The sequence below is a fragment of the Equus przewalskii genome, chromosome X (assembly GCF_037783145.1).
Source record: "Equus przewalskii isolate Varuska chromosome X, EquPr2, whole genome shotgun sequence".
In the NCBI taxonomy this organism is placed as follows: Eukaryota; Metazoa; Chordata; class Mammalia; order Perissodactyla; family Equidae; genus Equus; species Equus przewalskii.
The window spans coordinates 34,674,014-34,746,102 of NC_091863.1; the positions used below are offsets into that span (position 1 = coordinate 34,674,014).

General features: G+C 42.2%; 1 non-coding gene across 1 annotated transcript; it reads right to left on the reverse strand.

Moving 5' to 3' along the window:
• Nucleotides 1-18,967: 18,967 nt before the first annotated feature.
• On the reverse strand, nt 18,968-19,070 carry LOC139081228 (U6 spliceosomal RNA). Its single transcript, XR_011536351.1, has one exon. It is a non-coding gene; the product is annotated as a U6 spliceosomal RNA (small nuclear RNA).
• Nucleotides 19,071-72,089: the final 53,019 nt, after the last annotated feature.

The window sequence follows — 72,089 nt, forward strand, 5'->3', positions numbered from 1 at the left end:
CTCCCCACCTGCTCTAGGTCTGCAGCTGAGCAGCTGATTGAAGCTGGAAAGAAAATTAGAATCAAGCTGAATAGTCTCACTTTAAATTCATCACCACCAACCTCAAGTGAGCCTCAGTTCTGCCCACAATTCTAATACATTTCTCTATTTTATACCTTCACCTCGTTCCTCCAATATCTTTTCCCCACCGTCACTCTTGACTGAAAACCTTGTGACTTACTCGAGAAAATATAAGCAATCAGAGAACTTCCATATTCTTCTTCCACCAATATAGAACCATACTCACGAACCTATCCTTTTGCTGCAATGGTGAATTGTTGATGTTTCTAAGTCCAATTCCTTCTTGCACTGGATTCCATTCATTCTCACCTACTCAAGGGCATCACTTTTACAATTTTCCCCTTTCTCTCTTGCACTGTCATTTGCCCTCTTTGCACTGGATCATTCACATTGACAAAAAAACACTTGGGCAACATTTTCTATCTTAAAAGTACCCTGTCAGGGCCGGCCCCATGGCTGAGTGGTTAAGTTCGCGCGCTCCGCTTCAGCGGCCCAGGGTTTCACTGGTTCGGATCCTGGGTGTGGACATGGCACCACTCATCAGGTCATGCTGGGGTGGTGTCCCACATGCCACAACTGGAAGGACCCACATCTAAAAATACACAACTATGTACTGGGGGGGCTTTGGGGAGAAAAAGGAAAAAAAATTAAAAAAAAAAAAGTACCCTGCCTTGATCCACATCCCTTGTCAGCAACCACTCCTTTTCTGCTCTGCTTTGCAGAAAAACTCATTGAAAGAGTTGTCTATACTCTCTGGCTCCCCTTTTATCTACTTCTCCACTTTTCTTCTCATTCTTTTTTAAACCTTGTCCAATAACTCCTACTACTTTGCTGAGACTGCATTTGTCAAGGTCTCTGACATTTCTGTGTTTCCCTACTTGGCCCGTGTGCAGCATTGGGCGTGGGTGATCGTTCTTTCTTTGAAACGCTTTCCTTAGTTGGTTGTGGGGATACCATCATCTCCTGGGTTCCCTCCTGCCTCACTGGCTGCTCCCTTTCAATCTTCTATTCTGGCTCCTCCTAATCTTCCCAACCTCCAAATTTTGGACAGCTGCAGGACTCAGTTCTAGAACTTATTTCCACCTCTTTCTACGCATAGTTGCTAAGTGGTTTCATCTAGTTTAGTAGCTTTTAATTCCAGAATTTTCTCCTGAACTCCCGACTTATGTATCCAACAGCCTATTTGATATCTCCATTTGGATAATAATAATAATAGGCAATAGCTAAATGGATTGAATGTTTTCTATATACCAGGTATTGTTCTAAGCCCTTTATGTATATTCATTCAAATATTGAATGTCTAATAGGCGTCTCAAACTTGGCATGTCTAAAACTGAACGTCTGATTCTTATTCCCACCCAAACCAGCTCCTCCTTCGGTATTTACCACCTCTGTGAATGGCAGCACCTTTCACCCAGTTGTTCAGGCCCCAAACTTCAACATAATCCTGACTTCACTCTTTCTTTCATACTTCACATCCAATGCATCAGCAAATTCTGTTAGTTCTATTTTCAGAATACATCTCAAACCCAAGCAGTTCTTATCGCCTTTGTCACTGCCACCCGACCAAAGGTTCCATCCTCTCTTGTCTGGGATGTTGCCTCCTTACTGGTCTCTTTGCTTTTACTCTTGCTCGCTCTCCAAACAGCAGCTAAACTGAGGCTTTAAAAACATAAGTTAGATTATGTCTTTCCTTTGCTCAAAACCTCTTAGTGGCTTTCTGTCTCAGGAAAAAATTCAAAGTTTTTACTGTGACCTACAAGGTCCTAAATGGCAGGCCCCTAGTCAACTCTCTGGCTTCACGTCCTACCACTCTTCACCTCCATCACTGTTGCCATGCTGCCCTGGCCTGCTTGCTGTCCCCTCAGCCCCGTCCCTAAGCAAGCTTCCATCTTAGCACCTTGTCCTTTTGAAGTTCCTTCTACCTGGGAAACAGGTTGACATAGGTGTCATCAAGCCTGATGAAAATTGGCATTTTAAGATCGCTCACTAGAAGAGGGTTATTTACATGTATGGTCTGATTACCTTGAACTAGCAAACAAAGCCATGAAGTTATTAATTATTTTTGCACAACCTTCTTATGTAAACAGACATTCTCTATATAGAAGTAAAAATACAGAACTGGATTCAATATAGAATTGCGGCTAAGGCTACATCTTTCTACTGTTAAACTCAGCAATGATGATTTAGTTTTAGCAAGCAATGTAATCCATTGTATTAAATTAATGCTAATCATTTGAGTTTTATTGACTCTTTAGTTTTGTTTGCATTTAATTTATAAATTAGCCTTAGTGTTATAGTTGAATAAGAGAGATCAGCATAAGGAGTTTATTTTTAGTTTTATATTTGTGATTATATTTAAGTAATACTATAATACAAGTAATGAGACAAACTGGAGTCTGCAAGCATATTTCTCCTTTAAAAGAGGTCTATATATTAAGTCAAATTTGAAAAACACGTTTTGGTTGATTACATGATTTTTACAATAAAATTCCTTATAAGAGAGAAAGCAAGGGAGAAAGCATGAAAGACTTAAATATTTCAGACCAAAGTTAAAAAATAGGAAAAGTATTGGCAGTATATTTAGCCAATTATAAAGAGAAGTACAGAAAAAGAAATTGGTGAAATTGAAAAAAAATGTGTTTCCTGGCTAAAGAATTATTAAACATTTAGAGCCAGGAAAGAAGTTTATATTAATTTTCCAGACACTTTCTGCTTTCCATTCCTCCACTCCATTAAACACCCCCACGTTGAAAAAAACTAGAGACTTGAAGATGAAATGAAATAGCATGGAAAATATTGAGAGAGGATTTTCCTATAATAGAGCTAAATGTATCCTTGCCTTTTTGGTTTTTTTGGAAGTGGTTCTCATAAAGAGATGTTTGAATTTGGTGCTATGAATATCTGGTGACTGCAAGACAAAATGAAAACAAAAACAGAAACGCAAAGCGCTTCTATAAACTTGGCGTTAATTTAAAAGGGATTCTTGGAAGGAGTTTTGAAAACTTCCAAAGTTTCCTCATAATTGGACTCCCCCCAGATCACTGACAGAATGAATAAGCTTTATAAAACACAGTTCAAGTCCTTGTATAGTTAGTTAAATCAGTGTCTGGCATTTTAGAGAAAGAGATTGCAGTAGGCAGAATTCTAAGATGTCCCCTCAAGATTCTGGATCCCTGGTGTACATGCACCTTCTCCCAGTTATTCACTCAAACAGTAATCTCGGTATTGTTGTGATGGGATTTTGCAGATGCAGTTAAGGTCTCAAATCACTTGACCTTAAGATTATCCAAGTGGACTTGACCTAATCACATGCACCCTTTAGAAGCGGAGAGTTTTCTCCCAATGATCACAGAAAAGAATGTCAGAGAGACACACATTGGCTGGCCTGGGAGAAAGCAAACATCCAGATGAGCTGCCTATGGTGGCCACATGGTGAGGAATTTTGGGCAGCTTTTAGGAGCCAGAGCGGTCCCCAGCTGACAACTGGTGGGAAAAGGGGACCTTGGCCTGACAACCACAAGGAAATGAATTCTGCCAACTTCTAGTGAATTTGGAAGAGGATTGTAAACCTCAGAGGAGAACGACAGCACTGGCAGACACTTTGATGTCAGCCTGGCGAGACCTGAGCAGAGAATCCGGTCACACTGTGCCCAGAATCTAACCTATAGAACTGTGAGATAAGAAATACGTGGGTTCTTTTTGAAGCCAGTAAGTTTGCGATAATTTATATAGCAATAGAAGACAAATGCAGAAATCATTTCTCTTTAACCATTTATATTAGAATCATATAGAAACTGTCAGTGTTGCCTTTTGGAGCAAGAATGGGTGGAAGTAAAAATCATTATTCTTATTTATTCCATGACCAGAAGCTGAATTAAGATAGGACTATGTCCTAAAAAGCTTCAGAATGTCAAAGAATATGCAATAAATAATGGAAACGCAATAGCAACAAGGAAACCACAGGGTATAACACGGGGTGCTGAGTTCCACCAGCTCCAGCTGTGAGCATCCAGCTGGGAGTCTAGACTCAGTCTTGAGGAGCCTCTGATGAACTATGCAGAATTACAGGTATATGCTCAGCTAACAAGGCCTCTGGGGGTGAAGCTCATTTATAGGAAGTCGGTTTTAAATAACAGAAACTGTTTGTGGTAAATCAACATTATGAACTCTGACTGCATACGAGACGTACACCAGGCACTATGAAGGCAGAATTAGTGACATATTCTGCTTGGTGACAAAAATACCTCCGAGCAGGTAAAAGTGGAAGAGATCTCTTCCCTTTCAGATTTATTCAGTAGGAGACTATCTACACCAGAGGTTGGCAGACTTTTTCTGGAAAGGATCAGACTTTAGGCTTTGCGTGCCATGTGGACCCTGTTACAACTGCTCAACTCTGCCGCTGTAGTGTAAAATCAGCTATAGGCAACATGTAAACAAATGAGCATGGCTACATTCCAGTAAAACTGTATTTGCGAAAACAGATCTTGGGCTGGATATGGCCCAGGGCTGTAGTAGTTTGCAGACCCTGATCTAGACAGATGAGGAGCACCTGGACTGGTGGTGGCATCTGGGGGAACAGAAAGGAGGGTACAAATGTCTGAGATGTTATGGAAATAGAACTCACAGGACCTGACAACTAATTGGCTTTGAGGAGAAGGAGAAGATGAGAAGATGACTCCAGTCTTTCTAGTCTGGAAAGACAATGACACCACTATCTGAGATGGGAACAAAGATGGAAGAGATGAGTGTGTGTTCGTGTGTGTGTAGGGGGGGTTGTGGAGAAAATGGGTCGGGTATTGAAGTCATAAATTTGAGGTGCCTTCAGAATATTTCTGTGGAAAATTCTAGGAGGCAACTAGAAGTCTAAGTTGAGAGAGATTGATTTCAGCAATTTGGGAGTTATCTCCATGGACGTGAATGTCTTGAAGCTATGGGTGTAGATGAGATCACACATGGAAGGTGTGTGGAATATGAGCTAATGTATATAAAAGTGTTCTTTAAACTGTAAGACATTATACAAACGTAAAATATTCTTATTATTAAATGTGACAAACAGAAGCATAAAAGGCAGTAACAACCGTTTTATGTCTCAGAATTCCCGCTAGTTCCCAATTATTGCATTTTCATCCTGTGACGGCCTTTGAACAGCTTTTTTTCCCCTCTCCTTGCGTACATGCTGAGATTATAATGCATTTAACATTACCGATGTGGTGGTGTAATGCCTTTTTTTCCCCCAACAGATACTCTCAGACCTCTTTTGGTAGACATGAACTTCTAAGAGGGCTAGGACAAAGACACAGAGATGCTGCTTTGATATTAGGGTCTAACGCTTGGAGTTTTTTTTTAAACAAGCAATGAGGCAGTAAGTTTAGGGGTATCAATATTTAATCACTTAGGACAAGAGACACAGAATGTAGGAGCAGAGTAGACCTAAGAGATAATATCAAGCTAGAGTTGAGGAAGCCCTGAACCCTTGAAAAGTGGAAATTGCTCTTTTCCCTAATCTCAAGGATACAGCGCTATCCTTTAAGCAGGCCTGACCTGCATTTCTAGAGCATTTCAGTTCTCTATTGCTGCTGAACAAATGGTTCCGAAACTTAGTGGCTTCAAACACAACTATGTTATTATAGTTCATGATTTTGTGGGTCTGGAACTTGCATATGATTTGACTGGGTGGTTCTTCTGTTCCATGTAGTATCAATGGAGGTCACTTGCTGGTATTCAACTTGTGGGTAAGCTTGTCTGGGAGGTCCGAAACAGCTTACCTCACATGTCTGGCACACTGATCAGACACCTGGAAGGCTGGGCTCAGCTGGGACAAGGCACCTGCATGTGACCTCTCCAGCACAGTGGCCTCAGGATAGTCAGATTTCTTACATAGCAGCTCAAGGTCCAAAAGTGAGTGATTTGGCAAACAAGGCACGCTGCATGGGCTGTCATGACCCAGCCTTGAAGTCACATTGTGTTCCTTCTGCCATATCTATTGGTTGAAGTGGTCATGAATCTTTGAATCTTCCCAGATTTAAGGGGAGGGATGGTAAACCCCACCTGTAGATGGGAAGAGCATCAAATAATTTGTAGCTATAAAGGCCATCTGGCAGAAGGATGTGCCTCCTTGATGACAGATCAGATGATATGGATGCTAGGGAGCCCTGCCCTCCTAGGCCTAGTATTTCTTGGAGTGATGGAGATTGCAGCTTTCCACGTGGGTTACATATTGGTGGGATGGCTTCCCTTACTCAGAGAGCAGATCTTGAGACCAGGACTTAGATGCAGCTAGTTTATTTTTGGGCGTGATCCAGGAAATTGTAGTGGAGGACTGGAAAGAGTGAAACAGGCAGGAGAAAAAGCCAGTTCCAGGGTGTGTTGTCGAGTTGGTCACTGCTGTTGGCTTCTGGGGCTCAGTCCTGCTGAGATCTTCTGAGGAGCTGTGTAGTTGCACCTCAGAATTGCCTGTCTGGAGGACAGAAGATAAACTCACAAACTCCCCTCTCCCGTTGATCAGGGGCTGCCTCACGGGGTGTTGGCTTTCTCTTACTTTCAGCTCTACCCATGCATAAGTCTTGATGGTAGCTCATATTGTAGCATCAGAAAGATCCTGGGTCAGACAGCCAGACACACAGTGAGCTGAATTGAGGTGCTATCAAATTACACATGCATGAAGCTGGTTGCCATAGCAACGGATGGGGTAAAAAGTGGGCTGGGAGGATGTGAGATGGTCACAAGAGGTACCTGATATGCATGCATGTGCTTGAACTTCCTAATTAATTAATCCAAGGATACAGGCTTTAAGGCACGGGAGCTATACCGCATAAACACATAGAGTATAGCTTGTTTCAGTTTTTTCCCTTCCCCTGGATTCCTGACTGTCACAGAGCTTGCAGCTGCCAGGGACACTCTCCTCAAGGCTCCTGTCACCATTCTGGAAGAGCTTACACCAGTAATTGGTGAACTTCTGTTTAAGAAAAGGTTTGCACAGATCAGACTTTCCTAGTTTATGAACAAACAGCCCAAGCAAGGGCCACATCCTTATCCCAGCAGAGAAACAGAGTCAGTGACTGGTTCAGATGTCCCCAAATAATGTCCCTGCCCTCAGCTCTCCAGTGGACAGGAAAACCTATTCCCCACAGTGGTGGACTAATAACCATTCTTCACTCTCTAGTTGCAAGAGGGGAGTTGAAATCCATCGTGACTTGTGATGTTTATCGTTGTATCCGCTTGACAGTATCAGGAAGAACCAATGGATGGAAATGGAAAAAGCAGGGAGATTAGTGTAGCCTCAGAGGCCAATTTCAAGGCATCTGGTGAGGGAGATGATAAGTTCACCCTATTCTAAGTGAATCCACTTGTGAAATCCATATTTCTCTATAAAAGGAGGATGGCTCATCTCTTTATAAAAGGAGTCACCAGGGGACTAATTTGCCTATTGAGCTCCCCTGGGGTATTTTATTTGTAGTTTCATTTTATTGAAAGCATAGGCCTGCATGGCATGCTGTAACAGTTCTCAAAATTATTCTAGACCGTGGATATTTTGTTTCAATGAAAGCTTTTGTGAAAGTTCAATAAGTGACCCAGATGGGAAAGGGCTGCTCTGCTTCAAGCTGGGGATAGGGACCCGTAACTTGGATTCTTTTCTCAGTCTCTCTTCATCCCTCCGCTTTTCTTGACCGTTGAGAGACTGCGACATGCCTTGTACAGCTCCCAAAACCACAGTTTGGAAGTCTCTGATATGTAGTACGAGTTACGATTGTGAAGTTGGACAGCGGTGGCTTAAAGAAAGAGGGAGTTACTTTTCCTCGCTTATCCAGAAGTCTGGAAGCCAGTGAACGCTATTGTTTTGGTAACCTTGGCTCTTCCTCTATTTCCTCTATGCTTATTCTATTGACTTGTTGCCTTATGGCTGCAAAAGAATTGCATCATCTCTAGGTGTCACATCTGAGTTCAAGGCAGAAAGGAAGTTGTAAGGGAATTTTTTCTTTTTGCCTTCTGAGGCTCTATTTTTTGGGAGGGAGGGGAAGTGACACATTACCAGAAGACTGTCCTTTAGATCTCATTAGCCAGAAATAGGTCACTGGTCCACTGTAGACCAATACTGACCAAAAGGCATGAGAGGAGAACTTAATCTAATAATGATTTATTTCCTGAGGCTAAGTGAGGGGCCTCTGCTCTCTGAAATCATGGAATCTCTGCCTGTTTCTTGAACAAATCAGGGTTTTATTAGCAGGGAGGTAGGGAATGGGGAATGGCAGTTGGATGGGCAACTGGATAAACAGCAAACTGTCTGTCAGAGCCAGTGGGCCAGGAAACCTGACTGTGAGTTCTAACTTGGCTACTTGACTTGCAAAACATTGGACAAGCCACTTGACATGGCCTGGCTGCAGTGATCTCCTGTATAAATTGGACAACTTGAGTGCCAAGTGTCTTTCTCCCTCCTGTATCCAATGGTTCTGTGCAATTTTAATAACTTCCTGAACGTTCAACCCAAAACTGGTTTGTAATTGAAACAGATGCCCTAATGGAACTGTTCTGGCTTGAAGAACTGGCTGCTTGTATTTTCATGCAGTAAATCTTGTGCTGTGGATTTCAAAGAAATTCCACTTTTTTTTAGCCTTTGAGGAGAAATCAGCCCTCCACTCCCACCGCCCTACGCAGAGTTAAATTCTGTATTTGAAGAGTACAGCTTTCTTCCACGTAATTCTTATTTAGTTTTTCTTAATAGAAAAAATAAAAAAATCAACCTTCCTATTTGGTATGAAGCTCCTTCTAAGTAACAGGAAATTATTACCAGCTCTCTGATTGATTGTCCAATGTTAAAATAAAGTAGATGTCTTTTTAAATACATGATCACAATTAGTGTTTGGCTGTATTGAGTATACAATTTTCACCAGTTGCTAACAAAAGTAAAAAGTGAAGATTCCCATTGGTGATAACCCTAGGGTTAGCACAGTATCTGGCTTTTGGTAATTATTCAGTCAGTGTTTTTTGAATTAATGAATTATGATAAGAAGCATAAATGAGGCAGAGTAGACTAGGGTAGAATTAATTCCTCAGAGTTAGATTTTCATAGTTTTTATATCCTTGATGTTATTAAGGAGGGCATTGGAAAAGAGCTTGTTTAAAACATTTGATTGATAGCTTATTTTATTTGTACATTAGTTGATGCACAAAGGGAAGTCAGAAATAGCACGGCATGCCGATTCATTCACTGACTATTAGTTGAGTATCATCTAGGTACCAAGCACTCCTCTACGCAGTGTGATACAACAATAAATGAGAGAGACAACGCTTCCTGGTCCCATGGAGCTTGCATTCCAGTGGAGGAAACAGACAATACATAAGTAAGCAAAAACTATTTCAAGTAGTGGAAAATGCTACGAAGAAAATGAAACAGGCTAATGTGATAGTGAGTGGGTGGATGAACAGCGTTTGATGGGGCCATCATGGAAGGCTTCTTTGAGAAGTTGACATTTGAGCTGAGACCAGAAGAGAGCTAGCCATATGAAGATCTGGGGGAATAGTGTATCAGGCAGAGGGAACAGTAAGTGCAAATGCTCTTATGTGGTCATTTGCATGGTGCACTTGAAGATGAGTAAGAAAGCCAGTGTGGCTCAAGGGTAGCGAACAAGTTGGGGATAGTGGGAGGAGATTAGTTGGGAGACGTGGCCAAGAGGCAACTTGTATAGAACCTTGTAGAACAAGGATATTATTCTAATTGCAGTGAAAATCTGTTTAGGGTTTTAAGCAGGGGAAGGACATGATCTGCTTTAAATTTTTGTGAGATCTTCTATGCTGAGTGGAGAATGGATCAGAGAGGGTGAAACCGGAAACAAGGGCATCAGTTTGAGGGCTATTGCAGTAGTTCAGGTGGGAGAAGATAATGCCTTATGGGCAGGGAGATGGGGAAAAGTGGAAAGATTTGAGATCTATTTTGGAAGCAGTGATAGGACTTGCTAATGGATTGTATATGGTGGCTGGTGATGGAAGGAAAGAAATTAAGGATGGCCTCTAGGTTTCAGGCTGAAGTGACTGAGAGGAAGGGGTGACTTTTTTCTGATAATGGGAAGATGAGGCTGGAGAGAAGCACTTGGGCTGGGGGTGGTGGCTGGCGGTCAGAAGTCCTGATTGGAAAATTGAGATCTGAGCTGCCTCGCAGATATCTACATCTTAGAAGTTGACTTTGAAGCAGGTGCTTTGCAAAGGAGTCCTCTTAGGAATGCAATGGTTAAAGACAGAAGAAAAAGGAGTAATCCTTTACAAACTCTCAGTAACAGAAGCTCCACAATGCTGTGCCTCCTGCAACCTCTCCTCTTAAGTAGACAGAGATAACTCTTCCAATATAATCTCCCTGAGCAAGAAAAGAATTGAGAACACAGGTGTTTAAGACCTTCCGTATGGGCATCCCTAATCCCCTCTTCAGCTTGTTGATCAGTCCAAGTGCTCACATCGGCAGAACATCTAAGCAAATCGAGGCAACTTTGTAGAGAAATGAATTGTGGGGAAGTCTGCTAGGATTAGCAAGATTAATGGAAAAGAAAAGAACTGTCCTCAAATAAGCACAAGATAAAATACCAGAATGATGCACGGAACAAACCAAAAAAAAAAAAAAAAAAACAAACCTTAGGGGTTATGTTTTCATTTTAATAAAGTGGAAATATGTAGGCAGGAAATTATTTTTCTAAAAATTTCACTTGGTGAAGCTGTTCAAATAAAATCTACATACTTTTAATTATAAATTGAATAGAAAGGACTTTGAGTGTCTCTGAATTTGGGATCCAAGTTTTATGCTGTTGATGTGAATAGAAGACGTGAGAGCTAGAATCTGCCAGGTTTGAGATCTCACAGGCCCTTATAAGGTGTCTTGAGGTGATATTAAGGCAAGATGAATTTGATATGGTCTGCGCATGATACTCTACTCCTAGGAAAACATGAGGTTTTTCTTAGAATCTCTTGGTCTCTGGGTATGTTGCTAAGAATTCTGTGATGGCATGCTTCATTCAGGCAAATTGATTGCCTCTCTTTTTTCCCCTCCTGCCTATGGCTAGGTTCTGGCTTAATGCACCTTTGAGTAGGGGCTATCCCCTGGGTTACTCACTCGGGCTCTTAGCTCTCTCTTCCTCCTTCCTCTGGCAGGTGAAGGGCTTCAGAGTGGGTGGATGATCAGACTGGCAGGCACTTGACTTTGATGGGCAGGCCTACAGAGATCTTGAAAGTTTCTCTAGAGAGTCTCATTTCAATGTGACATATACAGGTTTTATATGTAGTTGTGCTTTTTAAAATTGTGAGCGGTGACCCATTAATATGTTATGAAATGGTTTTCGTGATACTGACCAAGATATTAAAGAGTAAAATAAGATAAATAGAATAAAAATGTCAGTGTGCATTGCGCATAGTAAGGGTAATTATTGTTTCATGAAACGTCATTCATAGGTATACTTATGTCCTAGGTCACCATGTACAATGTATTTTTTACTCCAGGTTGTGATTGAAAAGAAAATTTGAGAAACACAGCCCTAGAGAGTAGGGGCTGAGAGTGTGGCCTCTGCGGTTAGAAGGCTCACAGAGAAGAATCTCAGCGCCATAATTATCAGCTGCCTGACTGTGGGCGAGTTTCATAACCTCTTTGGGCCTCAGATTCCTCATCTGTAAAGTGAAGATAAAGATACATCTGGCCTCAAAGGGTCATATTTGTTCAGAAGATTAAAGCCTTGACTATAATGCCTGACACACAATGTGTCCAATAAGAAGCAACAATTGATTATCTATGAAAATTGGGTGTTAATTTGTTGTGGGGGTATGCGGCAGGAGAGTTGCAATTAAAATGAGTCACATGGGCCTGTTTCCAGTGTAGAAAATGGATAAGGTCCTGTCGAGTCCTCTTTAAGCCCCAGTGGTCACTTTGGTCTTCTGTCTGGAATGACATCTGATACCTTATGTTGAAGCACTTGTTTGAAAATCAAGACTCCCTCAGCAGGAACACAGTTCTTAAGATTTTCAGAATTGCACAAATTGTACTTTGATCTCTCTTCCCCTTTCCCAAAGGTATAAGATTGGGAGTAGTGGATGCTGTGATTGGACAGGGTTGTACCCTCCCCAAAGTCCCCTGGTATGGGACGCACAGGGCTGTGCCCCTCTTGCTCCCTGTGGGGTCTCTCTATTTGTTGAAGTCAGCCTTCTGCCTTTAGGAGTTAATTTCTTTCCTTTAGGCTATGCTTCTCATAAACTCATCCACACTAAGCTGTTCTGGAGGTGCTTAACACAATTATTAGTAATTTATTTTCATGGTTGTGTTTTATTACGGCATAATTTACATGCCATAAGTTCACTCATTTTAAGCGTACAATTTAATGATTCTTGCATGACCATTTCAATGATTCTTGAAGTTAAAAAGTTGACTAACCATCACCACAGCCTAGTTTTAGAACATTTCCATCACCCCCAAAAGATCCCTCATGCCCATTTGTTACTCTTCTACCCTTAGCCCCATATAACCATTAATCTACTTTCTGTCTTTATAGATTTACCTTTTCTGGATATTTCATCAGACTGAAATCACAGTGTGTGGTCTTTTGGGTCTGACTTCTTTCACTTAGCATAATGTTTTTGAAGTTCAGCTACATTTTAGCATGTTTAAGTACTTCATTCCTTTTTATTGCCTGATAGAGTTCTATTGCATGGATATACATCTATTACTCCACTCCCAGTTGATGGATATTTGGTTGTTTCCACCTTTTGACTGTTATGACTAATGGTGCTACGAACATTCATGTACAATTCTTTCTAAGGGCAGATATTTTTATTTCTCTTGGATACATAAGTAGGAGTGGAATTGATGGGTCATATGCTAAAATTATGTTCAAATTTTTAAAGAAATTGCCAAACTGTCTTCCCAAGTACAGTTGTGCATCACATAATGATGTCAATGATGGACTGCAAATATGATGGTGGTCCCGTAAGATTAGTACCACATAGCCTAGGTGTGTAGTAGGCTATACCATCTAGGTTTGTGTAAGTACACTCTATGAAGTTCACTGATGATGAAATTGCCTAACGATGCATTTCTCAGAACATATCCCCGTCATTAAGTGATGCACGATCATAGTTGCACCATTTTACATCCCCACCAGCAAAGTATGAGGGTCCAGTTTCTGTACATACTTGTCAACACTTATTACTGTCTGCTTTTTGATGAATAATGATGCTGAGCATTTTCACCTGTATTTATGAGTCATTTATGTATTTTCTTGGCTGAAATGTCTATTCAAATCTTTTGTCAAAATTTTAACTGAGTTGTTTGTCTTCTTATTGTTGTGTTGTAAGAGTTTTTAAAAAATACATTCTGGATTTAAATCTTTTATCAAATATACAATTTGGAAATATTTGCTCTCAGTCTGTGGCTTGTCTTTAAATTTTCTTAAAGGTGCCTTTTGAGGAGCAAAATTTTTAATTTAATGAAGTACAATTTACCAAGTTTTTCCTTTATGGATTGGGCTTTTGATGTGGTATCTAAGACCTCTGAGCCTGTCTCAAAGTCATAAAGATTTTTTCCTGTATTTTCTTCTGAAAGTTTTATACTTTGAGCTCTTAAGTTTAGGTCTGTGATGACTTGTGAATTAATTTTTGTGGGTAGTGTGAAGAAAGTATCTAAATTTATCTTTTTTCATGTGGATATCCAGTTGTCCCAGTGTCATTTGTTGAAAAGATTCTTGTTTCTCTATCAAATCACATTGATACCTTTGTAAAAAATCCATTGACCATAAATGTAAGAGCTTGTTTCTAGACTGTAAATTCTGTTTTGTTGATCTATATGTCTATCTTTATGCCAGTACCATACTGTCTTCATTGCTGTAATTTTGTGGTAATTTTTGAAATCAGGAAGCATAAATCCTCTGACTTTGTTCTTCTTTTTCGAGATTACTTTGGCTATTCTGGGTCCCTTGCATTTTCATATAAATTTTAGGATCAACCTCTCAATTTCTGCAAGAAAAGCAGCTGAGATTTTGATAGGGACTGCACTGAATCTATAGATCAATTTGGGGAGAATTACTTTCTTTTTGACATTGAGTCTTCCAATCTGTGAACATGGAATGCCTCTCTATTCATATTTTCTTTAATTTTTTGCCACAATGTTTTATAGTTTTTAGTGTACAAACCACAAATTTCTCTTCTTGCATTTATTCCTAAGTATTGTATTCTTTTTGATGCTATTATGAATGGAATTGTTTCTTAATTTCATTTTCCAATGATTTGTTATTAGTACCTAGAAATGCAATAGATTTTCGTGTATTAATCTTGTATCATGCAATCTCGTTGATCTCATTTATTAGTGCTAATAAGTTTTTAGTGGATTCCTTGGTATTTTATATACATTGGATTATGTCATATGAGAGTAGACAGTGACATCAGTGAAAATGGAGAAGTGAGGAATTCCAAAAGTTTTCCCCTGCATAAAAGCATTAAAAAATGTAGCAAAAACTGTCAGAATCAACTTTTTCAGAACTCTGGAAACTAACTAAAAGCTTGCAGCAACCCAGGGAGAACTTATTCAAAAAAAATGGTTGAATATTGCCAAGAGTTTTGTGGCATTTTAACTTACCCTAGTTTCATTTACCAATCCCCAGCTCAGTCATAGCCTTGAAAATAACAGCCTGCATTCCCAGTACCAGTACTGGAGGGAGGGGAAGGACCTCATTTGCAAAGAGTTGTCTTTATTTGATCCATCTGCTGGCTTTCTGGAAGATCTGTTCAAAAGGCATGTCTTTATCTCGCCTAACTCCAAACTTACCCAGTCCTATTGTCACTACCTGGGGGACACTTGTTGAAACATTTACAAGCAAATACTTTAGTCATTGCTGCCTGAAGCAATGGATAACAATTGGGGCAAACAATAGACTAACCAAAAAGTTTGGGAGGAAAGGCTGAGATGTGTAGGAGAATAAGAGCTTTGAGAAACTGTGACATATTCCTGGGAATCTAGAAGGCCTCATGCATGCCTAGGTCTGTGTGCATGCTCAGGAAAGACCTGAGAAGGCCCTAAGCTCTCACCTCTGGCTGACCTTGAAGCTCTGTACAGGCAAGAAGTGAAGGCTAAGGCAGAGTTGTAAATAGCCTGGTTGAACGTTGAAGGTGTGCTTGCAGAGCCTCTCTGCAAAGATTGGGAGATTTTTTTGTTCCAGGAATTTAAGAAAATTTCTGTCTAATCATTGACTGACCACCACACTAACATAGAGACTTAGTGGACAAACATGAAAAAGAATAGAGACTTTACAGAATTAGATCAGAAAAGTTGTTAAACAAACAAACAACAAGTAGCAACATCAACAAACTCTTGGGACGAGGAAGAATCTGATTTCCAGAGTTGCCACATTAAAATGTTCAAAACATCCAGATTTCAACAAAAAAATTATAAGGCATGTGAAGAAACAACAAAGTATGGCCCATATGGAAGGGAAAAAGCCCCACAATCAATAGAAACTGTCTCTGAAGAACCCTAAATGTTGGACTTTCTGGATAAAAACTTTAAAAAAGGTATTTTAAATATGTTCAAAGAGCTAAAGGAAACCATGTCTAAAGAACTAAAAGAAAGTATGAGAATAGTATTTCACCATATGGAGAATATCAGTAAAGAGAGAGAAATTATAAAAAGGAACCAAATAGAAATTCTGGAGTCGAAAAGTACAATAACTGAAATGAAAAATTCACTAGAGGGACTCAACAACTGGTTTAAGCAGACAGAAAAAAAAGTCAGAAAATTTGAAGATAGGTCAGTCAATTGAAATTAGACAGTCTGAGGAAGAGAAAGATAAAAGAATGAAGACATTTGAGAGCCTCAGAGACCTGTGTACACATAATGGGAGTCCCAGAAGGAGAGGAGAAAGAGAAAGGGGCAGAAAGAATATTTGAAGGAATAATGAGAAAAATCAATCTACACATTCAAGAAACTTAAAGAATTCCAAGTAGGATAAACTCAAAGAGAACTGGAAATAGAGATAGTTTTGCTTCTTCATTTCAAATCTGGATGCATCTTGTTTTTTGTTTTTTTTTTGCCTGATTGCACCAGCTAGAACCTCCAGGACAATGTTGAGTAAAACTGGTGCGAGTGAACATCCTTGCCTTATTCCCTTGTCCTGGAGAGAAAGCATTCAGTATTTCACAGTTAAGTATGATTTTATCTGTATGTTTTTCGTAAATGATATTCTTACTCTATTGAGAGTTTTTGTAATGAATAAGTATTGGATATTGTCAAATACTTTTTCTGAATTTATTGAGATGATGATGTACTTTTTGTCCCTAATCCTATTAATATAGTATATTACGTTAATTGATTTTCACATGTTAAACTACCCTTTCATTACTGGGATAAAAATAATCACTTAGTTCTGGTGTGTAATTTTTTTTTTTCGGTGAGGAAGATTTACCCTGAGCTAACATCCATTGCCAACTTTTCTCTTTTTTTTTTGCTTGAGGAAGATTAGCCCTGAGCTAATGTCTGTGCCAATCTCCCTCTACTTTGTATGTGGGATACCTCCACAGCATGGCCGATGAGTGGAGTAGGTCTGCGCCTGGGATCCGAACCTGTGAACCCGGGCCGCCAAAGTGCAGAGTGCAAAACTTTAACCACTCGGCTGTGGGGACGGCCCGCGTGGTGTGTAATTTGTTTACATGGTTCTGGATTTACCTTACTTAAATTTTGTATAAGGATTTTTTGCATTTATATTCATGAAGGATATTTGTCTGTAGTTTTCTTTTCATGTCATGTCTTTGTCTGGTATTGGTATCAGAGTAATACTGGCCTCATAAAATGAGTCGGGAATTGTTTCCTCCTCCTCTATTCACTTCAAGAATTTGTGAAGGATTGGTTTAACTTCCTTAAATATTTGATTGAATTAATCAATGATGCCATCTTGGCCTGGACTTTTCTTTGTGGAAAGATTTTTAATTACTAATTCAATTTCCTTGTTACAGCTTTGGTCGTACTTTTTATTTCTTCTTGTGTCAGCTTAGATAACTTGTGTCTTTCTAGGAATTTGTCCATTTCGTCTAAGTTGTTGGATGTGCTGGCATACAGTTGTTCATGGTATTGCCATTTAATCCTTTAAATTTCTGTAAGGCCAATAATGATATCTCCTCCTTCATTTTTGAATTTGGTAATTTGTGTCTTCTCTTTCTTTTTCTTGGTCAGTCTAGCTAAATTCTTGTCAACTTTGTTGATTATTGCAAAGAACTAATTTTTGGAATCATTGATTTTCTCTGTTTTCTGTTTTCTATTTCATTGATTTCCATTGTGATCTTTGTTATTTCTTCCTTCCTCTTGCTTTGGGTTTGGTTTTCTCTTTTTTTTTTTTTCATTTATTAAGGTAGAAGCTTAAGTTATTAATTTGAAATCTTTCTTTTTTTAAGTATGGACATTTGAAGTTATAAATATCTCCTGAAATAGTGTTTTATCTATCTCATAAAGTTTGATATATTATTTTTATTTTCATTCAGTTCAAAACATTTTTTAATTTTGTTGCAAGTTCTTCTGTGGCACATTGATTATCTACAAGTGTGTCATTTAATTTCAAAATATTTATTGATTTCTCAAATTTTCTTTTGTTGATCTATAATTTGATTTCATTGTAATTGGAAGACATACTTTGTATGATTTTAATCCTTTTAAATTTATTGAGTCTTGTTTTATAGCCTAGCATATGGTCTATCCTCAAGAATGTTCCATGTGAACTTGAAAAGAATATATATTCTGCTGTTGTTGTGTGGAGTGTTCTATTAATGTCAGTTAGGTCGAGTTGGTTGACAGTGTTGTCCAATTCTTCTATATCTTTGCTATTTTATGTCTATTTGTTCTGTCCATTATTGAGAGTGGGCTATAGAAGTCTTGAACTATTGTTGTTGAATTGTTTATTTCTCCCTTCAGTTCTGTCAGTTTCTGCTTCATGTATTTTGGAGTTCTGTTGTTAGGCATGTATATAATTGTTATATCTTCCTGATTAATGATACTTTATTTATTTATTAAAATTTAAAGAATTATTTGTTTTTTTAATAGTCACCATGCTGTACATTATATCTCCAAGACTTATTTATCTTGTAACTGGAATGATACTTTATAATTATAAAATGTCCTTCTTTGTAGTAACATTGTTTGTCATAAAGTCTATTTTGTCTGTTACTAGTATAGCAACTTTATCTCTCTTATAGTTACTATTTGCATGGTCTATTTTCTCATACTTTTACTTTCAACCTATTTGTATCTCTGAATCTAAATGTGTCTCTTAGATACAGCATATAGTTGGATCTTATTTTATATCCAGTCTAACAATGTCTGCTTTTTGACTGTTTAATGTTTTCACTTTTTTATTTGAAATTTTAATTGAGATAATTGTAGATTTCCATGTAAGTCTAAGAAATAGTACAAATTGTAGATTTCCATGTAAGTCTAAGAATAGTACAGAAATAGTACAAAGTGTACACCTTGCTTAGTTTTCTCCAATGGTAACATTTGCAAAACTACAGTATAATATTACAACTTGGATATTGACATTGATAAGATCCATAGCTCTTATTCAGATTTCTCTAGTTTTATTTGTACTCATTTGTGTGTTGGACGGGGCTGGGGCAGTGAGTTTATTAAATCCTACACAATTTTATCACCTGCATATGTTAGTGTATCTACCACCACAGTCAGGGTGCTGAACAGCTTCAACACCACAGGGATCCCTCATGTTGCCCTTTTATAACCACTCCCACTTCCCCGCCACCACCACCCTCGCCCCTCCCTGACCCTTGGCAAGCACTAATCTGACCTCTATTTCAAAAACTTTGTCATTTCGAAAATGTTATATAAATGGAAGCATGCATTATGCTTATATATTGCACAAGCAATCCCTTTGGGATTGGCTTTTTTTGCTCAAAAAAAATGGAACATTTCATGATTTTGCATATCATCTTTGCACAAGGGCCATTCTAATCTTCTCTGTCTCATTGACACTTTTGTGTATGTGCTACCAAAGTATGCAAAATCATTTCTTTTTAATGTAGGTATCGATGTATTTGTATTATATTTTCTAATTTTTATTTGTTTTCTATCTCATGTCTTTTTGTTTCTCCTTTCCTCCTTTACTACCTTCCTGGTGTTAAATGATTTTTTTCTGGTGTACCGTTTTAATTCCTTTGTTTTTAATTATATTTTTTGGAATGATTTTCTTAGTGGTTCATCTGGAGATATTACAGTATGCACTTAACTAAAAACAATATATTTCAGATAATGCTAACTTAATGCCAGCAAAATGTAGAAACTTTGCTCCAATATAGCTCTATTCCATCCCCCCTCCTTTGTGATATTATTGTCATATATCAATTCTTTCTATATTATGTTCCCAAAAATATAGTTTTATAATTATTCTTTTATGCAATTGTCTTTTAAATAAGTTAAGAGAAAAAAAGAGAAAAACTGTCTTTATCCTAACTCTTTTATTTATATAATTGCCTTTGCTTATGCTCTTTATTTCTTTGTGTGGATTTGAATTATTGTCTAGTGCCATTTCCTTTCAGCCTGAAGAACTTCCTTTGGTATTCTTGGTAATGCAGGTCATGTTTGTCTGGGAATGTCTTTATTTTGCCTTCGTCTTTGAAATATAGTTTTGCTGAACAGGGGATTGTTCGTGGACAGTAATTTTTCTGTCAGTACTTTGAATATATCATCCCACTGCTTTCTGGGCCTCCACCATTTATGATGATAAATCAGCTGTTAAAACTATTGAGTGCTCCTCCCTGTCGTATGTGATGAATTGTTTTTCTCTTACTACTTTCAAGATTTCCTCTTTTTCTTTGCTTTTCAATGCTTTGACTATGATGTATCTCAGTGTGGATTTCTTTGTTTTTTCTGCTTGGAGTTCATTGAGCTTCTTGGATGTATAGATTAATATTTTTGATCAATTTTGGAAAGTTTTTGGCCATTACATCTTCAAATTTTTTTTCTGCCCTTTTCTCCCTCCTTTCTCCTTCTCAGACTCCAAGTATGCGTATGTTAGCACATTTAATGGTGTCTCATGGGTCTTTCAGGCTCTGCTTATAGTTCTTCATTATGTTTTCTTTCTTTTCTTTGGATTGAACAATTTCTATTGATTTATCTTCAAGTTTGCTGATTCTTTCTTCTGCCAGCTTAAATCTGTTGCTGAGCTCCTCTAGTGAATTTATCATTTCAGTTATTTTACATTTTAATTCCAGAATTTCAAAACGGCCCTTTTAAAATAATTTTTATTTCTTTATTGATATTCTATATTTGATTAGTAATTATTGTCATATTTTCCTTTAATTCTTTAAACATGGTTTCCTTTAATTATTTGAACACATTTATAATATCTGCTTTGAAGTCTTTGTCTGATAAGTCCATCACCTAGGGTCTTTCAGAGACAGTTTCTATTGCCTGCCTTTTTTTCTTGTGTATGAGTCACACTGTCCTGTTTTTGCTTTTGTTTTTTGCATTTCTCATAAATTTTTGCTGACAACTGGACATTTTTGATAATATATTGCAGTGACTCTGGATTCTGATTCCCCTCTCCCCTGGGTTTGTTTTTGTTATTTTGGGGGATTTTTTTGTTTATTTATTTAGTGACTTGCCTGGACTAACTATATAGTGTCTGTCTCTCCAGTAGTGTGCAGCTACTGATGCGTCTAGTCAAGTTTTCTAAAAACTAATTTTGTTTATTTAGGTATATCTAACAAATAAAATATTAGTTTCAGGTGTACAATGTAATGATTCAATATATGTGTATACTGTGAAATAATCACCACAATAAGTCTAGTTAACATCTGTCACCATACATAGCTACAAAAAACTTTCTTCTTTTTTGTGATGAGGACTTTTAACATTTACTCTTAGCAACTTTCAAATATGCACTACAGTATTATTAACTATAGTCACCACACTGTGTATTATATCTTTATGATTTATTTATTTTATAACTGGAAGTTTGCACCTTTTGACCCCTTTCACCTATTCCACCCACCCACTACCCCTTGCCTCTGGCAAGTACCAATTCATTCTCTGTATCTATGAGCTTGGGGTTTTATTTTGTGACTCCACATATAGGTGAGATCATATGGTATTTGTCTTTCTCTGTCTGACTTATTTCACTTAACATAATGTCCTCAAGGTCCATCCATGTTGTTGCAAATGTCAAGATCTCATTCTTTTTTATGGCTGATTGGTATTCCATTGTATATATAAACTACATCTTCTTTATCTATTCATCCATCAATGGACCCTTAGGTTGTTTGCATATGTTGGCTATTGTAAATAATGCTGCAATGAAAATAGGGATGCATATGTCTTTTTTTGTTTTGTTTTGTTTTTTGTCCTTTGTTTTTTTTTCTTTTTCTCCCCAAAGCCCCCTGGTACATAGTTGTATATTCTTAGTTGTGGGTCCTTCTAGTTGTGGCATGTGGGACACCACCTCGGCATGGCTTGATGAGTGGTGCCATGTCCGTGCCCAGGATTCGAACTGATGAAACACTGGGCTGTCTGTAGCGGAGCACGTGAACTTAACCACTCGGCCACAGGGCTGGCCCCCAGGATATGTCTTTTTGAATTAGTGTTTTCATTTTCTTTGGATAGGTACCACCCCAAAAATTAAAAAAAACAATTCTTGATTTTATTTTTAAGCCTGGCTTTCTGGGGTCACTCCTTGGTCAGCATAGCTTAGTGGTTAGTGAAAGATTGGTCAGACGTTGTGTTTAAACACCTTGAGTCAGTAAGGCTTTTACCCTTTGTCAATGGATCTGTATGTTTGGGAAATAGCATTCAAAGTTTACGCAGTTTATGAGTTCTTCACAGCTTTTATTTTCTGTGCTTACAAGGTTTCACATTCATCCAGGGGCAAGTAGTCTACTAAGGCCCTCTCCAGTTTCTTCTGAGTGTAAGCACAACCCTGTGCACACATATAGCCTTTTAGAGCCCCAGGGATATGTGGGAGCTTACCAAGGCTGACTGGCTGTCTTGTCCCCCAGATCTCACTGATAAACTTTTCACCTTTCTGCTGGTATGCCCAACCAGTATGTCAGACTACCTTCAATTTTGGTCTTCTCTGATTATGTGCTGCCAAGATTGCTATTGTTTTCAAAAATGCCCCTGGGCATAGGTTTTTCCATACTCACTCCAAATCATGTGAGCTCCTCTAGCAGTGGAGCCACTGGCGCTCAGGCCTGCCCTGCCCTGGTAGCACTGCCTATGCCTTGGAGTTGGGGGCTAGGGCATGGAATAGCCTTAGGCAAAAACAAAGTTAACTCTCCCTGTTCTCACTGAGATTCAATAGTTTTTCTTGAATAAGTGCTTATAAGTTTGTTTTCTGCCTTTGACCAATTTCCAGATTCCAGAAATGGTTGTTTTTGACTAGTTTTGGTCCAGTTTTATTGTTACCCTTTGGGAGGAGGATTTGCCAAGTTCCTTCCAGACAGCCTGCCCCAGTAATGGCCTTCTGTGGTTGTGTTTGCCAAAGACAACACCCAAATTGGAAGTTTCCTCAGAACATAGCAGATTCATATCCAGAGTAGTGTTCCCACATGTTGGGTGGGGCAAGGGTGGAGCAACTTCCATTGATATATCTTCCTAATATCTCATCAACTTTCAAAGGGAGACTTACAAAGGAAGTGAGCATCCTGTATTCAGAGAGAGGATGATCAGTCAATGCCCCAGAAGTTTGTCACTCCAGGTGGCAATGAATGTGAAGGCTGGTGTAGATGGGGTCTCCACACAGGCACTTGAGGATTAGCCTTCAGGATGGAGAATCAAGAAGGAGTGGGGAATGTTTTCCTTCATAAGAAGTGAATTGTGGGAAATGAGAGCGTGGAAAACCACCTATGGAGGAAACTTCCAGGTTAAAAAAATCACTAAGGCATATGTTTCTCTTCCTCTTTACATATTTATACATCTATAAATTATTCTGTGTCTGTTTGTCCATTATTTCACTCAGTGTCTCTCTGGCCTGGTTGTCAATATACTCATGAAGCTGAACATCCTTCATAGTCAGAACGGCTCCTGTGGTGTTATGGGTTCTCTGCGTGTGTATGTGCCACTGGGAACTCCTTCCCACACAAAGCTTCTTGGAAAAGCAGAGCTGCTGGATGCAAATAAAAACCTTTGACCTGTATTTTCAATTAATCAATGACGCTTGCATAGAATAAATGGAGTTATTTTTTCCCCTTACCAGGCTTAATTCATAGGTTATGATGCTAATGAAGGTTGGTTTTTTTCCTGATGTTTCTTCTACTTTTATGCACTGTCTTTTGCTTGTTTTATTAATTACATGAGCAATAACACAGTGTCTAAATTGGTCTAAAGGCATCATTCTAAATTTAAAAACAACGTTGAAAAGCAGTAATTCCCACAAGTGTGTGTCTTATGAATGAGGGTGAGCATTTAACCAATTACTCTGCAGGAACTGCATGCAGATTACAGAACAAATGCCTGAAGGGAGCAGCAACTCGCATAACCCCATTTTGAAAAAGTAGATCTGTTTTTATTTATCTTTCTCAGTTTTAACTGGTGTTTTAAAGAGAGATGTGATTTTGCAGCTTTGGGGAGCTTTGTCTATTTCGAGCAATTGTCAGAACTGAGAACTGGAGGAATTCAAGAAGAGGACTCCAGCGCTGGGTTCTAAAAAGTGTTGTAGAAGCAGAGTCTTCAGTTTTTAACGGCCCAGCTCTGTCCATTTTGTGAGCACATGTCATACTAAAAGAGAGAAATACAGCTTAGAGAATAGCTTCAGAGGACAAATGGGAGGAGAGGTCCAGGCAGCTATAACTTAGTGCTTTAGTCATCTTTAATGGAAATGGAGCCTCTAGCCAAGCCTAATATATAATGTATCATAAAACATATGTCTGTCAGTCTCCCAGGTACGATAAATAGGGAAAACACAGACCTCAAAGGGAGGCTATGGCAGGCCTTGCAGAGGGGCTCAAATTACTTGGCTTGTTGTGGGGGATTGAAGGCTGTGGGGGAGGAATGATGTAATGTACATTTTTAGTGTTTCTAAGAAGTGACTGTCTCCAGCCCTGTTCCGGTGGGCCGTGGGAGAGGGAATGAGAAAGGGAGGGGCTGGGTTCATAGATATGGGAAAACTGAGTCGGGTGCCTGTTTTGCAGATGATTAAGCTCTTTCTTTTTTATTTGGAGGGTAGTACAGCAGGGAAGAGATGGGGCGCATCTAGCTGATGGCATTTCCCAGAATGCCCACCACCTTTGCATCTCACTATTGCCTCATCCTTTTCCTCAGGTGAGACAGTGGCCCAGGGCACTCTAGTAACAATAGCTGTCTCTGTCCCCATGCTCAAGAGCCCCAGTTACCCTCTCTCTCAGGGTGCACTCAGACGCCATCTGAATTTCCTGCCATCCCAGCGTGTTCTGCCCCTCCGTAGACAATCCTGCTTGGTAGATTCTTGTCGTTTCCCATTACTGAGCCTACTTCTTTGGGTGCCAGTTCCACCTATGAGCTGAAAGACCTTGGGTGTAACCTCTATGACTCTCAGTTTCCTGATCTATATAATGGGAAGAATAAGCTATCTCTTTGGGACTCAAATACAGGTCTTGTGACTTCAACTCTGAAGTGTGGTCTATGGCTCACCACAGGATCCCTACACTCAAAACATCATCTCTGCTGTATTTTTCTGAACCCTGCCCTGCCTCTCCCTAGTAAAGCCCACTGGAATAGTTTCCTATATCAAGTCTTTTCGAAATAGATCAACCTGGCTCCATTCATGCTAAGAATTCTCTGTACTTCTGGATCTTTCTATCATTCTACCTCTCCTGTGTCTCAGCACACAGATGAACGTGTGTTCAAGCAGACCCATGTACACACACACATGCATATACACACTCACACTCATACACAGCACCGTGGAGCATTGAGAGTATGGCTCTTTATGTGATATGATTTGAGTGTCCTGAGACCAGAGTCTTTACCCTAAAATGTGAGGAAAGCAGCCCTTTATCCAACTTTAACAGTCTCATTTTCTTTTGATTCTGATGGTTTTTCCAAGCATGTTCTGCTAGGAGCTACTAAATTATCCCCTCATACTTGGCATGCATGGGCACAGGTCAGGTACCCGGAGACCGGGGGTGGGCTGCTGTCAGGGGGGTGAATGGGCACCTAAGTCCAACCTGACTCATGTGCCAATGTTTCTCAGGATCAGCCCAGTCTGCTCAGCAGCCACTGGTATTGTGATGTTGCTGTCACTTATGAATATTTAAGCATAGTCACACTTGCCCGGTTTCTCAATGATTTTAAAACCCCCTTCAGGGCCTGAGCTCTCATTTTCTCCTTTTGTTGTCTCTTCTGATATTGTCTATAGAGATCTTTATTTGATAGAATGGCTTTAACTTTTGACCATGACCCAGTGTAAGAAATACGTTTTATACCTCAATTCAGTACATATATGCATGTATACAGATATATAAGTGACTGATACAAGGCTTTTCCAAAACTATACTAACCCTTCTTATATGCCAGGTCAAATGCATTTTGACCTGTTCTATTCAGTTCTATCCCATTTTAAAATGATGCTCTGAGCACTGTGGCAAAACTGTTTACCAAACCCATTTCCTCTTCTGGGCACACAGCTAGTCTACATTTTCCAGCCTCCCTTGTGGTTTGATGTAGCCAAGGCACTGAGTTCTAGCTAATAAAATGTGATCAGGAGTGATATGTGCCTCTTTGAGGTCTGACCCATGAAAATCTTCCATGCGGGATCCACCAAGCCTTTCCCAGTCCACTGGCTTGATGCAGACAAATGTGGCAACCTTGGAAGCCACTTGTTTAAGATGACAGTGTCTCAAGATGGAGTGAGCCTGAGCCTCAGCCCCTGGGTCTCTGATTAGAACACATATTTTGAATTTTATGTGAGGGACAAATAAGTTTCTATTGTTTTGACCCACTATACATTTTGGATTTGTTTATCATGGCAGCTAGCATTATCCTAACTAATATACCTCCAATAAACTCATCAGTTGACTCTGTTTTTAGCAACTATGTATATCATTCTTTTTAAATTAAAGTTTTCCAAATAGAGACCTTTTACTGCCCCTGACGCCTATCTTTGATTACGCTGAACCTACCAGACCCACAAGCAGCATTTCGTAGTTGAAGAAACCAAAGCACAAGAAACTGCTAAACAGATGTTGGATGCAGTTGTCAGAATGCTCGTGACAAGTGTTTGGGCCCCCATTTTTAGGCCGCTAGTACTTAACCTAATCATCTCGTGCTCACAGCACAGTGTTTCTAAAAATGGCAACTGTAGGTTGTGATAGTGAGAAGTTTAAGTTGATTAGCACGGGGAGTTCTCACTATAGAATTTTGAATGAAGCAAAGTTCCCTGCCTGGGATGCAGAACGAGGAAAGGGACATTGTTAAGGATGGTCAAAGCACAGCCTGTCCTTCCCCTTACTTGCACTTTCTGAGACCTTTGGGGTTTTATGGCCCCTGATTATCGCTCTTAAACTCTGGATAAACTCACAGAATAAAATTAGCCTCAACAGGAGACAGGCATCCTGGCCAGCCACAAATTCCTTCATCCCTGGGGGAAATAATCAAGAGAAGAATCCACAGCTTTGTCATTCTTCAACTTCCTCCCTGTAGCCCTTCAGCCTTCCGTCTCCCTGTCTCCTTTCCTAGAACCCAAACTGAAAAAGCCTGGTATTGCAAAAAGCCCTTTGCAGGGCTTTTTCTTACACAGTCCTGACTTGAGAAAAGTGGCTTATGTTTTCCATCTGTCACCTTCTTTCCCATCCTGCTACAAGGGATACAAATAATACTCGATCTCTGTAACTTCTAATGTGCAGCCAGGGTTGAGAACCACCTTGGGAGCCTGCAGCCAGATCAGTGCTTCTCAAACTCTCTGTGCATATCAATCACCAAGGGATCTTGTTGAAGTGTGGATTCTGCTTCACTAGGTCTGGGCTGGGCCTGACATTCTGTACTTCTAATATGCTCCTTGGCAATGTCTTTGCTGCTGGTCCTTGGACCACACCTTGGGTAGCAAGGAGCCAGGTGACCTGGTCACATTGCTCTTTACCATCGGATGCTGCAGGCTCTCATCTGGCAGAATAAGAGGAGTTGAGGATCATTTTCTTCCTCTCCTATTCATCAGATGATCTAACTCTGTTCCACAAGACAGGCACCGTGAGGATTAACAACCATCTCCAGACAAGGTAGGATGCTCTTGTCAAACTCTGACTGCTAATTGCTGGGTACTCAGGTTACATGGTGATGATTTCGAGATTCTTTGTTTAGCTGGAATTCATTTTTTTTATATAATCATCCCTAAACTTTTCTGAAAATTTCTCTCTCTAACAAATAACCTATCCCACTGAATATTTTATACCATACTTTTATTGAAGAAATCATGCAATATTGGCACTGGAAGGGATCTTAGAACCTAGTTCACCCACTACCCTGCATTTGAGGAGGCTGGAGAAACTGCAGACTCATTCCTAGTGATGAAGTATAATCTTCAAAATGTTAAAAACATGACTCTCCTGCAAATATAGAATGAACATGTGTCAAAGATTTTATTCACCTCATTAATTAATGGGGGAACCAGCAAGCTGGCTCAAAGGACAGATATTTATATATAGTCAGTCAAAAGAATGCTGAAATGAATTTGCTAATAGAGACAAAACTGGTGAATGTCTTATGGGACCGTAAAACTGTAACCTGTGGGGTCACCATTTCTACCAGACAAAAATATACAAATTAACATCTAACTTCACAGTCTGGGGGCCTCAATCAGATAGGAAACAGCAAAGCCAAACACAAGCACATTCTCCTATACAATTAAATAATTCTTGTGTGAGCCTTTTGAAAATGACATTGCAAGGATATGCAGTCATTCTCCTGCTCTAGTTCCCAGTTTTGGATAATTTTTCTTAATGCTAGACAGAACCTGAACCAGCACCAGGATCCCAGGACACTTTTAAACTTCCGTGTTCTTGGCAGATCAGCAATGACATCACTTTTGGCAGCTGTTTTTAAGTTTTTCTCTACCAAGACAATGATATCAGATGTCAGCCACATGTGTGATACACTCTCCTGGGTTTTCCCAGGGTTATATGGGGGCTCTAACACCAGCCCCTTTTCTCTCACTAGAGAAAGTGTATGTATATGTATGACACTGATGTTATTATGAGGGAGATATATATATATGAATATATATATGGATATGAATATATATATATCCATAGATACTCTTTTTATTTAAGAAACTATTCTAAACTTTGCTACTTAAACTATTATTACTAAAAATAAGTTTCCTCACAGCTCACATCAAAACTTGCCTCAACATTTTAGTATAGCATGGCACGGCCTTGAGAAACACTAATTTATGAGAGCAAAGCTCCCACATGTTTTGCAAAATTGCATACTGCTTTGATTGAATCTGTTTTTATTTCTTTGGATCGTGCCTTGCTTTGTTTTGTGGGATTTCAAATTCCATGTACTTGGCCTGACAACAAGAAGTGGTGGAACATATGAAGTTTGAGACACATTGAGTGATCCTTAACTATTTATAGCCCAACAATCATGGCCCTGTGGTCACTAGGGACATGAGACAAGCTTCTAGTTCTTCATATGGTGTTTGTCAAGCCTGTGTCTCAACTATCCAATGGGGACAAGGATGCATTTTTTTAAACCCTCTGGGTCACGTGTCTCAGTGGTTTCCCTCTGCTGAACTGATGCTCAGTCAGGCTCACAGTGGCTTCAGGGTCATGTGAACAAACACCCTTTTCCTGGACATGTCCTCAAACTCAGAGGAGGCCTTCCACAGCCCTGTCTGTACTCTGCGAACTCCTCCCCTAGCCATTGCTGATGGGGAGGTAGAGACCCAACCCCATTGTGGTAGGTGAGTCTCTTTCTCTTGGAAGTTTGGACCTTGGAACAGAGAGAGACAGCACTGGAGACGTTGGCGCAAGTTCCTGCTGATCACAGTCCTTTAGTGAGAGATGTGGGGAACGCCTTCTCCTGAGGGCCCTGGAACTGCCCTAGGCCTGCTTCATCTGGTCAGCTAAGAATTCATTTGATTCTATAAGATAGGTTAAGTATTTTTCTATTAAATTTCACTCCACCTTTTGTTGTTGTTAATTTTGTCAAAATTGGTTTCAGCTGCTGAAAAGTGAGAACACTTTAACCGATAGAGGCCTCCCCAAAGTAATGAAGTAGATGAGGGCTGAACGGGCTTGAATGAAGGGACTTTGTTTCCAGCCTTAGCTCTGGCACTCATTTGGTGTGACTGTGAATAAGCCATGTAAATTCTTTGAACTTCGATTTCCTCTACTATAATCAAAGCGGGTGGACTAGAAGAGTCTTAAGGTTCTGAGGCAGTTTTAATAAGTGGCTCCAAAACTCTCTGACATCCTTTATTGAGAGGTGGGGTCTATTCCCTTCCCTCTGAATGTTTGTGGGTGTGTGACTGCTTCAGCCAACAGAGGTTGCCAGGAGTGATGCAATGTGACTTCTGAGGCTGAGTCCTGAAAGGCAATGGAACTTCTCCATTTTTGCTGGGACACTTGTGCTGGAGCCCTAAGCCACTATGTAGGAAGTTTGGCTACACTATGGAGGCCCTGCTCTGATGAAGCCCAAGCCACATCCAGGGGCCACATGGAAGTGTTACTGTTGAGCCTCGGCTGAGCTCCTTTCCAATAGCCAGTATCAACTGTCAAGCATGTGAGTGGCCATCTTGGATGTCCAGCCCAGTCTAGCCTTCAGATGACTGCAACTCCAGCTGACATCTGCCTGCAACCACATGACAGACCTCAAATGAGGACTGTCCAGCCAAACTCTTCCCAAATGCCTGACCCAAATTCCCCCTCTAGATTCCTGTGGGCCTAATAAAATTATTGTTTTGTGCCAACAAGTTTTGGGGTTGTTTTTACATAGCTGTAGTAATGGAAACTGTTCCCCTGGCCTTGACATTCCTTCACTCTCACCCTCCATTCTTCTGCTGTCCACCCAATTCCTCCATCTAGCTGGATTTTTTTTTCTTTTTAGAAATGGTCCATTTTTTCAGGGAAAGATTCACCCTGAGCTAACATCTGTTACCAATCTTCCTCTTTTTTTCCTTTTCTTTTCCTCCCCAAAGCCCCAGAATATGGTTGTATATCCTAGTTGTAAGTTGTTCTAGTTCTTCTATATGAGCCACTGCCACAGCATGGCAACTGACAGATGGGTGATCTGGTTCCACAGCCAGGAAACAAACTCAGGCCACTGAAGTGGTGAGCACCTAGCTTAAACCACTAGGCCATCAGGACTGGCTCTAGGCAGAATTCTTTATTTTTTTTTATTTTTTATTTTTTTAAAAAACATTCTTTTTTTTTAAAGATTTTATTTTTTTCCTTTTTCTCCCCAACACCCCCCAGTACATAGTTGTGTATTCTTCGTTGTGGGTCCTTCTAGTTGTGGCATGTGGGACACTGCCTCAGCATGGTTTGATGAGCAGTGCCATGTCTGCACCCAGGATTCAAACCAATGAAACACTGGGCCACCTGCAGCGGAGTGCGCGAACTTAACCACTCGGCCACGGGGCCAGCCCCCTCTAACCAGAATTTTTTAAAGTTTGACTCTACATGGAATTGGGACCTCAAAGATTAATCAGTCACTGTCCATGACCTTTCAAAGCTTCCAGAGGCTATGGCATGGGGAAAACATCCTGAGTAAAATCAGCTCAAACTACAGGATATCCTATAAAAGAGTGGCAAGAAGGCATAGGCAGCAAGCCTTGGAAAGTCTGCATTAAGAACGGCTAAATCTGACTGGTAAATAATATAGTTAAGGTCCTGGAACTCATGAGTGGACATCCTAATGGATAAGACAGTCAATAAATGAATAAACAAGTAACCAAGAGAATACATTGGCAATGGGAGGGATGGGGTGGAGTGGGTGAGGCTGGAGCGTGGGAAGCCAATTACGAGACTGAGATAGAGTCCAAGTGAGAGAGGAAGAGGAAGAGGACTGAGTGAGAGAGAATGGAGGGAAGGCTGACAGGAGAGTAAGTGCCAGTGGGTGCTAGACTGGGTTTGGCAATCAATTGAAGTGGCTGACTGGGTTGGCAATTGAAGTGGCAGAGTAGGTTGGCTGGCCCACATCATTTCTGGGCTCTTCCACCCTCTTGATTGGAAGGCATTTTACCTCTCCAAGTGGCCATCTTTGGACTCTCCTTGCTAACCTCCTTATGAAAACTTGCCTTTGAGAAAGATTCTGACAGTCATTCACATGAAGGTGCCAGTGAGCAATCATAAGATTTAATGTGGTGTCTTTTCGTGGGCCATCAGTAGTCTAAGATTTAAACTAAAGGAATGAAGCCCTAAGGATCAGAATGTCTGGAGTTGACAAAAGGGGGGTTGTTTATGACTCAAGTCAGCCTGAGTCAAAAATGAGTGAATGCAGCAGGGCTACAAGAAGGACCATCCGAGATCTCTTCCTCTTTCTCCTCTGGGTTTCTCTCTTTATCTCTGCTTCTCTCTGTGGCTCTGCAGCGTTCTTCTCTCTTTCAGTTTGAGTGGCTTTTTCTGCATCTCTGAGCACATAGGCCAAACATGGCAGCCCCAAATGGTATCCTCGGCCCCTAAGTCCGTATCACCTTCCACATCAATCACTTGTAGACTGAACCAGCTGAGTCCCACTTAAGTTTTGGTTAAGAGGCCCTAGCCCAGCTGGGATCCGAGTCTACCTTAGTACATTGAGCTTCGGGCAGGCTTGGCCAGTTAGGAAAATATCGCCTGGGCCGGTCCTCTCTGAGCAGAGCCCTGGAGAGGGAGGAGACAGTGGTCATGTCCATTGCACTAGAGGTGAGCTTTTGGGTGCAGGCCACCCCAGGATGCAGATTCTATCTGATACCTGATTACTCATAAGGCCGAATTTGTCCTCAGTAACAATTCTGGAGACTATTGGCGGCTATTGCTAGGAATGTCCTCCTCTTTCCTATACTGTTCCCAAATGAGATGAAAAAGATCAGTGACAGCTGGTGGTTTGTTTTTATTCTTTTAAGTCTCAGATGACTGTAGTTGTCTGTTAATTAGTCTCCAGAAAAGCCCTCCTTTACTTTGTTTCCTGTGACGGCCTAGACACAGTGGCACCTCTGCTGCAATTTTGCTTGCCTTGTTTTCCCAGAAGTTAAGGTAGAAGCATCTCCTATTGACTCAGTTGCTACAATAAAGAGAGAGTCTGGTGCTTCTGAGAAAATCCTGCCCACCCAAACCTCAGAGAGGGCCAGGGCATAGCCTGCACTGGCCTCCTATTGTGTGCCAGGCACCGTGCCAGGAACACTTCCGCCAGCTTCCTCCATTGATCTCATAGCAACGACGTGATGCCCAGCAGAGAGAAGTCCCTTGTGGTGGATGGGTTTATAACCACACAGCTTCTTATTTAGATAGTACCTTTTTTTTTTTCTGTACGTGGAATGATAACAGTTCTCCTTGTTTCTTGGAGCATGAAGTGAAGGCACAGGGCTGTTCGATCCCTTTTTTTTGAAGTAACACAGCACAACGGTATTAGAAAAGAACCCACCCCTAGAATCTTTTGGTACTTCTAAGTAGGGATGGTGTCCACGTAGAGGGGATTTGCTATGGGGGGCGGGTATTCTTTTGTGAAGGATAAGGGACCACAAGAAGAGAAACCTTAAATGGAAGGTCTAAACTTCCTTTGTTTGAACTTAAGTTTTCTTCTAAAGAGCTTTGACGTTTTAGTATCTTGCCTCTTGGAATGGAAGAATTCCTTAAATTGGCTTCCAACAGCAAATTGCCTAATAGTGTGCGCGTTCTCAGGTTGACTAAACATTGTTTGGTTGCTATAATGGAATTCCTAGTCACTGTAGGACCCTCTGGGGTTGAGCCCTAGTTTCCTGCACTGGGGAGCCTGCCAGGAGAAAGGTGAGCAGGAAGCACTAATCTTGGTAGTTAACCCAAAAGCTGGAAATGGCTGGAAATTCTGTAGCTGTAATAATAGATTGCTGAAATTTATTGGCCACATCGATGACACAAGGCACCTTATTTGGTTTTCACCATGATCCTGAAATGTAAGCAGTGTTATTCCAGCTTTAGAAGGAAGGGAATGCTAGATCCAGAAGTTAAGTAACTTGCTTTGGAGAAGCATAAGAGTGCAGGGCTTATGGGTGTGAATTCAAATCCTGACTTATGGCTTCTTAGGTGTGGGGTGTTAGCCTCAGATTTCTCATTAAATTTTTATTAGTGCAAAAAAAAAAAATGGTCCTGGTCAAAGTCACCTATTTCATAGTGTTTGGGTGAGGATGAAATACTATCCTGTATGTTTGGCTTCTGCTTTGTCTACCCCATAAAGCCATGCAGCTCACAAATGGCAAGCCTGGGACTCGAACCCAGGGCTGTTGGGTTCACAGCTTGTAACATTCCACCCTGCCTGCTGCGGGGAGATTTTGATTCCAAAATGAAGGTAGACTGGAGTGAAGGAAAAAGTTTAGGGTTCAGAGTCAGCACCCAAGTTTGACTCATGGTAACACTATCTCTCCTCCATACGTCCACACATCCACATTTCTTTGAGAACATGTATATATAGACTTAAGGAGAATTCTATTAGGATAGGGCAAGAGAAATCGTACCATGATGGGGAATGTGCACTTATTTACAGATGTTAGTTCTGCTAGGCAATTCCTTTGTTCTTCTCGTTTTTCTTCCTAAATCAACTTCGTTGAAATATAGTTTACGTACAATAAACTGCACCCGCTTTAAGTTTGATGAGTTTTGACAAATGCGTACATCTGTGAAACCACTATGATAATCAAGCCGTGAAGCATTCTTATCATCCAGAAAGTTCTCTCATGCCTCTTTGCAGCCAATTCTCTTACTCCCAGCGTTAGATAACCACTGATCTGCTTTCCAACACTAAAGAATCTACCTGTTCTAGAATTTCATGTAAATGAAATCACAGAGTTTGCGTTCTTTTGTTTCTGGTTTCGTCTGCTTAGCATAGCGTCTGAGAGTCATCCATGCTGTTATGTGTGTCAGTAGCTTATCTCTTTTTCTTGCTGTGTAGTACATCCGTATATGGTTACGCGCATGTATTTATCCATTCATCCTGATGGGCAATCATTCAGCAAAGGTTAGGGCCAGACAGAACCACCTTAGACCTGAGCAACTGGGACCCCTCCCTGGACCCTGGGCTTTAGAGGACCTCCCTATGGCCCTCCTCCAGGCACGTCCTTCCCCATGAGGTGAAATGGCTGTGGGGTCAAGGGGACATGACCACCTGGAACCCTTGCCTGGATACCTATAACCACTCAATCCCCTGCCAGATGGCCCTGAGTCTGCTGCCTTTCCACTGGATCAGTCCTCCTGCAGGTGGGCAGCTGCTATAGACAGCTGTCTCCCCAAATTCACATGTCAAAACTTAATCCTCAGTGTACTTGGAGGTGGGGCCTTTGTGAGGTGATTAGGTCATGAGGGCGATTAGCTGATGAACAGGGTTAGTGCCTTATAAAGGAGGCTCCAGAGAGCTCCATTGCTCCTTCCACCATGTGAAGACACAGAGAAAAGATGGCCATCTATGAACCAGGAGGTTGGCTGTCACCAGACACCAAATCTGCTGGCTCCTTGATCTTGGACTTCCAGCCTCCAGAACTATGAGAAATAAATTTCTGGTGTTCATAAGCCACTCAGTGTTTAATATTCTGTTATAGCCATCCAGGACTAAGACAACAGTGCTATACCCTCAAGCCTGAGGGGTGGTGGTCTGCAGGGGAAGACGGGCGGGTGAGGGGTGGGGTGGTGCTGTAGGGAGAGTGGATGTTGGATGTGCAGGTTGAGCTGCCTATGCTCACGCATGCAAGTCTCCTCATGGGAAGAGAAGAGGGGGCCTACAGGCTGTGCAGGCTGGGGGACGTTATTTGTATTCATTCCTCAGCCCACAAATGATGGGGTTAGGAGTGTGGCCATAGGAGCAGAAGGGAGAAAGAGATTCTCAAGAAGAAATAAAAATTGTAAAGAGACAGAAAACTAAATTTAGAGGTCACAAGACAGAGGATTTTAGAGTCAGAAGTGATTTTAGATTTCATGTTCTCTCATTCTTTAATTTCACAGATGAGAAAACTGAGGCCCAGAGAAGTTAAGCAACTTCTCTAAAGTCACACAGCTAGTTAGTGGCAGAGCCAAGATAAGAAGTGAGATTTTCTAGTTCCTGGGCCAGAGGTCTTAATATATACAAGAGCAGTGGTCTTCAAACTCTTATTTGCATATCCCCTAAATTATTTTTGTTAAACTGTGTGCCTCCTTCACATATTTTGAAGTTAACTTCTAAACTAATTTTAATCATAAACTTAAATAGTTGCAAAGGATTTAATTTCCAATATATTGCAAATATTGTCATTTTAAAATGACACACTCATTTGTCACACTTAGATGTGGCATCTAAATACTATAGCCATTTGCTACCCATTAGTGTCCGTTTAAAAACACGTGAACAAGCCCTTCCTTAATAAATAGAAATTTCGTATCATTCCTTTTTCTCTTTGAACTTGAATTTTCTTTCTATTCTCCTTAAGAAATTATCCTAATATACTTTATGCTTGAAAGATTTTTATTTATCACCCTATTATAATTTCCTGCGTATACACACACATTCACATCCACACATATACATATCTATTGAAATTGTACATTGCCATTTCCTGTGGCCTTTCATTCATTTATTAAACAAATATTTATTGAATGCTTATTATGTGCCAGACATTGTTCTAAGTGCTGTTCTAGTAAACAAAACGGACAAAAATCCCCAATCTTGTGGAACTTACTTTATGGTGAAGGAGACATTCAATATACAGGCTAAATAAGTAAAATATGTATTATTTTAGATATTGAAAAGTGCTAAGAAGAGAAACAAAACAGGAAAAGGAGCTCTGTCATGTCAGGTGGGAGGTGGTGTTGATGTTTTCCATAGGGTGGCCTCCTGAAAAGGTGACTTTTGCAAAAGATCTGATGGAAGTAAAGGACCCAGTTATGTGACTATGAGGGGAAGAGCATGTTAGATGGAGGGAATAGCTGTGCAAATACCCTGAGGCTAAGTGTGCCTGTCCTGTTTGGAGAAAGGCAAGAAGGGCAGCATGGCTGGAGCCAGGAGACAGAGAGTGGAAGTCCCTGGAGATGAGCTTAGAGGTCATGGGTAGTAAGATTATGTAGGGCCTTGTAGGATATTTCAAGGATTTTTAGCTTTGACTGATTATGGAGCGTTTTGAGCAAAGAAATTATGTCACCTGCCTTAAGCTTGAACAAGATCTTTCTGGCTGCTGTGTTGAAAATAGACTGTAGGGGGTGTGGACCAAAGCAGGGAAAGCGGGTGGCCGGAGTACTTGATGGCTTTCATTTGCTTTTCAGATCTACTCTCCACCTCTCTCCGCCCTGCTCTGTACCCTGGGACGCTGACCTCTAGGGGTTACATCTGTGGGCTGCTTACTCTCTGGCTTCCAGTGGGTTCAGCTAATGGGGACCAGTAGGAGATGAGAGGAAGGGAGGAAAATGAGATTGGGGCATTGGCTCCATTTATTCCTCTGGTTCCTTTCCTGCCTCTACTCAGGGCCAAAAATTCCTGTCAGGTAGTGGTGTTACCTCTATAACCCCCCTTTTGGGGTTCTGGTATCTGCTCTCTTCTGTTGCTCCTTTAGGTCTAGAGACGGACATAGCATCCCTCTCATGTGAGTCCCTGATGCTTCATCGTCCCTTAGCCCTGGCTAAAAATTTACAAACATAGTCCTTTAATTAAACTCTCTTCAGTTGCCCCTCAGCCTGCCATCTATCTCCTGTTGGGGCCCTGGCTCTTTCAGTTATTTATTGCCGTGGAAAAAAACATCCCAAAACTTAATGACTTAAAACAACCATAATCATTTATTTGCTCATGATTTTATAATTTGGGCGAGGCTTGGCAGGGAGAGCTCATCTCTACTCCATGTGGCATTGCTAGGGTAGCCAGGGCTGGAGGATTCACTTCCAAGATGGCTCACTCCTATGGTGGGCAAGTTGGTGCTAGCTGTTGTCTCGGAGTTCCGCTGGGGCTGTCGGCCGGGGGCTTTGATTCTCCTCCAAGTGGGCTGTAAGGGCTTCCACACAGCGTGGAGGCTGGGTTCCAAGAGGTGAGAAGCAGAAGCTGTCAGTCCTCTTAAAGCCTAGATCTGGAACTGGCACAGTATTGCTTCTATATGCAATTGGCTAAAGCAGTCAGAGGCCAAGGCCAGATTCAAGGGGGTAGACAGGAGCACAATGAATTTATGGCCATCTTCAATGCACCATGCTGATGGAGACAGGCTGTTGCCATAATCCGGGTGAGAGATGATGATGGCTGAAACCAGGGTCATGGTGAGAGACGGGTAGGTCCTGGTTATAGTTTGAAGAGAGCTGACAGGGTTTTCTGATTGGACGTGAGTTGTGAGAGAAAGAGAGAAGTTGTGTTAATCTGTGTCTTCTGAGAAGCAGAGGCCCAGATGGAATTAAACGTGTAAGCATTTTATTAGTGTTATTTCCTATGTGAAAGGAAATAGGTAAGGAGCCAGGGAAAGCTGGGTGAGCCATCAGACCGTGATGGGAGTCTGCTCCCAGATGAAGGGGAGAGGGAGAGAAGGTTGGGTGGAAGAGCAAAGCTCTTGGAGAGTTCTTGAGCCAAAGTTGGCCAACAAAGGAGTCCTGTGTCTCCCAGGAGTGGGTTGGCTTTAGTATCTCTGCCGCACTCAGTTATTGGTGTGAAGCAGTCCATGGGAGAGGTGGCCTCAATACAAGTGCGACGATGGATTTCAAGTACAGTGTCTGAGGCTCTCAGCGAATTAGACACCCTATAGAGGAGGTCTGTGAGGCACATTCTCACAGCCACCTCAGGGGTCAAGGACAACTCCGAGGTTTTTGACCTGAGCAGCTAAAAGGATGAGAGTGCCTTCACTGAGCGGTGGAAGCCTGAAGGAAGAGCTGGTTTGAGGAGGAAAATCAGAAGTATGTTTGGGGCGCGTTAAGTTGGAGATATCTACTACACATCCCAGTAGAAGTACCAAATAAGCAACTGGATAAACATGCCTAGATTTTAGGGGAGATGTTCCTGTTGTAGATAATAAATTAGGGACGGTAAGACGCTAAGTGTTTAAAAAAATATCTTCTCAATGAAGTTATCATTACTATATTATTGGCACCGAATTGATCAAAACAACATAAATATATATCAAATTTTGGTAAATAAAATGTAAATTATTAAATATAAAAGTAAAATTTTATTGGAAATGCATCTCTTTATAAGATATATCTGTGGATGAATATTATTTATTGCTAGAAAGAGGCGGAATTCAGCATCAACTGTATTCCCATTTTTCATACTTATAGATTTAAGTGTCAAGAAATCTTGTTCACATAAATATGCAGATCAGAGTGGAAAGAGTTTTATTATAGTACATCGCTTGGTTCTTTAAGTTCCTTCTGCATCATATACCGAAGATCCTGTAGTAAACTATTACCAAAAATGATTTTTAATTATCAGCTGACAACTCCAGTAGGTTTTCGTGCAGTTCTGGTGAAAGCAAAGAATTAGATACCATTGACTTGCAAGAGGATTTGTTACTGAATGATTAGAGTTATTTGCTTTGTCAACACCATCCTCAAATTTGATATTGTCCCTCTGTTTGATGCCTAACATATTTTTACTGCCTGGGGCAGTGCACCAGTGGAAGATTCTGGAAGGATGAGAGGTGGGCCTTTTTTCAGTAGAGTGGAAGAAGGCAATTGCAAAAAGGGAGGTAGAAAAGGCAGGTCTGCATTTCCATCACAGGCATGTCCTTAGGCAGGTTTTAGGAAAGTTCTGAAAATCGAATCACTTGAAACCCTCTGGTATGCAGGATGGAAAGTCTTTCATATTCCAGTTTGTACAGGACGAAGCAGAGTGATTGGGAAGCTCCTGGGACAAGGTGCCAGGGTTTCTTTAGAAGGCAATTGGGGCAGCCTACTGAGGCATATCGACATAGGGACACTTCGGGGAGCTGATCTGGGAGGCCCTGGATTGGTGCAGGGCAAGGTCTGTCCCTCATGCCTGCTTTCCTGGTGTCTCAGGCCATGCTGAAGAACAAAAGCCCAGGCTTAATAAGGTGTGAGGACTGGAGAAAGCAAACTGATACTGGTGCTAGGGGGGCAGCCCAATGTGGAAGATGGGGGGCTGTTAAGAAACCAAGCAATGACTTAGGCCACTTCAAGTTAGTTTCAAAAATTGAGGCTAGCCATATGGAATGGGGAAGAATCGGGGTTTGGAACCAGCCCCAAAGGGTTATGTGAGGAGAAAGGATAGTTAGGACGGGAGGGGGAGAAATTACTTACTTTCTGGCTCCTTAGGAGATGCTTTCCTGTTCCCTTGGGTGCCATAAAATCTCCTCACAGTGAAGGTGGCCAGGCAGCCTGCTATGGGGCCACCCAAGCCCATTTCCTGCTTCTTGGCGTCATGGAGAGATCATTGCATTCAAGTCACAAGGCCAAGGTTAGACCTGCATCTATCCCAACTGGTTGTGTGGCCTTTGGAAAACTCCTTTCTGAGCCTCAGTTTACTTATCTCTAAAATGGGTACAAAAAAGCTTTCTTCCGCTGCCTTTTAATGTTGTAAAAGTCAAAGGTGAATATCTGTGAATATGCTTTCTAAGTCGTGATGCGCCGTATAACTGAAGGCATGGGCAATTCAATTCAGTATCAGTGAGTCCCCACTATGTGCCAGGCACCATGTGAGGACAGAAACCGCCTAGGGTGACAGCCAGGCACTGACAAAAGTCATAATAAGGGAGAATGAAAGAGAGTTTCTGCTGCACTGGCAAAGCAATCTGGAGCCACAGAGGGAAGCAGTGATGAATTTCAACTCAGAGCATCCAGGAGGGTGTTCATGGAGGAGGAGGGGTCTGCCTTGGGCCTTGAAGGCCGAGTGGGAATTTGCTAGGCAGAGAAGTGGAACAAAGGCGTTTCAGGTTAAGGCACCTGCAAGGTGGTAATATGGAGGCATGGAAATGCCTGGAATGTGCAGAGGACCGTGGACCTTTATGTTAATTTAGGTTAGATCCTTTTTTTCTATTTGAAATATTAGTCATAAGTATCATATACATATGTCCTTATAAGTTTCCCCAATTATTTTCTGAATATAAATATTTACTATGAGATCAGTGGATCAAGAAGCCCTTTTTAGACCTTTGAATTCATAATACTCTATTACCCTCCAAAAAGGTCGTGCCAGTGTCCTCTGTACGAGAGTGCTGGCTTTACCTCGCGCTTCCCCTGAATCTACAATGACTTTTTATGCCAACATAATAAGATAATTTCTGAGGATGGCGTTTGATCCATCATCTATGATTTGACCCCAAACCTTCTTTTCAATCTTGTTTCCATCTCAGGGGCAGTGTGTGTAGTGGTTAGGGACACCGCTCTGGGGGAGATTGCTTAGGACTGCATCCTGGGTCTGCTGCTTCACAGGTGGGTTGAGCGTCCCTGCAAAGGGGACTAAGCCAATTTTTTCTATGATGACTATACCTTATGTATGTTATTTAAAAAAAATTTATAAAATGTGAGTGGTTTGATGTGATCCCTCTCTTTGGAAGGTCAACAGCTGCCATTAGGAAAATGAATCTGAGAAGGCAGGGGTAGGAAGCCAGCAGAGTGGCCTGGATGGAGGTGCTCAGGGGTGGGGAGAGGAGGTGGCGAGGACTGGGATGCTAGTGGTGACAGTGAGGAGAGAGAGGGAGTCAAGTATAAGAGGGAGTGGTGGGAGAAGGTGGTCAAAAGGCACCAACTTCCAGTTACATGATGAATAAGTCCTGGGGGTGTAATGTACAGCATGGTGACCATGGTTAACAACACTGTAGTGCGTACTTGAACGTTGCTAAGAGAGTAGATCTTGAAAGTTCTCATCCCAAGAAAAAAAATTGTAACTATGTGAGGTTATGGCTGTTAACTGAACTTATCCTGGTGATCATTTTGCAATAAATACATATATCACGTTGTTGTGTTATACACCTAAAACTAATACAATGTTATATGTCAATTTGATCTCAATGAAACTGGAAAAAAAGATACAATCTAGCTTAAGAAACATATACTATTTATATACTTTTTAATTTTAAAAATAAATGGAATATAAGTTCCATTATTAAAAGAAAGAAGAGAGAGCAGAGAAGGCCGGCAGGCGAAGACTCATGGGCCCGGTGGGGGCCTGGCTGGGGAGGTTTGAGGCTCCCTTTCCCGTGTGCCTGAGGCTGCCCTCTGCTTACTTTCCTTCCCAAGTCTGGGGATGCTGCAGTTCTCTTTCACACTGACTCTGCCTGTGGGGAAAATATTGGGCTTGTTCAGCATGCCAGGGAGAGCTGGCTTTTATTGCTAGCTCACTGCACCACTAGTTTTATCCCAGCTTCAAAAATGTTCTTTTAACGGCAAATGCCGTTTGGATGAGACGATCTCTTTCTTGTCCTCCTCCTTTCCTCTCTCCTCTCACTCTTCTTAACTCCTTTATTACTGTGTCGCTAAGGATGTACCATGGGTAAACACCGTGGCAGGTACCATGGGGGACATATAAAAGAGGCAACGGGAACCTCATTCTTCAAAGGACGCAGAAGGGCACCTCCAATCCCTCTTCGCTTCTTTTCCCAGAGGACTTTGGAAATCACAGCATGACAAGGGAAGAAGAAAAGGAGAGCACTGATTGTTGAGTACCTCCTGCTATGCGCCAGGTAGCATGCAAGACACTGTACGTACATTTTCTTGTTTAATCGTCTCAGCAACTACAGTGGTAATATTATTACCTCATCTGATAGATGAGAAAATTGTGGCTTAGAGAGTTTTGGTAACTGGTGCAAGGCCATGAAACTAGAAATTTGAAGATGGGTCTGTTTGACTGACATTGGACCCCACTCAACCTTCATTATCTTTTGTTGGCCAAGGGACCATGGAAACCCATGGTGTTCATTCCCTCTCCTGCTGTTTTGAGGGCCTCATTTATAGTTATTCTCAGAGGGAGGTGAGGGTTATGGAAGTGAAGTGATGAGCAGAGTTCTTCCATAGGTTCCAGTAAGCTGTTGCCTTTGAAAGGATCATGCCTGGGCCACGGAGGGCAGTGATCTTGGGCTAGCGGAAGTTCAGGAAGGGCCTAGAGTGCTGACCTTTCTCCAGTGACTACCTCTGTCAGAGTCCTTAGGGCCATGCTGATAATCTGACTGTATTACCTGTGGCATGAGGAAAGCCAGAGCTGGTTCAGCAGGAAACCTAATGTCCAAGCTTTCTGTGGAAAACCCTGGAAACCACATTGCTGCTGCAGCTGCGGCTTCTGACTCAGGAATTTGGTGATGATGAGAAATGAGGCGGTGGTGAGAAATCGGTTGATTGCAGGGCCTCATAGGTGAAGAGAAGTTATGTTCTATAAGTCAGCAACCAGGTTCCAGGCCCACTTGGTTTTATCTGTAGTGTGGCTTCTTTTGGGTTTCCATTGATTAGCCCTCTTGAGAACAGTAGAAGCTTGGCTACTCCGCAGCAGCCTGAGGTGTCTCCCGGGACAGCCTGGGAGGCCCCTGTTGCTAAGAGTTCTGAGGTGGTGGCTGCCATGAGAACCGCAAGCACCCTCAGTCATGCTGTGATCAGGGCTCTGGAGCTTCAGGTCCCGGTCTGACCATCTGATACCCCAGGAAGTCGTGCTTCTTGTTGAGGGAGAGGAGGCCATTCCCCTGGCTCTCAGTTCCCCAGGAGCTGACAGAGATTTTTAAGGCCACACATCCTTCGGGTTCTTCCCTGAGGGGAGCTCCAGGAAGCTCTCCTGGCAGGTTGGGTAGGAGGCTTCCCTCTGGGAGTCCATAACATCACATCCACACCTTACGCCTGCCTTTATCTCATTAAGTTGAAACGATCTGCTGCTGAGGTTAAGGGTAGATCATTAGAGGCAGACAGGGGAGACTGTCCCCAGCACCTAGCATCGTGCCTGGTGCACAAGAGATGCTCTGTCAATGGTGACCTGTTTGTTGAACTGAGAAGGCTGCCCTCAGGGACTCAGGTTCTACCTGCCTTCCAGATCTACTTGTGTCCTCAGAGCTGTAAGGTGGCTGATCCGTTCCTACACCTCATGTCCACATTACAGGCAGTAAGAAGGAGAAACGGAGAAAGAGGAAAGGATGACCTTTTATCCAATAAACAAGGCTTTCCAAGAAATCCCTGGCAGATCAGTGTTATATGGCTATGTCTAAGCAGCAAGGAAGTCTGGGAAGGTATATGTTTGCACCCGGGCTTGTCCTCTTAAACAAAATCAGGGTTCTTTTAGTTAGTGTGGTAATGTATTCATTTTATAGGGCTGCTGTAATAAAGCACCACAAATTGGGTGGCTTAAACAACAGAAATTTATTGTCTTACAGTTCTGGGGGCCGGAAGTCTGAGCTTAAGGTCTTGGCAGGGTGGATTCCTTCTGAGGGCCGTGAGGGAAGGATGTGTTCTATGCGTCTCTCATAGCTTCTGGTGGTTTGTTGGCAATCTTTGGCATTCCTTGGTTTGTTCCTTGGCATCACCCCAATTCTGCCTTCCAAGGCTGGGTCGTAGAAAGCCTTGCAGCCCCTGCTTGGTTCTCTTGGGACATTCTGGAAGAAGCCAGTCACCATGTTAGAAGTCTGGCCATCCTGAGATCTCTGTCCTGGAGAGGCTGCATGTAGGCGCTCCAGTCTTCAGCTCCAGTTGAGCTCCTGGCCAACAGCTGGCATCAACACCTGCCCTGTGCATGTGCCATTTTGGACATCCAGCTCACCTTCACATGGCGTTCTCTGTGTCCAAGTTTTCCCTTTTTATAAGGACATACTCAGATTAGGTGAATTAGGCCCACCCTAATGACTTCATCTTAACTTGATCATCTGCAAAGACCCTATTTCCAAGTAGGGTCACATTCACAGGTACTAGGGGCTGGATTTCAACGTCTCTTGGTGGGGACACAATTACAATAGGTAGTTTTAACATATAGCCTCCAAATTCTTCAACACTCTTGCCATCAAGAGGTAAGGTCTTGCCCCTCCCTTTGAATCTGATTGGTCATGATTATGCCTACTAATAGAGTATGGTGGAAGCGACTTCCAAGGCTAGGTCATAGAAGGCCTTGCAGCCCCTAACAAACCTACATTTGAGTGTCCAAAATGGTAGTATCATCAGATTGTTCAAATAATCGTTTTCATGGGAGAAACTGTTTCAAGGATAATCACTGTTAACTGTTGTAATGAAGGTGTTGATCTCTGGCTTGCCCTGTCATCAAGAGGCTGCTTTGCCTGAACTGGGGGGTAAATTGTCATTAGAAAACACAGTGCCAGCTTGTATAAGTTCTGTGTCACCAAGAAGCAGCTACCTCACCTCCCCCATTTTATAGGAAGAGGCCCCATAGATAGCATGTTTCCAGCAGACGCTGAATTCTATACCATAGTTTTCAGTTTCCTAGATTATTCCAGAGGCCCCAGAGCCAGACTCTACCTCTCAAATGATGGGTGGAAATAGGGGTTTGTCTTGTGATAGAATTTTCTGAACGTGCCGAGGGTCATTCTGTGCTGACCAGCTCACCTGTGAATGTCTATGCTGCCTCCGGGGTCCAAGTCCTACTGCATTTCTGTCCATGTGGCTCTGCTCCTCTGTGTGCTTTGCTAGGTCTCAGGACTCATCATTTCTCTTTTATCTCTTCTTCATCCTGTGCCTAAGCTAAATCCTTGCTTTGCTGGAGCTTTGCTCTATTTTCCTTGACTTCTTCATATTCAACTTCATGCTTTGATCAATCTCCCCAATAGCAGTTGCCAAGCAACTTCCTTTCCCTTCTACAGGTTCTTCCTGAAATTCCATCTGTTTCATCAAACCCTTTGCTCAGCCTCACTGTTGCTCTCCAGCTTTTGTTTGCACTGTGTTAAAACTATAGATTATAAACCAAAGGGATGCTACACGGAGCAGGATGCAGAATGGTTAGGGCACAGGCTTTGGAGTCAGAGAAGCCCAGGTTCAAATTCTCACTTTGCTACATATTAACCGTGTGACAGTGAGCAAGTTATTTAACTTTACAAACCTCAGTTTCCTAATCTAAAGTGTGTACAGCAAATTATATTTCCCAAAGATGGCCACAACAATTTCTCCCGTCACACATTCTTTTCTAGAACCTTGCCATTTCCCCTCAGAGGTGTAGGTCTCTGTCCTTTGTCTTTGAATCTGGATAGATTTGTGACTCGCTTGCAACCAACTGAATGCAGTGGAAATAATGCTGCATGACTTCAGAGGGTAGGTCAGAAAATGGGACGCAGCTTCCTCCTTGCTTGCTGGATCAGCCACTCTGGAGCCGCGAGCTGCCATGAAAGCTGTCTGGCTGCCCAGAACCCAGTATGCCGTGCGGAAGCCCAAATGAGCCTATGTGAGAAATCATCTTGAGAAGCTCTGAAAGTACAGTCAATCCTGACTATTTGTGAATTTCATATTGATGCATCTCCTTACTTGGCAAAATTTATGTGTAACCCAAAATCGTGATACTTGCTGCACTTTTGTGGTCATTTGGGGACCTGCACATAGTGGTGAATAATTTGAGTTGCCCAATGCACGCATTCCCAGCTGAGGTCCAACAAGGCGATGCTCTGCCTTCTTGTTTCAGCTCTCAGACTGTAAACAAGTATCCTTTTGGCGGTCTATTTAGTGCTTTTTTTTTTTGCATTTTTGTACTTTTTGTTGGTTATCTTGCTGTTTAAAATGGCCCCCGAGCATAGTGCTGAAGTACTGTCTAATGTTCCTAAATGCAGGAAGGCTGCGTTGTGCCTGACAGAGAAAATACACTTGTTAGATGGGCTTCCTTCAGGCTTGAGTTGTAGGGCTGTTGGCCATGAATTAAATGTTAATGAACCAACAATATGTATCAAATAAGGTGTCTTTAGACAAAAACATACGTAAAACAGGTTATGTATTGATCAGTTGTTGAAAATATTGTGACCAAGAGGCTTGCAGGAACCTAACCCTGTATTTCCCTCAGGAGTAATGGTCCAACATTTGCTAATTTAGCGTTCACAGTGACTTTCTAGAACATAACTACCTCAAACAATGGGAATCAACTGCCCATGAACAGCGAGGATGCTCAGTCAGCCCCCAGCTGCTCCAGCCTCCTGCAGTTCCAGCTGCAGTCACTGTCTGATTGAATGTGGCTGCACGAAAGACCCCGAGCCAGACAGCACAAGACAACCTCTCAAATTCCTGACCCTGAGAAACTGGGAGATAGAATAATTTTGTTTTTAAACAAAAATATTGTTAATATCTTATTATCCTTATTTATATATTTATAATACTTATAATATTATGTGTTAATATTAAAAAATGTTTTATGCCTCAATAGTTATCAGAATAATGGCGTTGACAATGCATTCCTCACCAGCTTGGTGGGAGGATTAAATGAGATGGTGTACATCATGGTGAAAGGACTGAATGTTTTGATGAAGTGCCACTATGCTACCATTAATATTATAAATCCTCTGTAGAAGCCTTTATTTTTATAGAAACACAGATTATTCCACTGGAAAGAAACTTTAAAGATCACCCAGGCTAATCCCTGTATTTTCAGGTGCAAAATCAGAGGACCAGAGAGGGGAAATTGTCTGCATCACACAGAAAGTTGATGGCAGAGTGTAAATTAGACGTAAGGCTCTATCTCTATCTGAATAGAAAAAGCTTGTAACTCTTTCCTTGTGTGTTTCAATTATAGATGTGCCTCAATTATTGAACAAACAAAACAGAATATGACTCAAATACACAGAGACCTTAAATTTTAACTCATCCTTTTAGTCCTAGAATCACAGGTGGGATGATTTTTTGTTATTGGTCTTCACAAAAGAGAATTGTTCAGAGGGATGGGAATTGTGCCCTGGGATATGTCTCAGTAGACACCCATGTTATTATTGGTTTTTGATTAAGTACCTGAATGAGGGCTTTGTCCCTGGGTGGTAGCCTCCAGTGCACAGTGACAGGCCAGGGCATCAGCTGCTGGGAGTGTGAAGGGGTGAGAGAGCTGATGATGTCTGCAGCCATGGCCTTAAAAACTCCTCATTTCAGATGCTGTTGACAGTAGCTGGACTTTAGCCTTAGTTCCCATTATATGCTAGAAACAAGACATTTCTCCGGTGGTTCAGATAGTAATTTTTTGTTCTGTATTTTCTGGGTAATAAAGTGTCATCTTGGATAACACAAAAGAAAGTCATCAAAAACCTACAAATATTTGCGTCTGTGGGCTCTGGGCCAGGCTGGTGAGTAGGGATGGGGGATATCGATGGAACCCACAGTCTAGAGTAAGGGAGTTCCAGGTACCACAAAGGAAACCCGAAGCTCGGGGTCAGCAGAGGTTGAGGGTTCATTCACCTTGCAAATTCTTTACAAAATATTTGTCCCTTTAACAGCACTTTGGCCTATAAATGTATACTTTACCTGCTGCATTTACTAATGAACTTCTCTCCTTGCCTAACTGGCAGAATCTATCATTTCAAGAAGAAAAATTTTAAAGGTTATAATTTTGAAGTAGGGAAATGCCGTTTTGGATAAACTTAAAAAGTACTAAAGCCAAATGCAAAATCAAACTAGTAGCTTGGCCCTCTGCTATTTCAATCTCTGATGACTCAGGATGGCCCTCCAAAGGGCTTTGGGACGGTCCTTAAGGGTTCCTTTGTTTGTCTCTGGCCACATAGCCATGGGGGCCACATATAGAACAGTGGTTGCTTTTGCCCCATTTCCTCACCCTCTGGCAGGAATTTTCTTTTTCCTTCTATGTCCTGAGTCTTGGCAACTCAAAACCGTTGTAAGCCAGAGCTTAAAATTTGTTCCCCAAGAATTACTGGCAGACAGATTACATCTCTTTCCTCTGATTCTTTACGTGGTGATGTTACAGTTTAAGTCTCAGAGAGAAAAGTCCCCTTAAAGAGACAGGATGACTTCCAGGTCTGTAAGCCATCACATGATGTATCCACAGTGAAGGGATTCAGTCGTTATAAGTTAATCGTTCAATAGATATTTATTTTGTCACTCTGAAAGAGGGAATGTGTCTGCCAGAAGCTAAGTTGGTCCCCTCTCAAATACATAGACAAGGAAATGTCACCCGGGCTATAGCAGTTCCAAACCTTGTCCAGGGCAGAGGCCGCCCTGTCCATTGGGTCCTGGGGCAAGTAGATCCTGATTGTGCAGATAGATGCACCAGATACCCTTACCTCATGGCACTCAACAGTGCTTCCTCCATCCAAAGCCCTTGCCTGAATTCATGCCCAATAAGCAAACTATTGATTACAATCTGCTTCCCATGCAGATTTCTTCTAGGGAGAGGACGCAGTGGTGCAAGTGTCCAGCCCCCTGCTGACAGGTTTTTCTTTGTAAACCAGTAATGTGGCATTCCTATTTTAAGTATTAATCTCACTGAAGCATGTGGTTAATGGGACTCTGTCCTGGAGAGACAAATCCATAAACCCTCCCTGGGGGACAAACTATAGATGTGAGGTTTAAAAAGGCATTCAAATATTTTATTCTCAAAAATAGGATTATTATGCTCTTAAATAATTGTTAATTACATGAGCATTTACTTAGCACATACTGTATTCTTTGTAACAAAGACTACCTAGAAAAATTTGAGTGGGAGAACCTTCTCTTTCTTTCTACCTTTTCAGCATCCTTCTTTGCCCACCTGGGTTTGGCCCCAGGGCTCTCATACTGGTGACTCAGACTGGCACTGATACAGCCTGTGGCACAAGCCTAGCTTTCTCTCATCAAAACTTAACTGTGTTGAATTTCATTCTCACCCACTACTCAACCAGTTGTCTCTCTGGGAAGTAATCTGACTAACTTATTCATGACAAAGTGTTGCTACAGGATAATAGCTAAAGGTCTTTTCCCTAAGGATCCTTGAGGGCCTAATCTGTCAAATCAGGTGAAAGGCATTTCTGATGGTGACATCTAAGGCATCATAGAAGGAAGGAGGGAGGGAAATATTTGGGTAGGTAGAACTTTTTAGGATTCCTAAAATTGTACCATGGAGTAGACTTTTATTATTAATTTCAAGGACAGTTTTTCTTAAAGCTGATGTTTGAAGGAATAGTATAAGGATATTGAATAGAACCAAAGACCCCAAGTCAAGTGTAATGTGTGATAAAAACTCCCATGATCGGGGGCTGGCCTGGTGGTGCAGCAGTTAAGTGCACACATTCCACTTTGGTGGCCTGGGGTTTGCCGGTTCGGATTCCGGGTGCAGACCTACTCACTGCTTGTCAAGCCATGCTGTGGCAGGTGTCCCACATAAAATAGAGGAAGATGGGCACAGATGTTAGCTCAGGGCCAGTCTTCCTCGGCAAAAAGAGGTTTGGTGGCAGATGTTAGCTCAGGGCTAATCTTCCTCAAAACAAAAACAAAAACAAAGTAAAACAAAAAACCTCCCATGATCCAAAGAACATACGCAGAACTCATTAAAATTTAACAAAAACCACCCAGAGACTATCGCCCCTAGCAGCATGTTTAAGAGGAGACTAGCAATTCAAGAAGGGGATTTAAGGAAACCAAGTGCTTGGCTTTTTCCAGCCCTCCCAGTGTTTTCTTGGGATGGAACAGAGCACTGTGATACAGCTCTTGGGAGAAATATATGTGCTTCCCTTGAAATTTAGGGGTGCTTGGGATCAAAGAGACTGATGTACACTTCTTGCCTGGAGAAGTCAGAGGGAAAGGCTGGCTGGACAGCCGCAAGGGCTGTCCAATGGTAGCGAGGGCAGGATGGGCTGTACTGCCACCATTTAGTGGGCCAGGATATAGTTCCTGGGGGCCAACAGGACTGTGGGCAAGGTCGCTGCAGTCATCTTTCAGGAATCTTGCCCAAGAGAGTGGTTTGTCGGGGCAAGGGGATTCCAGAAGCAAAAAGCTTCAGGATTTCTTTCAGGTGGAAAAGCTGAGGGGATCAGAACTGATCAGTCAGAGTGTGTCATCAGAGCCAGGAGATTGCCACCCAGAGGTCCCTGTGGACTATCAAAAGATCCAAAGATCCCACTGTCCTTGCATCCGCAGCCCATAGAAGAGCCCATACTTTGGTGGCTGCCATGACAGAGGCACGCTATAACAGCATCACTGACATGAGATGTTGCCCCTTTCCTATAATCTTCTCTCTATCCCAGAGAAGCAAGCAGAAGTGTGCAAGAAGGGGGAGTGCATCAGCCTGGGTTCAATGAGAGGAGCAGAATTACTATGAATGATATAGTATAAGGGATTTATTATAGGGATTAGACCTTATTCATTGTGGGAACTGATGGAGAAAACTAAGTGGGGCTGTTGCCTCTATGCCAATGTCTCTATAGGTCAGCCGGGCCAGCTAGTCAGGAAAGGAAGCTGGATATGAAGTGGGGAAGAGCAAGGACAAATTGGGACACGTGAGGACAAACTGGAACTTATTGACAGCAATGACCTGTGGGAGAAGCTGGCACTGTCTGCTACAGCGCCGCACACACACCTGGCCCAGGGCCTAGAGAAGCAGAAGTTGGAGAGCCAGTGGGAGCTGAAGGAGCTGCGGGCCTGGGTGCTGCCCACATCAACAAGGTGAGTCAGCAAATCAAGCAGCAAAGCAGGTGCGATGCTGCAGTGCCTGGCACCCTTCTCCCACCTTCAGAGGATAAAAATGGCGGCTCCTTCACTTCTCTCTTGTGCAAATTTTTCTTGTGCTCCGCCCTCACTCAGACTCAGGCAGGGAAAGGAATTCTGGGAAATGTAGTTCCAGCTTAGCTAAGTGGCTGCACCACAGAGAAAAGAATGGAAAGAATTGTTATGACATCTTATCCAACTTTTTGGTTCTCTGAGCCAGGGATGAGGCCTGAGCCAGGGGAAGGGGATAAACTTTCAATTGGATTTGAGATTAAAGTATTGACTTAGACTGGATTTTTAAATACCCAAATAGGGGTTGTTCTTAAAGTAGCCTAAAAGTCAGCAGTTTTGTCTATGATGTTTTCAAGAGGAAAGGAAACTGGTTTGATGTAACATGGTTGAAGGCAATAATGAAGAAAAATACAGCTATTTCCCATTTATCCCGAGTCAGGTTCAGCCTGTTTAATAAACCCGTTCCATAGGCGTTTAACTCGTGTGAGTTCAACTACATCCCTTGCTATGTTCTTCTATGTTAGTCAGTCGATTTCATATAATTTTAAGTACTTAAAATTCTATTTTGCCTCTACTCTTTATTAAATATTCTCCTCCACTGTATACTTTATATGTACATATAGGAATGTATATTACTATATAGTGTTGCATTGTATATACTGTTCATTATGGGCAATTTAAAGTGCTTTTCAAGGGTTATTTTCACAGTATGGGATTTTTGCCTAATATGCTGATTGAAGAAGCTAATACTCTACGTAAAATGAAGGTGTGGCTCTTCTGTACCCCCAAATTCAGGGGCGAGGGAGGGTAGAATGAAGAAAGCATATGGTTTTTAAACTCATTGGTGTGCCCTGTACATCCAGTTCATCCAGTCCCTTCTAGAATAGGTGTGTTTTCACATTTTCACTTTCTAAAACAATAACATGTTAGAGATGAAAGAGACCTTAAAGGTCATCGGTCACCTTCATTTTAGAAGAGGGAATCCAGTCCCTAGAGAGGTGAAATAATGAGTCCAGGATCTCATGGCGTCTTGGTGGCAGGTTCAGAACTAAAATCTGGTACTCCCATATCAAAATCAACATTCCCTTCCATTTGCCAAGCTATTCTTCAGCTTGTCAGTCTCCCTAGCAGGCACTGAGAGCCTGACACAGTTTCAAGCCATCTAGGGAATGAGGGTCCCAGGCCATTGTCCTTGGTTCATTCTGGGGCAGACAGGGATGCAGCACTGATCTCAGGAATGACAAGGACTCTTCTGTTTCAGAGCTGGCTTCTCCTTCAATGCAGGATTCCCAGGGTGGATCTGATATTTTTTCCTCCTATTTGTCCCCTGGCGAGCAGCCTAAACCTCTTCCTTGGGTGTGCACACTGCCCACTGCCCTGCTGTGGTCCAGGCCCCAGGGCTGAGGCTCATCTGATCACCATGGCCAAGAATGCCGCTGTGGGCAGATCAGCCTTGAGGCTGTAGTCCCAGCTGTGCACATTCTCTTTAAAACAGGGTTAGAAAAGCACTCTGATCTCAACGTTTTGAACTCACTCTTGGAATCAGCTTTCCCCAAGCCTCCCCTGGGATTCCCTTCTCAGTGCTCGCCTCTGTAAAAGGTTGTAGTCTCTTAAGAGTTCTTTGTGAAAGAGAATGATCGTGTTCATCCACCCCCTCCCTGGCCCATCTGATTCCAGGGGATACACTTATAATTCTTCTTGGTCCCTTTGAGACCTCAGACACTGAATGCTCTTCTTCCCCCATCAGATGTTTGTCTTGATTTTGTAGCTTTTCCTTCTAGAGTTTCAAAGCAGGTAAAATGAAGCCTTCCTGTGACATTTGGAAACCCCACTGCTCAGCCTTTCTCTGTACCTCAATTGGTAAAGCGTGTAAGATCTCCTGATACCACCAAATTTCTAAGCATCTTGGTTTTAGACAACCATGGAAAGTCCAGGCCTCTATTTTATTTGTTTACAACTGCTGCTCAGTGCTGCTTCCCCCACCACAGTGAGCGCTGCCTAGAAGAATTCATTTGCATCCTCCACTTTCCCTTAAGACAACATAAAGCATAACAAAGCCCATACAGAGAGCCCTGGTGCATGTGAGCAGGGAGATTTTTCCTACTTCAAATCAGTATTGCATTTTTCCTGTTGTTTTTGGCAGCTTACCACATTGAGGCCTCTCAAATAATCCGTTAATTGTAACAAGCTGAAGATCTCTCTCACAGAACACACATCTGATTCATGCCTTCTGTTCCTTCCTGTGCAGCCCTGACACTGTGATGATGATGCGACTGGCATATAAATCTTCTCACTCATTCTGGAGCAGGGAACAAAAGCAGAGTGTGCACCAGGCCCCCAGGTACCGTGGGATAAAAGGAGGCAGCCACAGAGCCAGAAAGGAGTAGATACTGTGTTCCACCAAGATATTTCCCAGGGTGTTTTCCAAGTGTGTGTGTGTGTTGGAAAATACTCCGAACCTTGGAGAAGCTGCCATCCTTGAATTGCCCTCTTTGTGTGTTCTGGAGTGTTCTTGAGGGCTTGGAAGGAGGCCAGGGAGGATGCTGAATCTATTTCAACAGATACATGCTTTTATGATGTTTTCCTAAGGGTGTTAGGGGAATTCAGAAGATGGGGGTTCAGCCTTTGATCACGACATCGTATCAACAGGCGCTCAGACGTTGACTCAATAAAGGAGCTGGAAACAAAAATCTTTTCCTGCCTCCAGCTGGGCAAGTCCCAACAAAATGGTGATGAGGAAATATCAGTCTTCACAGGGCTTTGCTTTCTTTTTCTGGCCCAGGCTGCTGAGGCCAAGGGTACCTGCCATGTGCCAAACCCTTGTATGGGGGGCTGGGTGCTAAGAATACAGTATGGAGCAAGACAGATATATTAAGGAGACCTGAAGACATAAAGGAGGTTAAAGAAGAAAGATGTGACAATTCTAGGCTCTTGTTGAGTGGATCCTTCAGCATATATATTAAAATATGCACATATATATTAGACCTTAGATAGATTCTCCTCCAACTAGTTTCTATGTCCAAACAGCTGCGTATTTTAAACCACAACTAGATATTTCAGATTTTCTATCTTAAGGTCAGTGGTTCTCAAAGTGTGGTCCAATAGCATCAACATCACCAGGAACTTCTGAGAAATGCAGATTCTCAGGCCCCACCCCAGACCCACTGACTCAGCAACTCTGGGATGAGGCCTAGCACTCTTGATCTTAACCAGACCTCCAGGGCATTCTGATGCACACTCAAGTTTGAGAACCACTGCTGTAGGAGAATTTGTGCTCACTGCTTCTAGTATCAATGTCCTTTTCTTTCCTCCAAGCAGAAACCAACATGGTCAAGCAACAATCAGGTAGAACACTCCATCCAAGAACACAGTGCAATTATTGCATGTGTTCACTTGCTAAGATTGTGCTGGTCTCTTCCAGCACCTTGTTGTGAAAGTGGGTGGCATAGGAAGAAAATGAACTGCGGGCATGATGACCTAAGAAATTTTTAATAATTCTAATTTTGGTGAGCTTTTGTTCTGTGAACAACTCACCTTTTCTTCGGCTTTGGGGAATTTCTTTCTTAGCAAAAAAATAATTTGATTTGCAAAGGGACTTCATATTAGATTTCTGGTCCAGATAAAAGGGACGTAAGGAATGGATTGTCTCGTAAGATGTAATGCTGTATTGAATTGAATGTCAACTTAATGATCTATTTTCTTTGAAGTTAAGGTTATGGAAGATCTTGAATCAAAATGATTCAATGAGGCAGAAAGGTAGCAAATTCCTTTTACTGATTTACTTGGTAATTTTGAGTAATTCTCCTGCTGTTTGCCTCATCTACTTGCCCTACTTCCTTTAATGACAGACCTGTACAGACTGTGTTGGTTATCGACGATGGTTCACAAATCTAACATCTCTTAAATATGACATTTTTGGCGTGAAGAATTCCTGTGTATATTGGGCAGATAAGCACTTTAATATTGTGAAAATGTGGTCTTGGATGACCTGCTGCCCAAGGACAGAGAATGTTCCATTATGCCAATGGGTGAGTGCTGGAGCTATGCCAACTGTCTGCCTAATTGGATCCATTAATCTCTGCTGATAAGTCAGCCAGTGTACAACCCTGCCCAGGTAACTGCAGTGAGTGAATAAATAAACATCTGTTGAGGCCCAACTGGGTATGGAAGATGCTGAGAGTTTAGGGTTCAGGAAGAAAAGAGATGTATTCTTTGCTTTCAAGGAACAAGGAACTTAAACCCTGAACAAATACACCTTTTGAAGAAAGCCCTAACAGAGTAACCAAGTGTGGGCATTGTTAGCACTGTTAAAATGCAAATTGGAGTATATCACTCCTCTGTGCAAAACTCTGTTAGACTTCCCATGTCACACAGCATAAATACCCTGCCCTTACTAGGCCCTCTATGTCCTAGTCATCTGTGACCCTTCTGACGGCATTGCCCTTCATTCACTTGCTACTTGGGGACCCTGTCAGGCACAATCCCAGCTCTCTATTCCCTCTGCCTAGAATGCTTTTCCCTTTATGCCTGCCTTCCCTGCATCTCCCACCCATTAGCACTGGTCACCATTTAACATACTCTGTATTTTTTTATAGATATTATTTTTGTTTCCCAGTAGAATGCAAAGACCATGAGGGCAGGGTACTTTCTTTGTTGTATTCAGACAATGAAAGAATGAATGAAGGCATGTGGGTAGGCCAATGGGCAGAGGGCAGTTTTAAGGACACCACCTATCACCTGGTTCTTCACTGGACGAGGGCAGCCTAGGATAGGAGTTGGGGCCAACATTTAAACTTATTTTCTGTAAGCAAAACCTTGCCTAAAACCATTATGTTTTGCCTCTTAAAAGCAAAATTTTCAGGCAAACAAGTAAATTAACCCCAAATTAAGACCCAATTTGCATGTCATGCTTTTAAATTGTATTTTAGAATCAGCTAAATTCTAGGACATGCTCTCCAGCCCTAAAACGTAGACATTTCTTTTTGCTTTACTAAATATCTTTATCCCAAAAGCTCATCCATTCATTCCTTTAATTCATTAAAGCAATTAGTTACTTATTGAGTACCTACTATGTGTCAGATACTCCTCTAGCTGCTGGGGATACAGAAATGAAGGGACAAGACAAAAACCCTTGCTCTCGTGGAGGTGGCAGATAATTACCAAGACAAACTTTGGGAGATGATGAGCACTATGGAGAAAAAAATCTGGTTATGGGGCAGGGGGGAGGGCTGCTATTTTCGATGGAGTGGTCAGAGAAGGCCTAATAATTAGGTGATTTGGGGTGGAGCCCTGGAAGAGTTGAGAGAATGAGCTATGTGGCTATCTGAAGAAGAGCTTTCTATGCAGAGGGAATAGCATTTGCAAAGGCTCTGAGGCTGGACCATGCCTGACACGTTTGAGGAATAGCACTGAGGCCAGTGTGGCTGAGGCAGAGTAAGCAGAGGAGAGAGTAGGATCAGATGAGATTGGTGGCAGGTCATGTAGGATCTTAAAAGCTGTTATGGGGACAATTGACTTTTCTTGCTTGAGGTGAGAAGCCATTGGAGGACTTTGAAGAGAAGGTTGACATGAACTGACTTCTTTTTTCAAAATACCGTGCTGCCTACTTGGAGAACCCTCTGGGTTGGGGCATGGGCGGACACAGGGAGCCCACCGAGGAGGCTATTTCAATATTCCGGGGGAGAGATGATGGTGGCTTGGACCAGGGTGGTAGCAGTAGAGGTGGGGAGAAGTAGCTGAATCCCCATATATTTTAAAGATAGAATGAGCAGGATTTGCTGACTGCTTAAATGTGGGGTGGGAGAGAATGAGAGGCATCAAGAACAACACCAAGATCCTGACCCGAACCTCTGGAAGAACAGAGTTGCCATTTACTGAAGACTGGGGAGGAGTTGGTTTGGAGTGGTGGTCGGAATCAGGAATTCAGTTTGGGCCATGGTGAGTTGAAGATGCCTATTCAACATCCCTTGGAGGTGCCCAGTAGGCAGGCGGATGGCAACCACTGATGTAACCAAGGGAGCTGGTGCATTTTGGAGTAACATCACTTCCTGATTTAAGAGGGAAACTGGGCCATGATTCATCTTTTAGGCTGACTGTCTTGAACATATTTCTCTCCTAGTGCTGGGAGGGCCTTGGTGGTGTCTGCAAACCTGTGATGCTTCATTTTTTTAAAAAGCCACATCCTTATCACCTCCTCTATTATGTTTAGAGGAACAAAGGCCACTGATACTACATGCAATTTCTTATGAGGGTATCAGACCTATATGAAGTTTAAGTTAGCTTTCTTTTTTTACACCCAGAGACAAGAGCCCATCCACGTCTGGCTTTTCCTTCTCTACCAATTGGGTATGCGTGTTTTCATTTCTATATTATCAGTGAGAGCAATGGGATGGTCATCACAATCCAAGACATTTTAAAGCTTATTAATGTGTGGTGCTAGGCCTGGAGGTAAGAAGAGCCTTCTGAGTTCTTGTAGGTGAGGTGTGCACAGGTGGGAAATAGCCAGAATGCAGGCTGACCACTGGCTGTCATCTTGGAGTTGGCAGCAGGTAGGTAAAGCAGCGCGGAGGTGGGGGGCTGGGGGGTAGAACAGCCACCAACAGTTGTCATACTATCTTTGCCACACTTGCCATAGGTTGTCAACCTCTATGTTAAAAAATGTACAAAGCAGTTTACAGGGTTCTAGGCATCAAGACTGGTATTTTTTTTAACAAACAATTAATGAGCACTGTGGTAGACAGAATAATGGCTCCCCAAAGATGTCCACATCCTAATCTCAGAACCTGTGAATATGGTACCCTACAAGGCAAAAGAGACTGTGCAGATGTGATTAAGTTAAAAACCTTATGAGAGGAAGATCATCCTGGATTAACCAGGTGGGCCCAATGTAATCCCAAGTGACTGTATAAGGGGGAGGAAGGAGGATCAGAGTCACAGAAGGAGATGTGACAATGGAAGCAGAGATTGGAATTATGAGGCCATGAGCCTAGGAATGCAAGTGGACTCTAGAAGCAATAGGAAATTAATACAAGTGCTTACTGTCTATGATATCTGTGCTAAGCCTTTATTTTACTTTATTTTTTTTTTAGGAAGATTAGCCTTGAGCTAACATCTGCTGCCAATCCTCCTCTTTTTGCTGAGGAAGACTGGCCCTGAGCTAACATTCGTGCCCATCTTCCTCTACTTTATATGTGGGACGCCTGCCACAGCATGGCTTGATAAGTGGTGCTGTGTCTGCACCCAGGATCCAAACTTGCAAATCCTGGGCTGGTGAAGCAGAATGTGCGCACTTAACTGCTGCGCCACTGGGCTGGCCCCACGTGCTAAGCCTTTATATTTATTCTTTTACTTAACCTTACAAACACCACTCTGAGTAGTTCCTATCATTATTGTCCATTTTAAAGATGGTAAAACCGAGGCTCAGAGTAATTATGGCTACTGAGCCTACCTGTGGTCACGTAGTAAGTAAACAGCAAAGCCAGGTTTTAAACCAAGGTCTTTCCTATTTCTAAATTGGAATTCCAAAATTATATGTTATACTTTCTATATATATGTATTAGAAAAGTTGGCTTTAAAAACATACACAAAAAAGCAGAATGGATTTTTTAGGGATGAAGGGAAAAATTTACTAAACTGAAGTCCTCTTGAGATCATCAACCTCCTTTCATCTGGCAGATCCCACATCTAGCACACGGTAGACACTTAAGAGGTATTTGTCGAAGGGTCAAATCGCCAAGCCTATATACTGGTGGGACTGCACAGAGTGCTATGGCTTCTAAATTCTCCAGCTGAATATTTGCAGGCCGGCTTGGGTGGGAAGCCTCGGCGAGGTGGCCAACCATCCCCACGGGCATGTGTCTCTTGGTAGAGCTGTGTGTGTATAAAGTCACTTCCTGAACTACCATGCAAAAGGAGGGGACCTGTGAGCCCAAATAATTAAAAAGACTCAGAATAATCAGAAATCATTTCTCCAGGGCTTTTGCATGCACATGAATATCTTTATCTCCTCAACAGATTTACCTTAAAATGGCTTTGCATTTCCTGAATATGTATCAGCCCGTGTTCAGGGAAGTCACTGGATACAGGGAGGATGTGAGAGGGAAGCCAGGCTAATGGTAAATTTTGCTACTGATTGTCCACCAGCTAGATCATCCACCTGAGAACATTTAAGAGTAGACATACTGTTTCCAGGTTGCCCTGCCTTGTGTTTACTTGTGCAGATATTTATGTCGGTGCTATCCTCTCTGGAGACCAGGTCTCATGATACACAAGGTCCCTTTGTAGCTCCTGCACTAGCACCCTGCTCCCTTCTTGGCCTTGCTTGACATTTCCCAACATGTCTGCCCATTCTTGCCAGTGGTCACAAGTTTCTCTGCTACTAAGACCAGCTTCTCTGTCCCAGTATTCCCAGTATCTTATGTCATAGCCACTTTAGCTGTTCTGTGGGGAGTTTTCTAACCTTCAGCAGTAGGGCCTAAAGGGGAGTCACCAGAGTTGGGACCCTACCTGGCATCCTTCTCCAGGTACTCTCACATTCCCATTTCCTACCTCTCAGTGTTGCTTTTGTGAAAATTGGAGCAGACAGGTGTCTCTGCGGTGTGAATTCCCTGGGGTCAGAAGGCCTCCTCAGGCTGAGACTTAGCATTGTGGTCCAGTGGGGGAAGGGGCCAGTTTTTGATCCTGCATGTCAAACCTCAGCATGAATAAATTTTGGGCTCTTTCTCAAAAAGAAAGTTAGTTTAATTAATTAACTAATTAATCAAACAATTAATTTTTAGTCAGGAGTTCAAGTAATTTTATCAGATTTAGCTGAAGAAATTTATCAGAAGACTTTGCACATCATTAGGGTTCCAAAATGATTTGTGCTGAAAGGGTTAGAGAATTAGATCCTGAAAGAGAGAAGAAGGAGTCTGTCTTAGAATGGGGTTCTCAGGAAGCCGGCTCTAAGGCGAGGATGTGAGTGGAGATCAGGTGGTTTATTTGAGAGATAGAAACCCCAGGAAGCACCGCAGGGGAGTGGAAGATGGGCCAGACATTAATGGGTGCACTCCCAAGCCACTTACCATGTTGGGGATTGGAACTCTGAGAGACAGGGGGATATGCCTCAGATTGATCCTACTTGAGGGGTGTTTGCCGTCCATTTCCAGTCTGCAATTAATTCAGAGCTACCTCTGGGGACACTAACTGCCCAGCACTTGCAGCCTGCCGGTGCTCAGGGGAAACGTGTTCTCTGAGCCAGAAAAAGCTTCCAGACAGAAGTCGCAGGTGTTTGCAGCAAGTAGCTGTTGGCATGGAGGGGAATCAGAGATGTGCTGAGCAGATACGGGTGGGCCTGACAGCCGCTCATACAGTACCAGAGTCCCGAGGGTAATTTCAGACACAAAATTTCCTCCTTCGCAATGTTTTTTAAGCTCCATCTTGATGCTCCGCATGTGACCCAGCTCCTAATAAAGGGCTTTATAGGCAGTGTCCTAGTCCATTTGGGCTGCTGTAGCAAAAATATCATAGACGGAGTGGCTTACAAACAACCAACATTTATTTCTCACAGTTCTGGAGGCTGAGAAGTTCAAGACTAAGGCTCTAGCAGGTTCAGTGCCTGGTGAGGGCCCACTTCCTCATAGATGGCTCCTTCTCGCTGTGTCCTCACATGGTGGAGGGAGCTCTGTGGGGTTTCTTTTATAGGACACTAATCCCATTCATGAGGGCTCAGCTCTCATGACCCAATCACCCTCCAAAGGCCCCACCTTCTAATACCGTCACCTTGGATGTTAGGTTTTCAATATATGATTTTAGGGGGACACGAGCATTCAGTCTATAGCAGTCTATAGCAGGCAGTAAGCACACAGGACATACAAGGTGATGGATGAAATGAGTGAGTGCCCTGGGGCAGAGGTTGGATCCTCATCCCAGGCATGCCTATCACCTATTGCTAAGAAGTATTTCCTGGGGGCCACGTGTGTGCATCCTCCAAATGCATTTTAAGCTTGTTCTGGAGCCTGGGCTTTCTGAGGATGGAGACATTTCCTGTTGCTGCCTCAGCTTAGCTCGTAGTTTGCAGGTAATATATTTCAGTAACATTTAGAAAAATTTACTGCACAGCTTGTTCTACACACAAAAGCTAAATGTTAATGCAGTGTTTTACTAACTGTGCTAAAATCAGCTAGCCAGCTGGTGAATTACCCAGAGGCCCTTTACTGTTGAGACTCACATGGGGTTTTGTAGCCAGCCTGAATGTCATTTATGTAAAATCGCAGTGGTGATGTCAGGCGGGTACTCTTCAGCTTTATGGCTGGACTAGGCAGATTAGATATTTACACCAGGTTTTTCTCAACCCCTGCCATGCCCCCTTTCTTTAATCCTGCCAGGTGGGTGTGCTTGCCGCGTGAAGGGCCCAGGGCATGGCAGAGACACAGCAGGGTGCCAGCCAGGAAGCGTTTCTGTTCAGTGGGTTTGTCATTTGCAGAAGGAGCTGCAGATGTAGACTGAATGTGAGTGGTCTAGCTTTGCCACTCAGTCTGTCTGGCTCCTGGTTTGAAGACAGAATGGTGCCAGGGTCGATAGCAGTGTGGCCGTCAGCACCAGGGACTCAAACTCTGTCTGGTGGACTTGAACATTGAACTGGGCCTCTGGGTTTAGGTTTTGACCTCAGGGTTATTTCCTGTCACAGTGTGCCCTGTGATTATTTCCAGCAAGCCATTTTATTCTCTCAGAGCTCTGGTTTGCTTATTGGTAGAACATGCGCTGAGCATGTTTTACTCTTGAGCATACGTTGGTACTGGAATGCATGTTCATTCATGTATTCACTCATTCAATATTCCTTGAGTGCTGCTATTGTAGATGTTGGGAATGTAGCTTGCAACTGAAAGTCCTGGCTAATTCTCCCAGCAATACCCTGACCCAGACTGGAGGAATTTGGAGGCCATGTTTCTAGTGACTTCACTAGTGATGGCTGAATTGGGGGCGAACAGTTTGGTCCTATTGCCAGGTGGTAGTCTTTTTGAAGAATGTAAACTCACTATTCATTCCTGGAGGAGGCGGGTAATCCTTATCTCTGGAAAGGTGAAATCCTGTAGTTGATATCAAGTTGGTTCTTGTTTCTTTTTTGTTCTTTATCACACATTAAGATCCAGAGTTTGATCCGCTGGTTGAAACATTGTTCTTACAGTGACAAATCTTTGCTTATAATCTCAAATTATTCTGTCTAACATGCTCACTGACCTGGTTTGAGTAGTTTTTACCTTCTGGTACATGTTCTGTGCTGGCTTCCAGAGCTCTCTACCAACGAGAGTGAGTGCAAGTGAATTATAAACCGGAAGGAGATCTAAATGTGCATCCTGAGACTCTGAGTGGGTGTAAACTTAGTCCAGTGCAAAAGAAGACACACTATATGGGACACACTCCTGCATTTGGAAGCTACCTAATTTCATACTCTCTTGTCTTAATAGTAGAATGTTTGGTGATTTCCTTCTGCCTCTACCTGCCCAGAGGGGAACAATTTAAACAATGTATTTCCGGTATTCATGTCAGCGTAATGAAAATCTTTCCAAGGCAGCTCAGCAGTGGGAAATTGCTACAGTTTGCCCATTATTTGTTCTCGTTCTCTTCTTCTAAGTCACATTTCTCCCTCTTTGATTTGGAATATTTGCCTTATTCAAGAAACAAAGCTGGAAGTAAAACCAGCCTTGGCGGGTAGGGGTTAGGGAAGATTGAGGCGCTGGACGAGAGGCAGAAAGAGGGGTTTAAGGTGCAAGTGCACATGCCTAGGATCTCTCTGGGTGAGGGGCCAGTCAGATTGCACTGTGATGAGGGATTGTATACGAATTTGTGTTATTGGAGGAGTGGGGATCTGTCATCACAGGATTTTATTATTATTATTATTATTATGCCTGCAATTCATGGAGTTACCAGGAGAGATCCACAGACTTATACAACAGCCCCTGTCTGAGGAGGAGCTAAGAGAAGCTGCCATAGCATCTATCAGACGACTCTGTGTGTGTGTGTGTGTGTGTGTGTGTGTGCGCGTGTGTGTGTGTATGTGGGGGTGGGGTAGGGGAGAGAGAGCTTTTATTCTAATGTTGGTAAAGTGCTTAGATAATCTGTAATTGATAAATATAATAGAGGAATGTATCTGAGAACAAGAGTAAATAAAATAGAATACCTCAGGACAAGTTAAGTAACTTTTCTTTGTACACTGCAATGCTGTCTATTACTGCTGGTCTAACTACAGTCTTCCTTTGTCATATTAACCAGCCAGCTTCCCAGCATTACTCAGGAGAATCACTAGCCATCTTTAAATAAATCGGTTAATTCCTGCTGCAACTCATCATAGAGCATCTTCTTAGAGTTGTCTGAGTCAGAAACATCCCAATCACTAATCAATGCTTGCAGATCACAGAATCCAATTAAGGGCTCCAAGTTGAAATCAATCTTTTTCAAATGTCTCTTTTCATTGGTAGGCCCAGGGTATCTTGTCGTACTTCAGTTTTGGCTGCTCTAGAGACTGCCTACTTCTCTCATGGAGGAGATTTCATGGGCAACTCAATATATATTTCCCATACACCATTCAGCATATATTTTATCAGGCAATTGAAAACATATCTTCCAAATCTAATACAAACCCATTCAATTATTTCCACGTGATATGGCCATGGTCAGACAGGAATGTGATTCTATTTATTTGGATGAGAAACTTTTGATTTTTACTCTATATTCTGCGTGTTCAGAGCTTTCCAATACATGCTTACAACTGAGACTTGAAAGAGCGCAGAGTACCCCTGGAGCTCAGCATTTCTCAGCATTCAGAGCAAAGCTAAGATCTTTTCAGTATAGCCCTAATAACTAGCTGTCAGGATATTTCCAGAGGTCAAGAGCTACTTGACAGTTTCTTTGAATTCTTGGCCATCAAAATTTGGAGTGTCTTTAATTTATGTGTCCTGCAGCCGAGAACCCATCCTTTACATGTTGGCTGTGGGATACAGGAGTGAGGAGGGTTAGATATTGCTTCATTCCTAAACATTTCCAAGGAAAAAAAAGTGGTTATGGTACGTGGACAACTAGATTTCAGGTCGGGATGGTGGTAAGGTATGGGTTTAGACAATCACACCTGGTTCTCTTTCATTTAGAAAGTGTGGTAGGAAAATGCAGTGAGATATTAAATTGTTTTTTGTTCTCGATATTTTTGCCTCTTGGGTTCCAAGAAGGTTTGCTAACCAGATCATTTCCCCTGTCTTTGGGAGATTTATGTCACAGGACTAAGTACCCCACTGTGCTCCACTTCGCTTTCTGGCTTTTGTTTTCAAAAGCCACAGCATGGAGTGTTAGGAATTGGGGAGAGAGTTGCATTTTCTTCCACCATTGATTATAAAAAATTTCAAACATATGGCAACATTGAAAAAATTTTGCAGTGAATACCCATAACCTGCCATCTAGATTTTACCATTAACCGTCTACCATATTTGCTTTATCATGTTCATCCATCCTTCTATCCACTCAGAGAGCTGCGTTTTTTCAAAGCAGATGTTCTAAGAGCAGAAAGGAAAGAGAGAAAGCTCTCCAAGACTGGAAAGGGGGTGACAGTTTGGGGCTTCGTGGGTAGTGGAGGACCATGGCCCTGGTTTTCACAGTGCCTGAGAGGTGGAAAACCTGAGAGGGACACAGCTAGGAGGGGCGCAAGGGAAGAAGATTCCCCGGACACTGAAGCCCCAAGTGGGACACAGACATGACAGATCTGCATTCCAGGAACCGTGGAGGCCCCAACATTGGTGGTACGGTGAGCTTGGACTGAAGACCCCCAGGCCTTCCCTGACCTTGGAGTTCTGCATCAAATCCCTGGGGGCATTGGAACAATTTCCAGGCATCAGGGAGAGGGAACTCTCTAATGACTGAGACAGTTTTTCTTCAGTCCGGAGGGAATGGGAGCTTGGTTAGATGCGATTTTATTTCTGAAAAATAATGTACTTTTATTTGCACAGCTGGGTCGGTAGAGTCAAATACGCTCCCGTTATAAATCTACTTGTATATAGGAACTTCATCTAGGGACGTTTTGAAGAATTATATGATACAAGGGAAAAAAAAAGATTCTTGAACTTGTTTTCTCTACATTTCTGGAAAGCAGTGGTTCAAACATCGTAAGACTCGAAGGAAGGGTCTGAGAGTGTTGCCTGCTTCTGCTTGCTTAACTCAGAACTACAATCACTTAAATTTAGTCTCCAGTCTAACGTTCCCTTTTAACCGGGGCAATTATTTTTTTCACTATCTACCTGCAACCTCCCACTTAAGGGGGATGGGAGATGGACTTCAAAGTGTAGCAGTGGGAGGGGTACATCAAAGCGAGAACCAATAATGAGCAGAGATTAGTTTCCAGATTTCCACTGGATAAAAGATGTCAAATTAAATGTTTCTTCACAAAGAGTGGGAAATTATACCAATTTTCATTCTTTGGTCCCACTCTCCTGTTTAGAAGTAATTCTATTCAAAGAAACTGTCCCTTTAGAATAAAGCATTTTAGGCTCCATTTTGTCCTAAGCCCTAAATACATCTTTGACTGCAAGATGTGATATGGAGGCTGTATGGATTAATGGATCTTTTCACATCCAGGGACACTATTTGAATCACATTGTTACAAAGCCAGAGGAGATAAAGTCTTTGGTGGCTCAGCTAAGCTTCTCTGGTCTATGTTCTATAATAAATCACACTTTGGGGGGCCTGATGCTTTAGCTCAGGGCCCTGGATTTCAATCTCTGCTTGCTTCCTGTTTCCTTTCTCAGCCCCTGTTTCTCCATAAAGGGATAGTGTCAGCCTAAGAAGCAGCTCCACTGTTGGCCTGTGTGGGGCTGCTCGGTTGTGTGTGAGCGGATTTTTGAGCTGCATTTTAGAAGATAAGGAAGGATGGAGCAAGAAGTTGCAGAGACCTCAAGAATAAACTCAGCCACATCAATGACAGGAGCAGTGAGGCTGGAACAAGCTGACTGCTACTCTAGATGTGCTCTTGTGCTGCCTGTGAGGACAGGGCAGGCCCTCTAGCCATGGCGCATCCCCTGCCCTCTGGTCTTTAGGTTTTAGCATATAGCCATAAGCAAGAACTGTACACTGCCTGACAAATACAGAAGCAAGTTAAATTAAAGAGTGCTCAGCCGGGCTTTGGTATTATAAAATAGATTAGTGGAGAACTTAGTCTAGAAAGTGTCCCCTTTAAGTTGTCGTCTTCTCTGGCCCACGCCTTTATGTTCACCATGAATTGAAAAAGTGCCCAGCATAGTGCCTGGCGCATCACAATCCCTCAATAAATGTTTGAATAAATGAAGGAGTGAATGTGTGAATGAACCAATACTCAAACAAAGCCAAGACCTCTCTCTAGTTAGAGATCTCATATTTTCATCCCTCTTTTGTTTGGCTGGACTTCTTAAAAGAACTTCTAGAGAATGATGCTTTGTTCAGACCGTTTTTCTTTGGACTTAGGCAAAAGTCAGGCTAACCTGCTGCACATGTGCTGGTCTCTACTTGGCTAGTCAGTTGGAATGTGGCAAGGAGCCCCTCACAGTGCTTCAGGCCAAGGAAATGTTGCTGACAAATAAACTACTTACACTTGAGTCCTTGTCTCAGGGTTTGCACACTAGAATATATTACATATGTACATATATATATGTATGTTTTGCCACTTGCTTAAAAAAATAAAAATAGGTGTTGGAGATCTCATGTCAGTACATATAGATTTATCTCATTACTTTTAGCATTTCACAGTATGGACACATCCTATTTTATTAACCATTTCTCTATTAATGGAAATTGTTTTCTTTTTCCTGTTTTCCCCCCTCTCCCTAACAATGAAACAATGAACTCCTGTTAACACTCAGTTTGCATTGTGTCTATTACAATGCTAGTATCAAAAAAATGCTTTAAAAATCCTTCTGGAAGGTTGTGGCCATAAACTTTAGCACAACATGTGCTTGAGGCTCGGGAATGGTTATGGGGATAGTAGGATCATTTGCTGGGGGTGACAATGGGGGCTGCATAACTTCCTGCCCCGAGTTCCATAGGAAGAATCCTTTGTTCATTAGGTGACTGCGGGTCCCAAATTCAGGTTCTGAAGGGAAGGGAAAGGTCAACCATGATTACTTTGTGAATCTAGAGAAGCCCAATGGAGTGGGGTAGAGATTAAAAGACCTACAACTGGGGTGACCATCTCAGGTTTTGGCAGAGCTGGTGGGCGTGAGGTTATGTGGGCTTCCCTCTCCTATCTTTGAGATTCTCTGTCTTTGAAAATCTTTGAATTTATGGGCACCAGATTTGGAGCCAGTTTTCAGTTCTTGCTCAACTAGTTAATTGGAAGGGCCCTTACGTGATCATGTGGAGCTACTTTCCCATTTTACGTATGTGAAAACTGAGGCACGGAGCAATTAACGTGATTGCTCAAGGTCACACAGTGAGATGATAGGTTATATGGAGTTGGGGACATTCATAATCAGGAATGTTCTTAGATTGTCTTGAAAGGCATGTTGGTCATTTATGGGAAGATGATTCCAGATATAAACTGTGATAAACGTTGAAATGGAGGTATCTTCCCTGGAGATGTAAAAAGGAAGAAGACGCCACAGTGCAATGTGCTGGGCATTTTAGATGCCATAGCCCTCCTAGAAACGGGAGGTTAGACTAGATCAGTTCATCACCAGGTTTTCCTTGAACACCTGCTGCAGAGGGAGGATGCAGAGGAGGTCATCCAGGGTTTCTGCCCTCCTGAAGCTTATGGCCTACTTGGTAGCACAAGGTGTGTCACCAAAGTGGCCGCTTAGAAGGCTGTAAGCGGGCTGACTCATCCATTAGGTACAGCAGGCACAGTGCCGGGGGCCCATGATACTTTCAGGGGCCGAGGAAAGTGTTTCATTTTCTTTTAAAATCAGAAGAAAAAATAACTTGGAGGTCGAGGAATGTGTTTGAATATATAATATTCCTCTATTTGTCTTTATAACAATGAAGTCACAAAATACAATTTTTAATATTTTTGTATGGAGAAAGGGGCCCATGAGGACAAAAGTGTCTAGGGCCACAGATGTCACAATGTAAATACCAAGTGAGAATTAATATATTAGTTTGCTGGGGCTGCCATAACAAAGAACCACAAACCAGGTGGTTTAAACAATAGAAATGTACTGCCTCACGGTTCTGGAGGCCAGAAGTCTTAGGTCAAAATGTCAGCAGGGGTGGTTCCTCCTGTGGGCTGTGAGGGAAGCATCCGTTCCTGGCCTCGCTCCTTGGCTTGTAAGATGGGCATCTTCTTCCTGCATCTTCACATCATTTTCCCTCTAGGCAAGTCTCTTTTTTTTTCACATGGTATTCATTTTATAAAGACACTAGTCATATCGGATGAGGACCCACCTTAATGATATCATCTTAACTAATTACGTTTGCAACTACCCTATTTCCAAACAAGGTCACCTTGAGATACTGGGGGTTAGGTTTCCAACATATGAATTTTGGGGGAACACAATTCAGCCTATGTAATGCAGTAATGACAGTAACTGCCTGGGGTGGGGGGATCAGAGCAGGAGAGAGGGTAGAGAGCCTGGAAGGCAAAGGACAGACGAGGAGGACTTGGGCCACTCTCAAAGGATGGGATGAGGGGAAGAAGAGACAGAAGATGTCAGGTGTGCAGAAGGAGGTGAGGTGGAAACTGCATAAGTGAAGGGTCATATGTGGCAATGTAGAGCATGAACTTGGGGCACATAGAGGAGGCCAGTTTGTTAGGTGTTAAGGGAGTAGCAAAGGGAAGGCTGGAAAGGGGGCTGTGGGTTTGGTTCTGGAAAGCCTTGAAGACAAGCTAAGTGGGAACACTGATGATGCTAGGATTTCTGAGAGTCGCTTCCAGTTTAATTATTGCTTCCCTTCCCTCTTTTGTCTACCTAAACTAACTGGCCTGGGAAGATATAAGAACCCAGAGGCTCATTCTTGTTTCAAGAGCTGTTGGTTTGTGATAGAAATTTTCTCATTGCTTTTGCTGATTTCTGGGCAACACCTAAGGGAGACAGCTTTATTCTCTATTTCCAGCTACTCATTGCATTTTTTTTCTGAAAACACCTGAACTTATTGAAAACGATTGAGGCTCCAAAGTGTTGAAAGAGAGAGTTGGTCTATTACTGATAACCTTGAAATATTAATTAATCCATGCATGTTATTACTTAATTGGCGTATATTTCTTATATTAGGGGCATGGTGAGAAGGAATAGAAACCTTAGTCTGTCTCAGCTTTCAAATAAAACTCAGTCCCTTTGGAAAAACATCTGGGACTAATGTGGATGCTAAAACTGTTACCTCACACACACCAGTTTCATTTGCTCTTTCATGATGAAAATTTTCCCCTTACAGCTGTCCAGATCCACACGTATATTATGCAGGATCTGATGTAGCAGGGGCACCATTTGTGGCCACATCCTCTGAAAACCACTTTAAGTGGGTTTCCAGAGTCTTTAAAAATAGGCTGGCTTCTGGCAAAGCTTACAAGCATGGGAGGGAAAAACGCAACAACTTAGCTTTTTGAAAATAATTTTAATTTTAGCCTTCTCTTCCTACTTTTACTCCCTTACAGATTTCAGAATATTAGTAGAGCTAGTATGCTGAATTTCCTATTTTTTAAAATAGATTCAAACTGACCATCTGATTTAAATTCTTCAACTATGAAAATCTGATCTTCTGTATTGTTCTAATCTCCTAAAAGCGCTTAATTTTGTATTTTCTCTGCAAACCAGTTTGTGGTGCTGATTGAACCTCCCCACGTGGCAACTGGACTGTTCCTTAATTATTTCAGCTGTGGCTCTGTGGACTCCTCTCAGCAGTAGTGTGCTTCCCATCCAGTGGTGACATTAGAGCAAGTTGCTTCTAAATGGCTGTCAAGCACGTTGCCATGGCAATGGAGCTCTGCTGGTCAGCTGGAATGGAAGTTCTTTGGTTCTGCTGGCAGTGATTCTCAGACTTGGTGTGCCACAGAAAGAATCAGCCGGGTGCTTGTTAGAAATGCTCACTCCCAGACCCCACCCTTAAGCATTCTGATTCAGGAAGTTTGGGGATGAAGCTGTATTTATAACTATCTTTCCAGGTGATTATTCAGGTGGCCCACAACTTCATCGTCAGAGTGTACAGCACCCAGCCATGACCGAAGTTATGCCCCTTCAAGAGTGATGATCTTCATTCCCATTGGGTCGATGCCTAGGATTGCCCCCTCCTCCAAGTTGCTGAAGAATTTGCATTCTGCCTTTTGCAGGATCTCTATGTGTGAGTGTCTGCCACGCATATGCTTTGTGTTTACTCCCTGCTTTTTCTGGATAAGATTCCCCACCTCCAAAAGCAAGGTCATCTGTTAGTAATTCTCGGCTTCAATTGGCAAATGACCTACCAAGGACATGCAATTGAAATTAGCATATGCATTCTGAGAGGTTTACAATTTCCTTCTGCCTGGGACTTCCTGGGTAGCTTATTATGGTGTGTATATGGGGAGGGGAGGTAGATGGAGGCACTTATAAAACCTCTTTGAAAAGACCAGCACATCATCTGCATGAGAAAGCAACTTCTGGAGGCTGGACTAGAAGAGCGTTCAGGAATTTGAGGGTTCTCTTGATCCATTCTGATGGGTTCGATTTTTCAAGGGATGAGGATCAAGCATGTCAGTTTATGAGAACGAAAAGAATGCATTTCTTGTTGGAAACAGTGATGAGTATTTTTGCGGTGGGTACTGTCCACCCTGGCATCTGGGTGCTTTCATCTTTATTTGGTTACTTCGTAAACTTCCAGAGGGGGAGCCATTAGCTAACCACGAAGCGGGTGAAGTGAGATGGGTGTGTAGCTGTAGTGTCAACGTTGACTTAGAGCAGTAGGTAAAGCTTCCCAGCCCCTACCATTGTGGAAAGCCTATTTCAGCCACTTCAGATGGAGGAATACCTATTTATCAATTAATTTGTCAACCTCTCAGCTTCTCAAAGGATATCCTAGACAACCCTTTCTTCTGTTTAACAATTGCTAGTAAATTCAACCGTATTTGTTCAACATGCATCTATTGAAAGCACCAACCGCGTCTTGGGCATTGTGCTACGTGCTATCTGAAATAGAGATAAAAATAATCCTTTCTTAACAGTGAGCCCCACTTCTTTCCCCAATGGGGTGGCTCAAACAGGACCTCACAGGGCATGTAACAAATAGGTCTATTTGGAACCTAAAACCCACACAGGACAGGGCTGGGCCAGTACTTCCTTCAGTTCCCAGTGAGGATAGAGAATCGCTGACTCCACTTTCATTTTATGAAGTAGAATTATGCTTCAGAACCTCAAAAACGCTTACAAAAGTGCCCTCAATCTTAAATAGCTCTTCCAGGCTGAATAAGTTCAGATACCTGTGATTTCTCCCTTTTGGTCTGAGTTTTTAACTTTTCCAACCCTATTGTTTTGAAACAAGTAAAGTTTGCTGTAAACCGAGGCAGATTTTTGCATGGAAAACACTTGCTACTTGGAAATAACTTCAATAGCAGCAAAATACAAGTGGATAGTGTGGAGCAGAAGAGATGGCGCCAGTGTGGGCTTTGGTACCAGACTGATTTAGGTTCAATCTCATCTTGGAAATAGCATGTTTCTTAATACCTGAGCCTCAGTTTCTTCTTCTGTGAGAGGGCCTAGCTCCTTGAGGAGGTCATTGTGGTGATTAAAGGAGCTGCTCAATATAAAGTACCTGGCACATAAATGTCAGTTTTCTTTCTCAGCTTTCCTGTTTCCCAAAATAAGAACATTTAAAGATGGAAATGCATTAAGGGAAGGCTGTATGTCAAGAGGAGAAGATGAAGGGGTTTTGGTCTGAAATGATCTTGATCTTTGGTTATTTATGGAGTTATCTGTTGCTTCTGAGAAGACTTCAAATTAGGCTTCTAAAATGTATTGGCTATTATAACCAGAAACAAAGCCAATCTCTTGGCTATTTTCTTCTGTCTTTCTGCCCACCCACCACTCAGTCCCGCCCCGCCCCGCCCCAATTTCTTTCTTTGAAATAAAATATTGTGGAAATAAGATAGTTGGCTAAATGCATTCTTTAAAGCTGTAATGGACAACTACATAGTAATTCTTATTTAGGACTGTGTCTAAGAATCAACTGGGAGCTTTTAAAAACTATGCATTCTGGCCCCACCTCAGATCTAGTAAATCCCATTCTCTGAGCATGGGTAGCTGTCATGGGAAAGGTCCCAGGTGATCCCGATAATAACCGTTGCCTTAGGGCAGCGTTTGCAAACTTGAATGTGCATGAGAATCACCTAGAGAGCTTGGCTCCCCCCAACCTCCCCCCATCCCCAACCTCTGATTCTGTACATCAGAGGTGGGGCCTGAGAATTTCCATTTCTAAAAAGGTGATGCTGGTGCTACAGGTCTGGGGATCACGTTTTGAGG